At 43.9% G+C, this 72,089-nt stretch overlaps 1 protein-coding gene across 1 annotated transcript; it reads left to right on the forward strand.

Moving 5' to 3' along the window:
• The first annotated feature begins 6,303 nt into the window (after positions 1-6,303).
• Positions 6,304-36,998, forward strand: MTMR9 (myotubularin related protein 9). Its single transcript, XM_048845789.2, has 10 exons — positions 6,304-7,117; positions 10,023-10,131; positions 14,366-14,491; positions 19,457-19,630; positions 21,625-21,842; positions 23,605-23,766; positions 27,926-28,067; positions 28,722-28,942; positions 30,990-31,141; positions 31,866-36,998. The coding sequence occupies exons 1-10, from the start codon at positions 6,933-6,935 to the stop codon at positions 32,027-32,029; spliced, it is 1,653 nt and encodes a 550-aa protein (XP_048701746.1). The 5' UTR covers positions 6,304-6,932; the 3' UTR covers positions 32,030-36,998.
• The last annotated feature ends 35,091 nt before the right edge of the window (positions 36,999-72,089 follow it).

Consider the following 72,089-nt stretch of genomic DNA (forward strand, 5'->3'; position numbering starts at 1 on the left):
CAACTACTGCAAGGGAACAGTGTGCTTCACTAATCGATTAGGATCCTTTACAAACATCTATAAAATAGTGAACAAAAAAGAATGGGATATCTGAGTTTATTTAGACAAACTAAGTACTCTTAGAGTGAGAAGAAATGCCTCAGTAACTGGCTAAGAGACAGGAAACAAAGAACATAGGAATAAATGGTCCACTTTCAATAAAGAAAAAGGCTAACAGTGCAGGGCCCAGAGGTTCTGTTAGAGGACTGCTGTTTTAATGGTCCATGAATAAATGTAGAAGGTTAGACCCATCAGAGTCTTGCTCTTTCACTTGAAACCTTCAGTAAAGTTTTGACATTCCAGCTAGCTACTATTCACCCCTTGGATAGTCAGTGGGAGGGATCTGGGTGGATGGAGCCTGCCAAGACCTCCTGGGATAGATCCTCATCTGCTGTAAATTGTCACAGCTCCATCTACCTTAATGGAGCTATGATAACTTATACCAGCTGAGGATCTGCTTATGTAACCCTTGAAAGCCATAAAAGACCTCCCCCTTGTAGAGATACCAGCCTTCGCAAAGGAAAGCAGGTCAGTGTCATAGTGGGCAGGTTCTTTGTCAGGCAGGCAAGTGCCTTTTTTGTCCCCTATTGAGATGTTATTCATATTTGGGTTGGAAAATGAGCTGTCTTCAGTGTCCTTATTTTCTAGTGATACTTACGGCAGTTGAAAGCAAATCTGGGCCTATAGTAGATGTCCGAGGGCAAATTTGCGCCCAGCTTTAACCAAGCCTCTGTTTGTGCACGTGTAGTTTTGTTGCTGCTCTTGGACAGCTAGGCCAGTGCACCTGCAAATCTGGTATTCAGATGTCCAAATGACCTCCCCTGCCAGTAGTGACAATTTTGAGCATGCAGCTACACCCACAGTAACTTGCCCTTATGATAAGCACATAACCAGAGACCAATGTTTGAAAACCTCGTTCCCTGCGTACCCACAATGAATGAGCAACTTCTCTTGTGTGCATGTTTCTTGGTTGATCTGTTACAAAAATTCCTGTTTTCCTGTGGTTTTGTGCCTACACCAATAACCTCAAACTGTTTCTCTTGCACAGAAGATGAGCACCCTTGAATACACACGTCACTGCAGCCATCCTGGTGGTAACTATAAGTGGGCCCATACTCGGAGTGAATTCATTGTTGAAACTTCTGAGAGGAAGAGATGCTGTTTGGATATGCTGTCTGGCCCTAATCAGAGCTGAAGAAAGGCAAAGAAGATGGCCGTGATCAACAAAATAGCCGTTTCTCTCTTTTATCAATCTAGTGGTCAGTCCTCTTTTAAAAGACCCTCTTTGGTCTCTACATGTCCTCGGTGTTTTGTTCTTTTCCAAAGAAAAGCATAAGATTTGGAGTAAGGATTTCTCAGTTTCTAATAGGTTAATAAGAACTGCTATTCTGGATCAGACCACTGCTCCATCTACTCAGTATCCTGATACTGACAGCGGCTTCAGATGTGTGAGCTGCATCCTAGTGGATGCCAGTGGTATAACTCGCCTTAAGGGGAAGGTTCCTCTTTACCTCTGTCAGTTCGAAGTTTGCTTCTGTGCTGGAGCATGAGGGTTTATATCCCTTTTAATTTTTAAAACAATCTTACCTAATGTAAATGCTGGAAATTTGCATTATCCATATCAATATGAAGATCCACCGAGGATATAAATTGTTACAGTCCCCAGCCACAGAGTGTTAGCAGCTTATGGTTTTTGCTCTGGAGCTCCTTGTTCAGTCCCCAGTGTGTTGATCAACATCGTGGATGTCACGTAAATGGGGACTTGTCTGGGATTCGAATCACTGTGGGCCTCAGACACTCAGGACGAGCTTCCTTTGAGCAGAGGAAGGATGTAACCCACTGGAAAGTGTGTGTTACAGGTCATTTACCTTGCATTGTAGGCATTAAACTTCATCTGCTCTTGCGTTGCCCGTTCATCTAGCTTTGTTAGTCCCTCTGAAGTTCTTCACTGCCTCTCTGGTCTGGACTAACCTAAATCTGTAATTTCAAAATGTTGCCACCAAGCCCCCACCTACGTATCAGTAATAAACATGTTAAACACCTTCCCTGGTATGGAACCTTGAAGCACCCTGCTGTTAATCTTTTGCCAAGATGAAAATTCGTTCTACTCTTTCATTTATGTGTATTAACCAATTTCTGAGCCATGACAATGCTTTGCTTCTTGGACCCTTACTCCTTAGTTCCCTTAGTAGCTTCTTGTGAAGGACTTTGTCAAAGGCCTTTTGAAAGTCTAAAATAGCCAGCTCGTTCACCTTTATACCCTATTTTATTAAAACTGTTCAAAGAATTCTAAAATTACTGAGCATGATTTTCCTTTGCAGAAGCAGTGCTGGTTAGACCCTTGCATATCACGGTCTTCTAGACCAGCAGTTCTCAAACTGTGGGTCAGGACCCCAAAGTGAGTCACAACCCCATTTTAATGGGGTCACCAGGGCTGGCGTTACATTTGCTGGGGCTCGGGACTGAAGCCCGAGCTCCGCTGCCTGGGGCTGAAGCCCCAGGGCTTTGGCCCCCCTGTCCCGGGCAGAGGGACTCAGGCTTCAACCTCCTCCTTTCTGGGGTCATGTAGTAATTTTTGTTGTCAGAAGGGCGTCACAGCGCAATGAAGTTTGAGAACCCCTGAACTAGGTGTTTCATAATCCTACTTTTAATGATCATTGCAAGCAATTTAGCAGGTACAGAAGTAAAGCTTACTGGTCTCCAATTTCCTTACAACATACCCTCTAGTTCTCCAGAATGGTAGGTAAATCGAATGAGATTGCACATTTGTGGTGGCAGCTCTGCCACTTCATTCTTAACCTCCTTCAGGAATCTTGGACATATCCACCTGGGCCTGCAGACCTGTTGCTGCTTATCGGATTTGTTTCAGAACCTCCCTTTTAGCCAGCTCAACAACTGACAGTATCTTATTATGAGAAAAGAGTAGGGTTAGAGTAGTTACCTCCCCAACATCTTCTGTGGTGAACAAAACTGATCCAAGGTAATAATGTAGTGTCACGTTAAGGTCTTGTCCTTTTCCACTCCGGCAGCCCTGTGGTGCTACCAATTCTCTTGCAGGCATCAGCTTCTGCTGTGCATATTTGGCTATTTGCTCTTCAGATTTCCTCCTAGTGCTTTGAATTTCCATCTTCCTTTTTACTGGTTAAAGTTCATGTTCCTGTCTATATGGCTTCACCTGGACTGGGTTTCCATTGTTCTAAAGGACACCCTTTGGCTCCAACAGCCTTTGGGACCACACTATTCAACCCCCTTGCCTCCCTACTTGCCTCTCTTGTGCATGCCTTCTGTGACGCCATTTAGGTATGTATGGTTGCTCCATGAAGAGTCTAAAAATGTTCATTCCCTTCTGTGTGACTTCAGAGATTGTGTTGTACAAATAGAACTATTGCTACTCTGTAGAATTTATGACAGATTCCAGGGGAGGGATGGAGGTTAAGAAAATGTTGCCAAGTAATTTTGTGTATTTTACCTGTTGGGAAAGAGAAATAGAGATGTATACTGGTGTAATTAAGCAGAATTTTGCCCACTGTGGACAGGGCTGGATTTAGGGGCAGGCGTCCGCTTGGGGTGCCAGGCTAGGTGGGCGTGGAGGGGGGGGTTGCGTCAGGCTCAGGTTGCTGTTTTTGTTGTTAGCAACAAAAGGGAAAATAGAATGTTTGAAGTAAAATGTTTTAGGTATTCCATATGTGGATTCATTTTTCACTAACCTCCTAGAATGTTCTGGACCTTTGTAGAATCTCATGGAACCTTCCAGACTTTCTGAGAATTACATTTTCCTTGAACCTCCTAGAATCGTGTCAGCCATGCCCTCACAGGTATATCTGCAGACACCTATTGTAACACTGTTTAATACTGGTGGTGCACAGTTCAATTTCTTCATGTTAGTACATTTCAGTTATTCTTAAAACTTTATAAATTATATCAATTTAATCTATATAAATTATAAATCTATAATGATCTAAAAAGTTTCTATATGCTAAGAGGAAACACATTTTTTCCTTTGCTTATATATGGCATGAATAAATATAGATTTACAGAGCCTAGTGTAACCCACACACCTTCTGAGTGTGGTGTTATGTCCCATCTAGTGGCACCGAGACCACTTAGAGAGAGAGATAAATTGAGCCTGTTGGCTTTTAGCTCATGCGGTAGCGGCTCATGCACTAAGCTCCAGAGGTCCCTGGTTACACTAGCATTCAAATGTATCATCTTATACAATAGGGATAAATCATGCATGAAAATTGTGCATCAAAGTAATGAAATGGGCTACAAATGCAATAAAAATAAGGTATTCAAACATTTAACAAATGGAGGAGGGGCACACCGAAGATGCTCCTTGATTAGGGCCCCATTTGATCTAGGGCCAGCCCTGACGGTAGATGAGCTGATGGAAGATCAATATCAGGTGTATGCCTCTGTGACTATAATCAACATTTCTATCTTCCTTCATTCTGCTCACAAATAAACACCACAAATGAACACCACAAACAAACATCCTGGGAACTCTCAGGATGCGATGACAGTGCTGAAAGGAAAGTTGGCTCTTGCAGGAATAGGCTGTTGAGATGCTGCCAGCCTCTCTCACCAAAATGAGGGTGGAAGGAACCATAGGAGAAGGTTGAGGATCAACATGCTGTTGTGTTTGTTTGTTTAATGGGAAGTTCTGCTTCTGTTCTCCATAAGACCTGAGACCTTTATCCAGTCTGTTTCTTCCAGTCTTCTTTAGGAGACTGGTGTCCTATAGCAGAGATTTAAGTCTGCGTCAAGACAGCTTTTAACCCTCTACAGAGGTAATAATAACCCCTATTTCCCATTTTACCACTGGGGAAACTGGGGCACAAGGAAGCGAAGGGCCTTGCCCCACCTCAAACCAAGTTAGTGCCAGACCCACCCCCGAACTCCTCCTCTTCAGCCCTTCCCTACTCCTGAGCCTCATCCTTCAGCCCCTCCCCCTTCCCTTCCGCCAACCCCACCCCTGAGCTCCACCCCTTCAGCTCCGCCCCCTGAATGCCTCATCCTTCAGCCCCTCCCCCTTCCCTTCAGCCAACCCCACCCCTGAGCTCCACCCCTTCAGCCCCACCCCCTGCACACCTCATCCTTCAGCCCCTCCCCCTTCCCTTCAGCCAACCCCACCCCTGAGCTCCACCCCTTCAGCTCCGCCCCCTGAATGCCTCATCCTTCAGCCCCTCCCCCTTCCCTTCAGCCAATCCCACCCCTGAGCTCCACCCCTTCAGCCCCGCCCCCTGAACGCCTCATCCTTCAGCCCCTCCCCCTTCCCTTCAGCCAATCCTACCCCTGAGCTCCTCCCCTTCAGCCCCGCCCCCTGCACACCTCATCCTTCAGCCCCTCCCCCTCCCCTTCAGCCAACCCCACCCCTGAGCTCCACTCCTTCAGCCCCGCCCCCTGCACGCCTCATCCTTCAGCCCCTCCCCTTCCCTTCAGCCAATCCTACCCCTGAGCTCCTCCCCTTCAGCCCCGCCCCCTGCACACCTCATCCTTCAGCCCCTCCCCCTTCCCTTCCCCCAACCCCACCCCTGAGCTCCTCCCCTTCAGCCCCGCCCCCTTCACGCCTCATCCTTCAGCCCCTCCCCCTTCCCTTCAGCCAACCCCACCCCTGAGCTCCTCCCCTTCAGCCCCGCCCCCTGCACGCCTCATCCTTCAGCCCCTCCCCCTTCCCTTCAGCCAACCCCACCCCTGAGCTCCACCCCTTCAGCTCCGCCCCCTGAATGCCTCATCCTTCAGCCCCTCCCCCTTCCCTTCAGACAACCCCACCCCTGAGCTCCTCCCCTTCAGCCCCGCCCCCTGCACACCTCATCCTTCAGCCCCTCCCCCTTCCCTTCAGCCAACCCCACCCCTGAGCTCCTCCCCTTCAGTCCCTCCCCCCGAGCACCTCATCCCTCTCCCTTTCCTTCAGCTCCCCCCCCCTTTGGCTCCTGCACCCCGCACGGACCCTCGGTCCCGCCGCTCTCTTTACTCTCCCCAGCCCCGCCCTCCTCCCGTGGGGTTACAGCAGCCCCCGCTCCCCGTGGCGCTGAAGTTAGGGTTACGGCAGGCCGTACGTAGTGTACGGCAGGCCGCTTTGGATGCGGAACCGATGTGCTGGGGTGCGTGGGGGCGCGCCGCGTCGTTTCTGTAGGGAACTACTTCCGGTAGGGGCAGGCGCTCGGCCGGCCCGGGTGTCTGTCTCTCTTCCGCCCTCACCAGCGGGAGGTGGCCGGGGATTGGTCCTGTGAGAGCACGTGGGGTCCAGCTCCCCGCCCCCCTTTCTGTGTCCCACCATCCGGGGTATGGGCCATGAAGACGGGGCTTCCTTCCTGCTGTTGTTACTGCCGCGGAGCCGGCCGGTCGGGGCGGGGCTGCAGCCGGGCCAGGCTCCCCGTTCCCAGGGCGGGGCTGCCGCGTCCCGCAGGGGGCCTCGCCTACTGGGAGCTGTGAGTCCCCTCCCCCCAGGGTGTTAGGGACCCCCCCCCCCCAGCAGGGGTCGTGCCTGCCCTCCCCGGAGCTGCCCTGGGAGCTGGGACCCATTGTGACACCCTCCCCCCGCCCCCTCCCCCCGGGATCCTGTTCCTCCTCCCTCCACAGAGAGGTGGGATTGTGACACCCCCTCCCCCCCACCTCCTCCCTGGAGACCCCCCCCTCAGGAGTGAGGCACGTGACTCCCTCCTAAGGTGGGAGCTGGGACTCGCCCCTTCAGTTATGACCCTCCCCAACCCTTTGGCTCCCTGGTAGCGGCTGGCACCAGCAATTGTGGAAGATCCCTGGGACTGCGTGGATCCCCGTTTTGGCCCCAAACAGGAGGTACTGGTGCTGCTGAGAGTTGGGCTTTCTCCCCCCACCCCCCAGCTAGTAAGCTGCCAGGGTCATTCCCTGGCCTGTACCAACCCCAGAGAAACATGGAGTTTGCAGAGCTAATCAAGACACCGCGAGCAGATAATGTGGTCCTGCACCGTCCCTTCTACCCAGCAGTGGAAGGGACACTATGCTTGACTGGCCATCACCTCATCCTCTCATCTCGGCGCCAGGACAATGCTGAGGAGCTGTGGCTGCTGCACTCAAACATTGACTCTATTGAAAAAAGGTATTTTCCCCCTTCTTTGTCCCCATCTAATTCCTCCTCTTTGTAAGGGATGGGAAGAAGCCCTGTGAAGAATTGGGTGGCAGGAATCCAAGGGTTTAGCTCTAGCTCTGGAGGAGAGTGCAGCCCAATGATTAAAATAGAGGACTGAGCACCAAGATAGCTGCATTCTAGTCCTGTTTGGGACATTGGTTGAGTTACTTCACTTCTGTCTTCATTTTCCTCTTCTGGAAAATGAGGGTGATAATTGCCTACCTTCCAGGGATGACTGACGTTTGCAAAGTGCATGAATGAAAGGGGCTACAGTTCAGTAATATTTAGCTTTTGTACAATGCTTTCCATCTGTGGATCTCAAAGCACTTTAGAAAGGCTGTAAGCATCAAGCAAAACGATTTGACAAAGATGCACAGCAAGGCCAAAGGCAGAGCCAGGAATAGAACCCATATCTTTGGAGACCCTGTCCAGTACTGTCTGCATGAGGCCACACTGCCATACATGGACCAGTGCAACGGTACTATGCCTACATCTCTCTCATCGTGTGGCTTGATAAAGTTGAGGAATGTTGGCTACTGTACTTCAGTATAGACTCCATCACTGAGCCATTCCATCCCATTCCACCTGATCCATTTAGCGATTACCTCTTAAATATCCTTGTTCCCTGCTGGAGAGGGAGGAAAAACAGGGATTACAACGTATGCCGTTCTGTAGGGTTTGGTAAATAGTCCCAGCCATGCATTCCTTTAGTTCACATATAGTGATCACCCTAAGACAAACCAATGTGCCAGTAGAGCAGGCTTATAAAATTCCGTCCTCCCGCCTTGCTGATGACCAAGTAAAATCCAGTATTTTGTATTGTGATAAGGATGGGTGAGAGATGTTTGTACTTGGGCTGGTAGTTTTTCATAATCTTTTTGTGGCATGAGCACCAAAGCTGCTGCTTTTTTTTTTTTGTGTTGGCTTTTTGCGTTTCATGAGCGACTCTCTTGAAGTGTATGGCCTATTGGTCTCATTGTGGAGAAGAGCCGTCTTTAATGACACTGGTGATGTCAGTATGCTTCAGGAAATGCAGAGAGAGGAAAAACAGCCCCACTAGTATATTAACTGTTACTACAGGAAGTTATGAAATAGCAGTGCAGGAGGGCATACAGATACATGTATTGGATCATCACTGAAATTGGACAGCTGTTCCATCCATTTATCCCAGTGCTAGCAATTCTTCAGTGCTGGAGAAACAGTCATGACTACTGAGTGAAGAAAATATTTTTTTTTAGCTGAAATAATGGCTTAGAAGAAATAATTCTGACACCAAATCACTGAATTTTGTCTGGTTTGGTTACAATTCAGCATTTATATAGTGAGGGGGTGTTGGCCAAAAACCTATTACTCATCCCACACAGACGGCTGTACTGTATCCAGGCAACTACAGCTCTACTACCTGTGCTGCTTACTATGGCCTGCGTTTCCTCAAGGACCACTTTGAGCTGTCAACAAATGGCACCCGCCGTGAACTGTGAGGATGAAACGGAAAGGCATGTCAAAACAAAACTGGCCCGGTTTGACTATCAGGCTGACTGTATTATAGTTGATATTTCAGTACCACCTTTCTTCTAAAAATCTATCGTCTTTGTAAACATTGCTTACGGACTCCTTCCCAAGCGATCTCTGAGGAAGATACCCACTATATGCTCATTTTACAGATGGGGAAACCGAGGAATAGAAGTGAAGTCAGGTGATCAAAGCCACACCCAGCTGGGTAGAACTCGTCGTAGAACCCCAGAGTCATGATTCCCAGGCTCTCACTAACCCAAGCTACCAAATCTACCCAGACCACTTACGTTGAGTCCCACGTATATAACTCTCTCTACTCTCAAAAAGAAAAGGAGGACTTGTGGCACCTTAGAGACTAACCAATTTATTTGAGCATGAGCTTTCGTGAGCTACAGCACAACTGAGCTCCTTGTCTGTCTTGCTAAACCCTGTCAACTTCTGCTAACACCCTCATGCTCTGTGAGATATTTGAATATTTATCTCCCTGCTCTTATTTTCCTACTCACTTCCATCTTTTGTATTTTTAACAGCAATAGGGTTTTTTTGCTAGTTAACATGAAGGAAACAAACCCTTTATTTATTCAAAATGTACGCTTCTTTCTGCTGCATAAGGAACACCTGAGGCATTTTTAATAGGTATCTTTTTCTGCATGTTTTTACATTAAATATTAAGGGCTTGTATACATCTTATTCCTGGAAGACTCTGAGGACTGGAGAACCTAGTACAGTTATGACTTTGTAGATGTCAAGCAAGTGAAACCTGTTTAATTGAGCGGGAAAGTAGTTTTTAGTCAGAGTGAAACATTTTTGTCTTTGTAGTTAACCTTTATTAACTCAAAAAAAAATCTGTTAGATTCAACACTTCTGTGCATTCAGTTAGTGGATCAGAGAGCTCCCAGTCTGTATCTTCTAGGAACATCAGGAAATCTCATACTTGAAATACCTGAGATGTGGGGGTTGTTTGTTTTCTAAACGTTAGAAATCAGGAAGAAAGCCTTTAACCCTCTGTCCCCCTCAACACATACATATCCACGTACCACCATCAGAAGCAAAAAAAGGGCACACCCATTTTTTTTCCAGGCAACCAATACTTACTTTCTCTTTTATAGAGGCACATGGGGAAGAGATTCGTACCTTAAAGCATTAGCAAGTAACTTAGTTACGTAAGAACATATCTTGCTGAAAGATTTGAATATCACATCTTTTCTAAAAGAATGTAGAGCAGATAAAGCCCCAATAAGTAGTCGTTTATTTTGCATGTATGCGCTGCTGGAAGACCTGTGTATATTTATCTAGGAATTTGGACATCCATAGAGGCTATTTCTCTTCATAGTTCAACATACTGTATCTTTCACTGCAGGTTTGTTGGCTCATTAGGCACCATCATTATAAAATGCAAAGATCTGAGGATTATTCAACTGGATATACCCGGAATGGAGGAGTGTTTGAACATTGCTAGCTCTATTGAGGTAAGAGCTTTTAATATTTACTCATAGTAATAAATGACACTTCCATAACACTTTTATATTTTCAAAGCATTGTTCAGACCTTAACTACAAACAGCTATTCAAAGAAATTGAAGAAGGGGCTGGCAGAATGTGGGTTTCTAGTAGGGTAAAAACTAAGCTTTAATTTTAAGTTACTGAGAAAGATCTTGATAGTCATGTTTATCAGATGATAGAAGCAGCCCAGGTGAGGGAGTTCTTATTAGGGAACCTGTATGGCCCCCAAATCAATCACATAACTGAACCCAGTGGACATTATAGTAATACAGTAAATCCTTATTGCCACGTAGAGTGCTTCAGACTGTTTTAGGAGGTGAACAGAGAGTATAAAATCACTCATTTGGGTTGGAAGAGTAATTGTATGAAGTATGTTTGGTTTTTTTCACACTACTAGCAAAAATATAGTTCCCCTTTTTAATTAAACCTCTGACCAGAGTGTTTGGTTTTTCCCAAACATGACAGAACTGTGCTCGTACATGAAAATAAGAAAGTGAAGCTGGCTATTCTAGTTTTATTTGTCTAAGCTAAGTAACAGGCAAAGAATAAGTAGCATAACTAAATGCTTTTACTAAGACGGGTGAATGTTATTTAAAACGAGTTCCCTTGACTGTGTTCCTGTTTAATGAGTCTCTTGTTTCCATACTTCTGTTGTACCGTTTTGCAAATGTAACCCTTAGGAGTAACATTGCATGGGAAATACCCACAGAAAGCAAGTAAGCATCACAAGTGTTCTAGATACATCTGTCTTGGAGTGCTTTTGTGTGTCCTACTAACTTTGTGTTAGGTAAATTATACTGCAATTAAATTACACTGTGCCTTAAATTATAGCAATTAACTTGACTTACGGTGTATTTTCAGGCTAATTATATAAATTTAGTTTATATTCTCAAGCTGTGCCTTGTCTTCTAGTTCCAATAACTGGCTCTGCAGAACAGTATCAAATGAACCATAGAATCCTAGAAATGTAGGACCAGAAGGGACACTTGTAGGTCATCTAGTCCAGTCCCCTGCATTGAGGCAAGACTAAGTATTATCTAGACAAAGAGTCCCCAACCTTCGGCACGCGGTCTATCGGGGTAATTTGCTGGTGGGACGCGAGACATTTTGTTTACTTTGGCCGTCTGCAGGCACGGCCCCCCAGTGGCCGCAGTTCAGTTCCTGGCAAATGGGAGCTGTGGGATGCGGCGGCTAGGATGTCCCTCTAACCTGTTTTTTAAAACATCCAGTGACGGAGATTCCACAATCTCCCTTGGTAATTTGTTTCAGTGCTTAATTACCCTTACAGTTAGACATTCGGAAAAACTTCCTAGTCTAAATCTCTCTTGCTGCAATTTAAGCCCATTACTTCTTATCCTGTCCTCAGTGGTTAAAGAGACCAGTTATCACCCTGTTCTTTATAACATCCTTTTACTTATCTGAAGACTATGATGTCTTTCCCCTCAATCTTCTCTTCTCCATACTAAACAAACCCAGTTCATTCAATTTTTCCTCATAGATCATGTTTTCTAGACCTTTAATCATTTTTGTTGCTCTTCTCTGGACTTTCTCCAGTTTGTCCACATCTTTCCCAGAGTGTGGTGCCCAGAACTGGACACAATACTCCAGTTAAGGAGTTATCAATGCTGAGTAGAGCAGAAGAATTACTACTTGTGTCTTGCTTATAACACTTGTGCTAATACATCCCAGAATGATGATTGCTTTTTTTGCAACAGTATTACATTTTTGACTCATACTAGTTTGTGATCCACTATAACCCCCAGATCCTTTTCTGACATACTCCTTCCTACGCAGTCATTATCCATTTTGTATTTGTGCAACTGATTATTCCTTCGTAAGTGTACTACTTGGCTTTTGTCCTTATTGAATTTCATCCTGTTTATTTCAGACCGTTTCTCCAGTTTGTCAATATCATTCTGAATTCTAATCCTGTCCCTCAAAGCACTTGCAACCCCTCCAGCTTGGTATTGTCAGCAGACTATAAGTGTACTCTCTGAGCCATTATCCAAATAATTTATGAAGACAGTGATTAGAACCGGAACCAGGACAGATCACTCCCTCTCCCCTCCATTCCCCCCCCCGTGGGACCCCAGTTGATATGCCCTTCCAGCTTAATTGTGAACCATTAATAACTACTCGCTGAATATACTTTTCCAACCTCTTGTGCACTCAATCTAAAATAGATTTGTCTAGGTTATATTTGTTTAGTTTGTTAGAGAGGGTCTTATGAGACAGTATCAGAAGCCTTATTGAAGACGAGATATATCACATGTACTGCTTCCTATCCACAAAGCTTATTACCCTGTCAGAGAAGGGTATGAGGTTGCTTTGACATGATTTGTTCTTGATAACTCTGTGTTGACTCTTACTTATCACCTTATTTTCTTCTTGGTCCTTACAAATTGTTTGTTTTTTCCATTATCTTTCCGAGTACTGAAGTTAAGCTAAACGTTGTCTTTATTCCCCTCTTTATAGATAGGTACAGTATTTGCCCTTTTCCAGTCACCTGGCAACTCTGCTATCTGCAGTCACTGGATCTCAAAGATAAACACTTAATAGCTCAGAGATCTCTTTGTCAGGCCCTGCCAACTTCAAGACATCTAATTTGTATAAGTAATTCTTAATTTGTTTGTTCCCTATTTTAGCCTCTGATCCTACCCCATTTACACAGATGTTCACTACGTTAAGTTGTCCAATCACCGCTAATGTTTTTTTGGTGAGAACTGAAACAAAAAAGGCATTTAACACTTCAGCCATTGCTGTGTTTTCTACTGTTGTCTTTCCCTCTTCATTGAGTAATGAGCCTTCCCTGACTTAAGTCTTCATCTTGCTTCTCATGTAATTGTAAAATGTTTTTTTGTTACTCTTCATGTCCATAGCTAGTTTAATCTTATTTTTTGTTTTGGCCTTTCTTATTTTGTCCCTACATTCTTGTGATGGGGGTTTTTGGGGTGTTTTTTGTTTTTTTTTTTAATTCATCCATTGTAATTTGATCTAGTTTCCACTTTTATATGACCCTTTTTTGAGGTTCAGGTCATTGAAGATCTGGTTAAGCCAGGGTGGTCTCTTATACTTCCTCTCATTCCTATGCACCGGGATAGATTGCTCTTGCACCCTTAATAATGTCCCTTTAAAAAACTGCCAGTTCTCCAGAACTCTTTTTTTCCTCTTAGACTTGCTGCTACCAGTTCTGAGTTTGCTAAAGTCTGCCTTCTTGAAGTCCATTGTCTTTAGTGTGCTCTTTTCCTTCCTACCATTCCTTATAATCATGAACTCATTATTTCATCATCACTTTCACCCAAACTGCCATCTATCTTCAAATTCTCAACCCAGCTCCTCACTTTTAGTCAGAATCAAATCTAGAACAGCCTCTCCCCTAATTGCTTTCTCTACCTTCTGTAATAAAAAGCTGTTTCCAGAGCATGCCAAGAACTTGTTGGATAATCTTTGCCCTGCTGTATTATATTCCCAACAGATGTCCATGTAGTTGGCCACCAAGTCCTGTGCTTTGGGTGATTTTGTTAGTTGTTTTAAATTCTCATCAAAAGTTTTTGCCCTTTTTGCGTTAAAAGCATAAACGGCCTCAGCAAACCCTACTTTATTTTACACGGCAGTGCAATAAAATGAGCAAAAATAAAGATGGGAACCATGGCAGTTTAGTAGGTGGTTCCAAATTGGTAATAGGATATGGGCACTAGTTAGTCCGGCCTGGTATTGGACAATTATTGTTACCATCTGGCTGTTCAGTGCCCCGTGAAATCAGCTGATGATCTCAGGCCACTCTGGACAGAGGTCTATATCCATCCCACAATTTATTTCTTGTCTGTTCAATCCTTTGCCTCCATGATAAGATAACTGTCTTCTTAGTCTCAGAGATGAGGTACATTGGTGGTGGCCCATGTTAGAGAAGCTTGCGCTGCTATGCCTGTTCTGCAGAAACGCTTACCAAATAAATATGACAGGAATAGCTCAGAATGCTGCAGGATCACGACTGGAGGTTACAGAATTTTGGACCAGCTACTGCAAAATACCATGACCCTTGTGTAAGATTAAATAAAAGATGAGTCTCAATACAGATGTTCTACACAAGCTTTGAATCCAAATTGTATTGCCAAAACTAAAAGACGGGAACATTGTACAGACATTTTTGGCATGAAAGGTCACCTAAGCGAACAAACTGACGCTTCATTTTTTTCCACAGGCATTGTCCACCCTGGATTCTGTCACACTAATGTATCCCTTCTTTTACCGGCCCATGTTTGAAGTTGTCGAAGATGGCTGGCACTCCTTCCTGCCTGAGCGAGAGTTCGAACTTCTCAGTTCGGTAGTAAGTTGGATATCAGGAATTTTTGTAGCGATACAAAGAGAACCACACAATCGCCTGGGGCTTTATCCTGCCAAATGTATATGTGCATATTGTCTGAGCTGTTCCATGCAGCACTGTGTAGGACGGAGCCCTTAGTGAAACCAGCTGTACCCTGTGTGGGTGGAAAATGAAAACTCTTCATGGGTCAAAAATAACCTGTGTGCTCTTGGGGCTGGCTGTTCGGCACCTATTCTTTACTATGTGCAAGTGGGTTTTTAAGTATCTGCTTAAAGGTGACCTGCAAAGTTACGTGGGGACTGGGAGGAGGCGTTTCCCTTTTTCCTTACATATAAAGGAAGCCAGGATATCTTTTAAAAAAAATTGCTGGTTTGTCCTTGGGAATAAATTTGAATCAAGTTCTCCTGGGTTTGGAGAGCTGAAATGTAGGTGGTTTTTCAGCCCTTAATTGAAGGGACTGGAATGTTAGTCTCTAAAGAGACTAACATTTGGGGGGAGGGATAGCTCAGTGGTTTGAGCATTGGCCTGCTAAACCCAGGGTTGTGGGTTCAATCCTTGAGGGGGCCATTTGGGTCAAAAATTGGGGATTGGTCCTGCTTTGAGCAGGGGGTTGGACTAGATGACCTCCTGAGGTCCCTTCCAATCCTGATATTCTATGATTCTATGATTCTAAAGATCTTTCTGCTAGCCGCAGTTCAGGAATTTGTGTTTTATTTCCACCCATTTCACTCAAAGTTCTAAACCAGGGGTGGCTAAACTTACTGATCCTTTGAGCTACGTACCACAATCTTCAGAAGTTCAAGAGCTGGGGCGTGCCTGCCGGGGCTTGGGGCATCAGCCCTGCAGGAGGCGCCTGCCGGGGCTTGGGGCTTCAGCCATGCTCCTGCTGAAGCCCTGACAAGCATGGCCCGTGGGGCTGAAGCCCCAAGATCCCCCCCCTGCCCCGCTGGACAGAAGCCCCTAGCCTAGCACCCCGCTGCAAGGCAGAGGTTCCAAGCTCCCTCCCCCAAGTCTGGCGGGGGAGGGGTGGGCTCTCCGAGCCTCACTTTAACTGTAAAAGAGCCACATGTGGCTTGCGAACCACAGTTTGACCACCCCTGTTCTAAACTTTCTCAAGCCTTATTTGCAATGGGGAAATCTACCAAAAAAAAATCCCACCAGTACTACCGCCAGTTTATCCGAGCCACTGCTAACCATAACGGACCTGTAGTGTAGACAAGGCTCCTGTGGATGGATCCATTTTTTCCATGTCAGTTAACTTGCTTTTAGCTTCTGGAGAGCCCCAGGAGTGTGTAGCCCATGTGTAATTGTATTCATGTAAAACTGATTGACCGTCATCCTGCCTTTGTAATAAAATGTCACAGTACACTTCAAGGACAGCACTCCAGAAATTTAGCGGAAGTGTTGCTTAGTCATGCTACATTGCAACATATTCTTGTTTTGAGTCCTCTTGGATGCTGTGGCAAGAACATGTAATGCAAACTTGCTTCAAAGAAGATGGAGCAATTTACAAGTTGCAATCTGCTGTCATTTATTGATAGCATAGACTGTATGTGTACTAATGATCCTGTCTCGGGAGGGTGATGTACAGGGCAGCAGCATCCTTGTCAAGTTTCTGCCATGCAGGACTGTTCCAATGAATCCATCACAACAGCAAGTTCTACAGCTAAATGATGGAACTAAGGGTATGTCTATGCTACTGTGGCATAGCTACAGTGCTGCTGAGCACCGCAGTGTAGACGCTTCCTGCATCGGCATGAGGGGTTTTTCCATCAGTGTCGTTTATCCACCTGTTTGAGAGGTGGGAGCTAGGTCAATGGAAGAATTTTGTCCACAGCGGGGTTGGAGGGGGGGGTTAGGGCAACCTAACTACAGTGCGCAGGGAATGATGTAGCTAGGTCGTTCTAATTTTTAGGTGTAGACGAGGTTTAAGTCAATGAAATATATAGCTGATGTCTTTGTGTGAACATTATGGGAAACAAACAACACTTTCCGCTGGCTAAAGACCCGAATATTTTGTGTTGAAAGAGAAAACTTGAAACATGCAGAGACAAACATGTTTACAGAGAGAGGTACATGCAAACAAGTAACCTCATTACAATAAATTAAGTAACCTCATGTCTATTTGGCAGCCGGTATCAAGCGGAGTGCCCCAGGGGTCGATCCTGGTGCTGGTTTTGTTCAACATCTTCATTAATGATCTGGATGATGGGATGGATTGCACCCTCAGCAAGTTTACAGATGACACTAAGCTGGGGGGAGAGGTAGATACGCTGGAAGATAGGGATAGGGTTCAGAGTGACCTAGAGAAAGTGGAGGATTGGGCCCAAAGAAATCTGATGAGGTTCAACAAGGACAAGTGCAGAGTCCTGCACTTAGGAAGGAAGAATCCCATGCACTGCTACAGACTAGGGACCGAATGGCTAGGCAGCAGTTATGCAGAAAAGAACCTGGGGATTACAGTGGATGAGAAGCTGGATATGAGTCAGTAGTGTGCCCTTGTTGCTAGGAAGGCTAACGGCATATTCGGCTGCATTAGTAGGAGCATTGCCAGCAGATTGAGGGAAGTGATTATTCCCCTCTATTCGGCACTGGTGAGGCCACATCTGGAGTATTGCGTCCAGTTTTGGGCCCCCCGCTACAGAAGGGATATGGACAAATTGGAGAGAGTCCAGCAGAGGGCAATGAAAATGATATGGGGAGTGGGGCACATGACTTATGAGGAGAGGCTGAGAGAACTGGGCTTGTTTAGTCTGCAGAAGAGAAGAATGAGAGGGGATTTGATAGCAGCTTCTTGAAGGGGGGTTCCAAAGAGGATGGAGCTCGGCTGTTCTCAGTGGTGGCAAATGACAGAACAAGAAGCAATGGTTTCAAGTTGCAGTGGGGGAGGTCTAGGTTGGATATTAGGAAACACTATTTCACTAGGAGGGTGGTGAAACACTGGAATGCGTTACCTAGGGAGGTGGTGGAATCTCCTTCCTTAGAGGTTTTTAAGGCCCGGCTTGACAAAGCCCTGGCTGGGATGTTGTAGTTGGGGTTGGTCCTGCATTGAGCAGGGGGTTGGACTAGATGACCTCCTGAGGTCTCTTCCCACCCTAATCTTCCATGATTCTCTGAATAGGGCTTTTTCCTAACTTGACTACAGATTGGAACCATATTTGTTTGTGAAACATAGTTAAGGTCCATTCTGACCATCAGGCAGAGGTACTACACATAACACAGCAGGTCACAATAGCAAAGGAGACCTAGACAACAGCAGTGCCATTCCTCTTCAGCAGACACCTCTTTTTTTGTCAGGATCCTTCCACAGGCGTATCTGGCTGCCAGTCTGCTACTTTTGAAAATAAACTTGACGTTCGTTGTAGTCAAAGCAAATTCCAGGCCAATTTATATGAACGTCCGCGTGGTGGACTCCAGTGATCCTCAAGGGCTTGTGTCAATATGCAGTAGTTGCCTTTTTGATTGAGATACTCTGCTGGATTGGGTGGACACAATACATGCCATCTATTTTGCCACCACAGAAAAAAACAAACAAACAAAAAAACCTCTTATTGCTTTTCGGGCATCTTGCACCTCCCCAGCCAATCTTTTCATAGTGCAAGACATTCACAGCAGCCCCCAGTATGGGTTTCCCAACCCCATCGGAGCATTTATCGCTTGGGGTTACCAGCTTCAGTAGTGCATCCTCCACCCTCTTTCCCATAGATTAACTCTGGTCGGGGTGGCCTGGCATTCCACTGTCGGGGCAGGCTCCCTGAGAGAGAGGTCTTGCTCATCTGAAAGTTCTGCAGCCATTGGTTCTTATCCCAGGCCTCCAGCATGACCTGATCCACCAAGTATTATTCTTGGTCCAAACATGGCATTCAAAGTGATAAAGGTCCATAGCCAACAGGCACCTGAGCTGGGCTTGTATGAAGCTGCAATGTGAGCCCTCCTATCTCCTGAGCAGTTAGTGGTTCTAGCATAGACTTCAGTAAAAGGGGCCTTTATTCTCTGCCTACTGTATTCTCAGTTGCTGTGTCTGACCCCTGATATTCAGCAGTTTCTGCATTGCCAGTTCTGTCAAAAATACGGCTTGCTGAGCAGAGAGACGCCTCGCTCCAGCGTGAATTCGGTATCTTCTCAGTACTTAGCAGTTCTGTCACAAATCTCAGTTTCAGGGAGCTGTGCAAAAATGAGAGATAGGTACACTGGGAGACCCACAGTGCCCAAGTACAGCAATTGTTGCAGGGAGTGCTGTATGTGGAGTCAGCATACTGGTTTACATGAGCTTGGGGACATAGCAAACCTTTGAAGGAGAAAACAGTGCTACAAATGTTAAACTACTGCATTTAACCTCAGAAACAGTTCAATCTTCAAGCATAGATGGACCTTCAGTCCCTTTGGCTTGGTCTGCATTGGGAAACTTGCTAAAACTTCCCACAGTTGCTATTGCTCGTGGTAGCGGTGGGGGCACCAGTTGATGCTGTTTGTGTTTCAGTATTATCTAGAGGCCTAGATCAAGGCCCCTTTGCAGACCTGTATTATATCCTTGTCCCAGAGAGTTCACATGATTGATAAATGCTGGAATCCCCTTTATATGGGATTAAAGATGACTGCATCTGTAGGTAATTCTACTGTCGTGCTCATTACAGAGAGGCTAATGACACTGATTTAAAAAAAAAAATAGCAAACATCAATTTTTGGCAGCACTGGCTTGCCTTGTAAAAGTGTGCTCATTAGTGCAGTTGCATAATTGTTTTTTGGGGGGAGAGGATGGTGCGGGGAGGAATTGTCTCCTGGTTCTGGGTGAGGCACAAGTGACAAACCAAAAATCTAAGTGACCTTGTCTGTAGACTTTCAGATGGTATTTTATAACTTCTTTTTTTGTAGTTTTAACTTAGAATTTCTTGGCTTTCTAACATTTCCTTCTAAAACTACAGCATTCATTTTCTACTACAACAAAACATTCTCTTGTATCTTTTCCAGACGACTGAATGGCGGCTGAGCTATGTCAATAAGGAGTTTTCTGTCTGCCCCTCCTACCCACCAGCTGTCACTGTCCCAAAATCAATTGATGATGAGGCCCTTCGGAGAGTTGCAACCTTTCGCCATGGTGGCCGCTTCCCCGTTCTAAGCTATTATCATAAGAAGAATGGGATGGTAAGTCTTGTTTGAGTGCTTTGGGCACTTAAGAGGAGTTGGTTTTCTTGGGCTGGTCAAAAAATATAAAGGTCTCTTCAGAAATCTTTTGCCCTATTTGTTGAAAAATAACATATTCTGAGGGCTTTCAATGCAACTTATAGGATGTTAACTCCCTATCACCACCCAGCTTATTCTGAGACCGTCTTTTCATAGCCGTTTATATGTAAACAAGAGAGCCTGGGCAACTCTAGGTGTTGGAATATAGGACTGCCAATCTAGACTGGTAGTGACTGAAACGTTGTCTAACATTTATTCAGTAGTGGATGGAAAATGAGTCATCTCTCAGCAGAGAGATGTCCACCTCCTGCTCACACACCTCCACAATTGGCACTTGTTGGGCTAGCTGTGCCGACTGGCTATGGACTGAACGGCCCACAGAGACTGCATGATCCTTTTCACCCTGAGATGTGGTCCATCTGGGTCATGATAGAGGCACAGTGTGCGTGAAGTTAGCACTGCGTCTGCTTACACTGCACCTGTTTTGTGAGTGAGCAGAGGACTCTGTTCTCCAGGCCTGTCAATGTGGCACCTTTAACGAGCAGCAAATTCTGTCGCTGTCTCACGGACCCCCTCCACTTTAAGTTGTCAGAATCTGAGGCTCTGACGCCTCTCTGACTCAGCCACTAACTGCTTGTGATTAGAAAGAAATGTACCCAGTAGGTGGGTTATTATGTGATTCCTTGTATCTAGTACTGCGTGCTGTTGGAGGCAAGGTGTTGGATTAGATGAACACTGGTCTGATCCAACATAAGTACTTCCTGTGATTCTTCTTTTGCCCAGGCTTAGAGTTAAATCATCAACTAGTTACATGTTGACAAATCAGTCCCAGTGAAGGAGTTAGGTAGCTCATGCTGTTCCTTGTCACTGTGGAGCTTCCGTTCTCTTCTTTGCTGGGGTGGGTGGGGGGAAATATTTCCGAGATTTTTTGCTCTTAATACATGTATGTTTGAAGCGTTCAAGTTGCAATGCTTGAACTTCTGATGGTAATGCCTTCTGTCATGCACTGCTACACCCTGCTCTAGTCTGTGGGCGTCAGTAGATATGTTTATTGACTCATCACCCTCACGCTTTCAGCTGTCTCTTGTATTAGTGTTATGGCATAGACTTTACAGATGATAAAGCTTTCTTCCATGAAGCCTTATCTTAAACAAGTGTGGCGCTCTGGTTTATTGGTCTTTCCAGAACCACTGAATAAACTACTACTACTAGGGAACATGTTTGTATTACATAGCTGACTAAAATGTTTTAAATCAGTATTGGTTATAGGTTAAAAATAAAACCCTCCTTCAAATGTTTGTCCATTAAGAAGTTTCAGCAGGAATCTGGGGTCAGAGGTTATGAAAGTGATGGGCCGGGAATCATGAACTGAAAGCTGAGGAGGCTGTGTGAGGATCTTTCTACTGCAAAGTGGCCTGCAGAATAATAACTTTTTAAGAAGCTAGAAATCATAAGGGCAATGAAAAAGATGAGAAGAAACTGAAGGGTGCAGTTGCATGCAAGGGGAAATCAAGGGTTTGCAGCTGAAATGGGAAGAAAGGTAGAGTGATATGGGCAGGCTTTTTCAAATAGCAGACTCTACCAAAGACAGCTCTGTGGCCACTTCAACAGCCGAACTATCCAGGTAAATGCTAAGAGGATAAGAGAGTGGGAAGGACAGTGAGGAGAGAAGTCTGGTGCAAGTCCCTGGAGGAACTAAAGGGGCAATTTTGACTTGGATCCTGAAGTTGCTGGAAGAGGTGTTTGAAGGCTGAAATAAGCAGTTAACAGTTCCATCCCTGCAGTGATGTTAATGAACAGGGCTTCCGCTTTCCTTTAACAATGTTTAGAATTAAACTGGCCGAAGCACTAGAAGATGGATTGCTCCCTACAATACGCCACTGGCAGGGGCCCAGACTAGACAATCTAATGGATCTCCCCGTCTCTAACAGCTGATGCTTTGTTTTTTCTCCTAGGTAATGATGCGGAGCAGCCAGCCTCTCACAGGTACTAATGGGAGACGGTGTAAGGAAGATGCAGCGCTTATTAATGCCACCTTGAGGGCAGGAAAGCGTGGCTACATCATTGATACCCGTTCCCTGAATGTTGCTCAGCAGGCCAGAGCCAAAGGAGGCGGCTTTGAGCAGGAAGTGCAGTATCCTCAGTGGAGGCGAATTCACAAATCTGTTGAGAGGTAAGTGAAATAAGAGGGCCTTCAGGGAACCCCATAGCCCCTTTCAGGCTGCCTCGAGGAACTGGGTTTTCTTGAACCAGTGTAGCTGCCTCACTGCTAACCCCCAGTGTAGATGTGCTCTGCTGGTATTAAAAGTGTCAGCTTCCCCTGATTGGAAACACCAGGGGCCAGATTCTCACCTGTGCCTGGGCTCTGCTTCGTGCAGCAGACTGGGGGTAGGCGGGCAGTCATCAGAGAGCTGATTATGGTTCCCTGATTCTCTGGGTCAGTGAGACTTGAGACCTCTCAGCTGCTTTGAGTCACACCACTGGTACAGGGTTCCTAATGTATCCTACACCAGTGGAGGATAGGCATAACAGAGCTACACTCCCTCCCCCAACTTATGTCGGGGGTATAGAGCTATTAACTGGTGCAGGAACTGGCTGCAGTAGCTTTACACTAGCAGGGAGTTGCCCTATGGCAGGGAAATTCCTTGCTGGCCACTTGTGGCCACAGTCCACCTGCACAGTGCAAAAGGCTGATCTCTTAAGAATCTTGGCTTAGGACCCTGCATCAGTACATCTCCATTATCGTAGCTACACTAGAGCAAAAAACCAAAACCCCAGGGTAGGCATGACCTTAGAGAACTAAGGAAGTGACTAGAACCTTTATGAATTGCTGCCATGTTTTTACAACTCTTGTGAGCAGTTGAACTTGATGGTTTTACAGACAGGCTTGAGTGTTGGTGCATTTTACTTTATATGCCCCTTTCTAAACAAAAATTTTAAAGGTTCAAGTTCATTTTGCTATCTCTGGTTATTAATTTCTTGGAACCAAATCTTTTATATCAAATCGTAATATGCTCTCTTCTTCCCCACACCCCTCCATCCTCTTACTTCCCCACCACCACATTCATTCTCTCTCTCTCACAATAGGTATTAGGCCATGTGACATTTAAATGTCTGATGGTCAGTAGATCTGTAACTTTTAAATGTGCCTTAAGATATCATAGCAGGAAGAGGATCAAAGAGAAACATTTAGTTCAACCTAAAGCATGCAGCTTGCTAAGTCTTGCAAATGGAAGTCATAAGATCCTGTAAATGTTTTTTCAGTTTATCTTTGTGTGTACATAGTCAGTCTGTCTGTCTGTCTTAGTGCGGTTGTAGTCTGAAAGTGACTCTGTAAAAATGGCACTGTGGGCTTCTGTATTTTTCTCAGTGACCTCCAGATCACATCTTCTTAATTTACAAGACTTGTTTTCTTGCTACTCTTTGTCTTCTGCAGCACCCATAATAAAGATTTTGCAATTGGAACTTGATTAGTAAGTGTGTTGCAGTATGTGCCGGACTGGAATCCAGCTTTTTCATACCAGTATTGATTCAGCCATGTTTATCTGGAATAAAAAGTAGTAAAAACTTATTTAGTCAGCAAAGTCCGTGGATATAACAGAAAACACACAGGGTGCAGGTAAATTAAGGAAGACAGTGCTGTTTTTTTCATTGGGACATTTCAGAGCAGAACATGCCTTTTAAGGAGTGGAATTGCTCCAGTTTAAGCACTGATATTTTTCCATGATGCTAAAATGTGACTCATTCACAATAAGAACAGATTTGTTGAACAAGAGAATATCGCTTTATTAAAGTCATGCTTCTTACCATAACCTCTCTTGAAGCATTAGTGTTTAAATCTGTATTTTGACTGGTGATCTTATGGATGAGTGAGCAAGGTCTAATAGCTTCAGTAATATTGCTTGTGGGCTAAATAATCTTTGCTTTCCCCAAAGGTATAACATTCTGCAGGAAAGCCTCATCAAACTTGTGGAAGCTTGCAATGATCAATCGCACAACATGGACCGTTGGCTTAGTAAGCTGGAAGCCTCCAACTGGCTGACTCACATTAAAGAGATACTAACTGCGGCTTGTCTGGCTGCTCAGTGCATTGACAGGTAAATCCTAACTGTGGTGCTGCTTGTTAAATATTCCTTTCGGAGTCAGCTACAGTATTTTACTACTGTAAATACTTTCTTGCTTATTTCCACGCAAGACACCATTTCATCACCACCATTAAGGAGCAGCTCTCTAATAGGCCAGGTCTAGGTTTTATTAGTACAAGCATGAATGAGGAATCATAACAATTAGGGATGGACAATCGGTCATGTAGTCAAGATTGCTTTCTGTGTCATCTAATGTTTTGCCCAGTCTAACCTATATCGCCAATAAGTTAAACTAGAGTTTACACACGAGAACTACTGTTGTGACAACATATTACAGGACAGTTAAACTTGATCCTGTTTCGATCATGAATGTGTACACATTCTTTACTCTATGAACATCCTTTCCATTGAGCTAGTCCAGTACTCAGTCTAATTTTAAATGACTAAAGCGATGGGGCTTCCATCATTTCCTTTGGAGTCTTTCCCACAGTTGAATATATCTCCATTTTTTTGATATTCAAGCCAAATTTACTTTCTATCAACCTAAGCAATTTTTCTCCCTTCTTTTAAAGGATCATAACAACTCTAACTTGTCACTTAACCAAGCTTTCTCTCTCTCTCTCTCTCTCTATATATATATATATATATTTGTTGAGTCGTTCCTCATAAAAAATTTTCACTCTCTTCATCAAGTTTTTTCCTTTTATAAAAATTTCCTCTGGTGTATTTGTTATCTAGGTGAGCAGAAATAAATGTAGCAGTGGCCTGTTCACAGCTGTTTGGGAAGGGGCCTATTTTCTCCCATCGCAGAGGATCTACGTCTCCTCTTTGCAAACAGGAAAAACATGCTCTGTGCAAATCTGTGGTCTGAAATGTAATTCAATTTGGTTAAGAAAATGGCAGGAAACCACTGAGATGTGGCATTTAATAAACCTAGCAGCATTATGTCTCAATGTACCGGCAAGGAATTCAAACTGGAACAGGTGCAGAGAAGGGCTATTGGAATGATCAGAGTAATGGAGAGCCTGCCTTACAAGAAGAAAAGGAGTACTTGTGGCACTTTAGAGACGAACAAATTTATTTGAGCATAAGCTTTCATGAGCTACAGCTCACTTCATCGGATGTGTGAGCTGTAGCTCATGAAAGCTTATGCTAAAATAAATTTGTTCGTCTCTAAGGTGCCACAAGTACTCCTTTTCCTTTTGCGAATACAGACTAACACGGCTGCTACTCTGAAACCTGCCTTACAAGAGGAGACTTAAGGAGCTTGGCTTGTTTAGCCTATCAAAACAAAGACTGAGGGGGAGACATGATTGCTCTCTATCAATATATCAGAGGGATAAACACCAGGGAGGGGGAGGAGTTTTTAAGGTACGGGCCAATGTTGGTACAAGAATAAATGGATATAAACTGGCCATCAACAAGTTTAGGCTTTAAATTAGATGAAGGCTTCTAATAATCAGAAGAGTGAAGCTCTGGGAACAGCCTTCCCAGGGGATTAGTGGGGGCAAAAAACCTAACTTGTTTCAAGACTGAGCTGGATAAGTTTTTATGGAGGGGTGATATGATTGCCTATAATGGCATATTGCCCATCCACGATTGCTATTAGCAAATATCTCCAGTGGTCGGAGAAGGGGCACTAGATGGGGAGGGCTCTGAATTACTACAGAGAATTCTTTCCCAGGTGTCAGGCTGTTGCATCTTGCCCACATGGTCTAACTGATCACCAAATTTGGGGTTGGAAAGGAATTTTTCCCCAGGTCAGATTGGCAGAGACCCTTGTGGGTTTTCATCACTTTCTGCAGCATGGGTCACAGGTCACTTGCTGGTTTGAACTAGAGTAAATGGGGGATTCTTGTACCTTGAAGTCTTTAAATCAAGATCTGAGAACTTCAGTAACTTGGCCAGAGGTTAGGGGTCTATTACAGGAGTGGGTGGGTAAGGTTCTGTGGCCTGTGATATGCAGGAGGTCAGACTCGATGGTCATGATGGTCTCTTCTGGCCTTAAAGTCTGAGTCTATGAGTCTTGGACAATGAGATAAAAGGACTGCACTAAAAACCTCAAACCATGGCAATTACTTGCTTCTGATTTTATTATGGGGAAGGCCAATAACTCTCCTTTACATTGAGTGCAATGGAGCATTTATAACTCCTAGCAGTCAAAAGAAGCAGACTGAGTTTATAGGGAGTTGGCATGGGACAACCCAGGATTTCGGTGCGGACAACCTTATTCCGAAGCTAGTTACTACTTTTGAGTGGACGCTGCACTGAAGTGTATAATCCCCTTAGAAGGAATGGTGGGAGATAGATCTACATACATCCTCTTGCATCCTTGTGACAAGAAAGTTGCAAGATCAGAACCATATTGTCCTAGTTTGTCATTCTACAGGAAGCACATGGACATGTTAGTTCGCTTTTGCGTTTACTGGGAGAGGGGGGAAGAGAATGGTAGTGAAGTTGCTCTCAGCCTGGAACTACTGGAAAGCAAACTGAAAAAAATATACATAAGGATTAATTTATTCATAGCTGTATTGCCCAAGTTCCTTTTGGATACACTATGCTAATTCTAGATGAAAGCATTGCCATGTACATGGGCTACATCTTTATGCCTCTGCTTTCTACTTCAAAACAAGTCGTAATAGCAGCAGAGCAATTAATTGGTGTCAGCACTGGTGCTTGCTTGATGGATTGCTCTTATTTACAAACAGTTTATAGCTCAATTTGGGCCTCTGTACATGAACAAATAAACCTACAATTAGCTTTTAAAAAAAAAAAGCTAAAAGGGTATTTGCACAAGTGAGCCAACTTGGTCACGTTTCAGGAGTGGGAGATGCGATGAGACCATTGTAAATAACGCCACAGGACATTTGAAGGAGGAGCTTGGTGTGATTTTCAGGGGCCCTTGGGTGGGTGTGGCATCGGAACATAAAAAGAACGGAGTGCAGGGGGATTAGCTGTTCTGCAAAGTCAGTGGGAGCTGGGGGGGAAGAGCATATGGAATCTTAGCTGTATGTAAAGCAGTGGTTCCCAAACTTTTCCTGTCATCGCCCCTCCGTCCCCTTACCAATAATGGAGTCTGTCTGCGTCCCCTCTCCATTACTGTACGGTTGGCTCAGTAGAAGAGCTTGGGCGGAACTGGGGATGCAGGAGGAGCTGGGGCTAGAGACGGAGCTGGCCAGTGGACAGAGGGAAGAACTGGGCTGGAAGCAGAGCAGGGGGCAAGAGTGGAGCTGGGGTTTGAGCCGGAACTGGGTTGGGGCTGGAGCTGGCCTGGAGGCGAGGTGGAGCTGTGGCTGGGGGCAGTGTGGGGCTGGGTGATGCTCCCTCCCGGCCCCCTGGGGGGGTCTAGTCTGGGCCCTGCTGTGCACCCCCCGCTAGGGGGCCATGCCCCACAGTTTGGGGACCACTGATGTAAAGTATTAGTCCACTTTTACGATAATTTCCTTAGATTTTTCACTTGCTTTATGGTCTTCTGATTCATCTATACAGAGAGGTGTGTGGTAGTCCTTACATTTGGCTCTGAGGCAGAGCTAAGCAATCGACCAGAATATTTCTTGTGCCTTTGTAGGGCAAACCCTCTCTTACATATTACCCCTGTCCATTTGTAGTTCTACTTTGTATTGCTGTAGCTTCTAAATATCCTAATAAGGAGCATCAGGAGTGTTAGATGCTCGGCAAACACCCAAGAAGACAGGGGGCCTTTGTTAAGATTCTGAAGAGGTTTCCAAGTAGCCTGTTCTTTCCAGCAGAGTCCTAGAGGCCTAACTGAGCTTCTTAGCCTCCTGATCCCTTTTCTAATGGAGTTGGGATCAGTCTTTGGATACTGTCTATTTAATAGGGTGGATCCTAAGTTGATGGATCCAGGGAGAACTCTTCTGTGTGTGACACAAATGTTCTGGATTCCCAAAGCACGTAGCCAGAAATGCTACTGAATCCTTAAATGACGTGAAGCATAAATGACGCTGTGATCTGGGGCTGGAAAGAGTATCAATATTTTTTTTTCCTCCCCCTGATAGGGGTGAGTTTGAGTGGGAAAGAAGGTTGATGGTTGGTAAGCCACCTAATGTTGTCTAAGCCCATTGCAGTTATGCTGATGCGTACTGAGAGCCTGGGTTTACCTGCATCTTGCATATTTGTGTTCCTAATCTTGCTCTCTTGAATTTTCTCTCAGGGAAGGAGCATCAGTGTTAGTTCACGGGACTGAAGGAACTGATTCTACACTCCAGATAACTTCTTTGGCTCAGATCATCTTGGATCCAAAGTGCAGGACTATACGTGGCTTTGAGGCTCTTGTTGAGAGAGAGTGGCTGCAGGTGAGAGATACTGTTTAGTTCGCGCTAAGAAAAACGTACGTGTGGCTGTCGCTAGATTGAGGCACTCACAAGTTGTTGTTCAATATGTGTATTGTAATAGACCCTCAGGCCTCAAACATGTTGGACCCCATTGGGCTGGACACTGTATCGGAGTGACACTGTTACTGGATGTCTTGATACCTGTCTTCCATTGGCTTTCTGTCAATGGAGTATTATGCACTAGCCATCCTTCCCCATTGGCTCTGAGAGGGATCTCTCAATAATGTGAGGATTTCTGAGCCCCTCTCCCATGTCAAGGATACTGCTGCGGTTGTAAATTTAACAAATAATTCTGCTCTTTGTAGTTCATTGCAACTGGTGTTCTCAGCCAGGCGGTTTTTCTTGCATGATCAGTCATTTCATAATCTGCTAAATTCTCTTCAGTGCATATTATTGTAGTCTGACGAAACGTGACATTACTTGCATACCTCTAGTATCACTGAAAAGTGCAGTTACGTAACAGTGACTTGCCAGTGCCGAGATATTAACACAATGCAGTAGGACACAGTATCACAGATAGAAATAGTTTTGCAGTAATCTTGTGCTTCTCCTCCTATAACATACCCCTCATATTGCTTTGTATATGACCCCTTGTTCTTTGTTTCTTGCTTATAGGCTGGTCACCCATTTCAGCAGCGCTGTGCTCAGTCCGCCTACTCCAACAGCAGGCAGAAATGGGAGTCCCCCGTGTTTTTCCTTTTCTTGGACTGTGTGTGGCAGATCCTCCGTCAGTTCCCTTGCTCTTTTGAATTCAATGAACACTTCCTCATCATGCTCTTCGAACATGCCTACGCCTCACAGTTTGGCACGTTTCTGGGCAACAACGAAAGTGAAAGGTTGGTGAAGAGAAGCGTTCCGTGCTCCTGGAAATCAGGCCATGCCCCGTTACAGATATTCTCTTGGTTTGAAAGAGAGAGTGGCCGATGGCTGTCTCCTAGTTTTGAAAGACCCAGCTGTGTTTTAAAAAAATCCAGGATCTTTCAATCATCTTCCCTTAAAATGAATGGAAGTTCTGTCTGTGATACTTATCTGGTCCCTATTAGTATTGTATGTGAGCACCATGCAGTCTTTAATAGATTTCCCTCACAACACCCCTGTGAGGTAGGCCAGGGCTGTTATCCCCATTTCCAGATAGAGAGGCTGAGGCCTGCATGCACAAAAGGAATTGGGCACCTATGTCTGTTTTAGACTCCGCCGCAAAGCACAAAACTCCCCCTGAACTTGTTAGGCCCCTAAACTTACTCAGCACCTAAGATTTTGCCCTAAAAGTTCCCTTTGTATCTGCCTCTGGGCATGTGCATGACTGCCTTGCTCTAGAAGTCCAAATGCCTGTCTCCTGCCTAAGCCCCAGAGCAATTCCCAAACCAGGGGCAGACAAGCATTCAGCCTAAGGCACATGCGGGGCCTCATCCAGTCAGTGTGCTCAGAGGGTGCCTACTGGATTGGCCCCCTCAAGTGTGGGGGTGGAGGGAACAGGACCTCCCTCATAACTTTTAGCCCAGTGGTTTGGGTACTCACCTGGGCAGTGGCAGGAAACACCTGGTTCAAGTCCTCCCTCTGTTTGGTGGGGAGAAGGGATTTGGATAAGGATGTGCTACCTCCCAGGTAAGTGCTCTAAGCATTGGGCTATAGGTAATTCTGATGTGGGACCCACTCAAGTCTCTCTTTTTGAAGCTGTTGCACTGTGGATAAATAGTCATTGGAGCAGGGGGACTGGATCCTGGGTCTCCCACAGGAGTGCTCCAAGCCCCAGGGTGTAGAGTCATTCTCATGCTTGTGCGTGCTGTCTTATCCCTCTCCCCTTCTCCTCCCACTCCCCCCCGCCCCCCATGACTCTTTGTGAGAGTAGAACAAGCATGAGAACAACTCTGTAGCCTGGTGGTTTAAGCACTCCTCCAGGATCCAGTGAAAAACCACCCAGAGTGCTGGCTTTTGTGAATTGCAGTCTAAAGTGCCTGTCTAGCCCCACTCAGTGTATAGAAGCCGGGCACCTAACTCGGGCTTTGTGAATTGCAGTGATTTTACAGGCGCCTGAAAGGTAGGCCCTGTGACACTGAGCTCTCAGCGCCTGACAACTCTTGTGCATCCAGACCTAAGTGACTTGACAGGCAGCCCGTAATAGAGCAGACAGCTGAACCCAGCCCTCCCAAGTCCTGGGCTAGTGCCTGAACCACTGGACCATCTCTTCAGCCTGCGAAGTGGAGGATGTAGTCAGTTGCTTTAATTTATATAGCCTCTGGCATGCAAACTGTCCCAAGCCCCTTTACTAAACTAAGTCCTGGCAGAGAGGCACATATGATCACCCAGGATAGGGTCACGCTCTGTGTAAACTGTGAAAGCTTTCACTTGTTGAACGACCTCTGTCAGATAGCTTGTGCTTTGGTATGTCCTGCCACAAGAGGGACCCTATACACAGTTCTAGTAGTAACCTTACTTTCACTTACACTGAGAATTGCACTGTGATGCAGAATCTGCAGACCCACCCGCCCACCCTCCCTCCGCTCCATTGTGGTAGCAAACAGCAAAGAGAGCAAATATGATTGTCAAACTATTTCATGGAATCAGGTTGTTCATAAGTGAAGATGGCTGATTTCTACACCCACTCATAAATGAGCTCTCTTCTCTCCCCTCTTGTTTTGAATTACATGAAATTGTCCCTCCAGAATGAAATAACTTGGCGTACAAGTATGACTCTTCAGTATCATTTCACTGTCTTGGACCTCTCTTCATTAACAATCTGAGTTATCACAGTCCCTCAGCACTCACAGCATGTGGAAGACTTGCAGATATTTTAGTTCCCAGGGATTTACCTGATTAACGCAAATGAGAATGCGCAGTTTTGAAGACAAAAGACAATTCAGTAATAATATTGGTCTGTCCCAGGTGTAAACTGAAGCTGCCACAGAAGACTATGTCTTTGTGGTCTTGGGTGAATCGGCCTCAAGAACTGAGCAAATTCAAGAATCCTCTGTTTGAGGCCAACTGTCTCGTCATCTGGCCTTCTGTCGCACCACAGAGCCTGCAGCTTTGGGAAGGTAAATCAGGCTTCTTTTGTATTGTGTATTTTTGTGCTAACAGACATTCTCCTAATTGTCCACTCATCCTACAACTTGACATCTAAGGGCATGATCCAACTCCCATTGAAATCAATTATTACGAATGACTTACAATACCCACCACCCCAGGAGACATGGTGCCACCTCCTACCACTTCTTAGGCACTTCAGGAGCTCTGAAAGTTCTTACCCAAGGGCATCAGACTGAGCCTTTTTGGACAGTTAGTGCAACCTAAGTTACTTACATATTTCTAAGGTGAATGCTCCCTCTCCTTTCCTCTTATCCTTCCCACCCACCCAAGCATTCCCAAGGCTACAGAGTCATGATTCAGTCCTCTAGATGTATAAACTCCTGAATGTGAATCTATGATCCCATCCAAGATTTACGTTAGCACTAAACTGAAGTGAGAGGGGTGGAATCAGTCCAAGGTGGAGACTGAATATTGACCTGTCAGACTAGGCTACGTGGAAAGCCAAAGTCTATATCTCTCTAACCACTCTTTTTTAAAAAAAAAAGAGAAATAGTGAACACGTTGTGGTTATTGTCTATATTTCAAAGCATTGTTTAGGTAAGTCCTTAAGAATTCTGATGTCGGTCATAGCACTCTGCATTTGTAAAGCACTGTATGAATCTTCACTAACTAGCAGTTTCCTCCTGGTGACGCTAGTCCATTCTGACTTTCCCCCTCTCTTTGGGGCTTTAGGTGTCTTTCTCCGTTGGAATAGGTCCTCCAAGTTTCTGGACGAAGCCTATGAAGAAATGAACAACATCATAGAGTACAACAAGGAACTTCAGGCAAAAGTCAATGCACTGAGGAGGCAGTTAGCAGAACTGGAAACAGATGACGGGATGCAGGAAAGCTCCTGAGATCTTGCAAGGCTTTGGACACCAGGTCTTTCCTTTCAACTCACCTTTACACTAAAGACTAAACAGAGAATGTGCATGTGTTGCAGAACCCTCTGGTGCAATTGCTCCTCAACCCTTCACTGCTGAAACCCTCACTTTACACTATCTACATCTCTTACGTTTGGGATGGGTCTCTTGTGTTTTCTGTTTACAGGGGAAGTGCACTGTTCAGCATGGTGTTCTCTCTTGACCGTTGCTGTCTTTAATAAATTGTGTACAGTTTCAGCATAAGCTTTGTCTCTTACCTCTGTCAAAGTTTGTACAGACCAGGATAGGAGATGGATGCGTTATGTTTAAGTTGAGGACCTTTTTTGACCTCTAAACACTCATTTGTAAGAGTATTAAATATTTTTCCAAGTGGTCGGTGAAGGCATTTTTGTCTAAGGTGCCTTTTTTGAGATTAGTTAAGGCAGTGTTGTGTTCAGTGATGCTTATTTTTGGGTTGGGTTCTGATGTTGCGTTTCATACATTCTGTGTTCCTTTTATCCAGAAAGGCAGTGTGAGGACGCAAAAGTGGTATAAACTGCCTCCAGTTTCTGGCAGTTTGATAAAACCTCCTGTACACTTGACAGATAAGCATGTAGTGTTTGAATTAAGGAACCGGAATTGGCTTGGTGGGACTACTTGAAACAGAAACGGGGTGAGAATTTTGTATGCAGTATAGAAGTCGTAAGGATTGTTCTGCCAGGCTCTCTGCATTGTCTCTGTGTGTCATGGGCAAGTATCTCCAAAGGGATAACAACTATTCATATCCCACCTGGAAAACAAACAGGGCAAATAGCTAGCAGAGGCATTCATTTGTTCGTGATTAAACTAGTAACTATAGCACATGGCCCTCTTTGGAAGTTCTGATTGCACTGGCCTTTTTTAAAGGTTTGAACTGATTCATTGTGATGCTAAGGTGCAAAAATCCCCAGGCATCCTTTTAAAAACACCCACTTTGCTCCAGATGTATTTTTGTCTTGCATACTTCTGCTAGGCCTTTGGCAAAAATTGGAGTTGAATGTGGTCCAGCAACGTCTTAGAAATGTGTTATCGATTACAATTTATAGCTGCTAAAAAACTGCTTGCAGTGTCCGATTCTCCATGTTAAAAATGTTTGATTACTGTGGCTACTTTCTGCATTTCTGTGGTTAGTCTGTGCTTTCATCAACATTTTTCACTTTTTCCACCTTTTTAAAGGGACAGTCAAGGCTAGGCCTTAAGTATTATTTAACTTACCTAGACAGTTCCACTTGATTCCACACAGCTTGGTGTTTGTCAGTAGAACAATTATTTTCCCCTAAGGGAAGTGGAGGGCAGTCTCTCCGACCCACAGGGATCCTTTCCTCCTCCTCCTCTCCCTGGCTGAGCACCTCTAGAAGAGAGTGATAAGTCAGGGAGGAGCCTAGTAACCTGGTATGTGGGCCCGGCTGACTGAAAACATTGTTGTTGGGATGTAGGAGACCAGCTGAGGATGCTCCTAGAATTCCCTCAAGTCATTCCCAAGAGGCATTGTCGTATATGGCGATCAGATGGGATGGATCTCAGGTCCAGCCCCTGGCAAAGGAGCAGCTGCAGGCTGCTTTATGCGCCATGTCATAGCCTTTACTACAGGAAGTAATATGTATTGCTCGCTGCAGGGCCCAGGAGCATCTGAGCATCAGCCGCAAGGAAGGCTGTTTTCTGTCCAATTGGTCCATGGGGACGGCAGTGGCAAGCGTTCGCCAGTTTGCTTATAGCACAACTTGACATAAATCTGGCTTTAAGGTGGCTTCCTTAACTGAGAGCTGTAGCAAGCATAGTTTAATTATTCCCTGCTTTTTTGCTGCACTCATCCCCAAAGCTCCCTGCCTGGACTGTTTAAAGCAAGTGCTGTCAAATGGGGCAACTAGACAAGTCCCTTAACAATGAAGGCTTAAGAACGTTTTGAGTGGACAGCGACCAGTCACATTAGTCTTAGCTGGAAAACAAGCCCCGAACGTGAACGTATAACTTCCGATTTTGTTTGGTTTTGTGACTTTAAGCCACAATTACCCCATCACTACTGTTGAGATGTACAGATGGAAAAATGTTCCTAGTAAGGTATAATGTGTTCCCTTTGGAGCTGGTACTGGAGGCTGTTTGGAATGGAGGCTTAAAATGATTGTGTGTTTTTTGTTTTTTTTTAAAAAGCTTATAAACTTCAAAACTGCCAAGTCCATAATTGATCATTACAAGAAATAAACCAAACACAACTACTGGCCAAGGCAAAAGAGTAGGAGATTTGAATTTAATCGGACAATGAGGCTGGGTGTTTGTTTTTGTTTTTAAAGTGTTCCACATTTGCCTAATTTTCTTCCCAGTGAAGACAACAGGCGTAGAATTAGACCAATGTGGCACGTTCCAGGGTGCGCGCTTTGTGTTTAACTCAATATTTTACAGTATTTTTATTCTTAAAGTGAATTGACTGGTGTTTTTAAAAAAAAAAACAAAAAAAAACCCCAATCACTTGCATAATAGACGTATGTGAATGGTGAAGGCTTAAACTACTTTAAGAATGTAATCTGCAGAAAATCCTAGTTTCTAAATATGTTCTTCATCAAGGATTTAAAATATTTTCTATATTACTTGACAGTGAGTGACCTTTAAATACCACTGTGCTGCCTTTTATTATAAAAATCCTTTTTCTAAAACATTCTGCTGTGGGCTGATCTAAATTTAGTCCCAAAATGATCTCATTTTATTGCAAACACTAGCATGGCTGCTTTTTATCTAACAGGGTAATGAAAGATAAAAATACATACTATTTGTTTTAAAGGTGCTTTTTTAAGTAAAATGGCTTTCCAGGTGGGGACGTATGTTCGGATTCTCACGTTAAACATTTTTGAAATGTTTTTGAGGGAGTGGGAGGGCACCTTGGATCCTAAAACTTAAGACATGCAGGGCCCTGGTTTTTCCTATAATGACTAGTGACCTCAAGTGCCTGTTGGTGACATGTAGAAGGGTTTTCAGAAGTTCTGAGACAGCCCTCAAAAGTCCAGACCCTTTCACATGTATCAAATATGGACCCCCCAAAATCACTAGCTGCTCTTTAAAGCCTTGGCTCAGTTCACTGTACCTGCCCAGATACATTATTTTTAACAAATACTTTCAAAATTTTGTTACTATGGTTATCATGAGTCCGAAATATGTAATTACCAGCCATATTGGAATGGCTCAGAAGAGATTATTCAGCTCCATAATAGACTATCCATAAAACACATTTTTTAAAGGTTTTGTAACTTCCAAATGTAGCAATGATATATAAGACAGCAGGAAAGAGACTTTCTGGCCTCAGTGCATGGTGGTTCCAGTTTCTCGTGCAAACTGCATGCATCTTTTGGGTAGCCAGCTGTGACCGCTAACAAAAGGCAGAGAGAGCTCACGTGAGGCTGGCGTTTCCTCCTGACCTTGTGCTACTGAACTGCGTTCACCCCAGATGACATGAGTGTTTCCCTCTATTTAGTATTAGTTTGGATCACAACCACAATACTGTTGATAGCACTGATTGCTTTTATTATTCCCATTGTTTCAGCTGTTATATTTCCATTTTTGTTCACAGCAGGAAAAAAAAAAATCAAGGGAGGTGGATAATTATTTTTCTTCCAAATGGACACCTTCCCCATTCCCTTTAAATTGAGGAATTGGGTGGGATCATTCTCTGCACCTTGCAGGATTGCTGGATCAGGGCCCAGAGTTCTCCATACCTTGCAAGATCAAACCCCAACAGCATGTGTGTTCTTAGTGGTCTAATATCCCCTATATCAAATTCCCCTCTAGTAGTCGTCTTCACCTCTCTATCACCTTCCAGGTGTTGGGTGGGGTGACCACAGATAATCCAGGCTGGGGTCCTCAGCTTCTTCTCCCACTTGTATCTTTATTCTGGGGCCACGAGGATTACTCCCATATTAAATGTTTACAATCAGCAACGTAGCACCCTTCCTTTGGGAGGGTGGCACAAGTTATGCCCGGTTACGTACACCTGTGTTGCCCCATGAGAGACCTGAAGTGCTGCTTGGTGCAGATAGTCACTTGCCTTCAGGTTGGACCTGAGCTGTAAGCATTGTGTGGTAATAACCAAGCTTGGTTCTTCAGCCTGGCAGGGCCTTGTGCTGTTTGTTGCCAAGACACCTGCTTCAATTTTCTTTTGTACATACATATATGTGTATATAGAGAGAGTTATAAATGCAATTAACAAGCTGGACCTAGTGCTCCTAAACCTCAAGGAAGTATAGAAACTTAATGGGGACACATCTTGCCGTTTACCAAAAACAGAATGAACTTGCACAGCATAGTGACCACAAAGGGAATATGTACTTTCAATAGACAGATATTTTGATTGTATTATTGATCTAACGTTTGAATGTGGCAATCTGTTAAAGTGCACTATTGTCCATGTTGCATACAATATAATTTGCACTGCATAGGATATCAACATCTGTAATGTATGCTTTTGTTAAAGCCCTGGAAAGTGCTATCATGTACAGGTTCCTGTACAGTGGAAAATGTCTATATATTAGAAATTCTACCTTTTTTGTAATTCTGTGATATTGAATAGCACTGTTTTGTTACATACTATACGTGATGTATCCGTTAACTAGTATGAGCTAAGTAGTAAGTGCGTTCTGTCCGAAAACCTGGAATCTCTAATCCGAGTTGGCTGCTGCATCAAACTTAATTTAAAATGAACTGTGTAACAGGAATTGTGTGTTATTATGTTAGATGTCTGCTGTTTGTGAACAGAATCCCAGCCGCCACTATGTAGAATATATCACAAAAGGCTAATGAATCTGAAGAAAATATATTGGCTGAAATTCTGTTCAGCTGTTTGAAAAACTAAGATACAAAATGGCTGTAAATTTTTGCTTTAGACTTGTTGAGAACATAGTGTAAACTGTCTGAATTAAAACCTTCCAGACTTGAAAAGAAATCCTCGCATTACAAAGCTTGGGTCTTTTCTTGTCAGCATTGTCGTCATAAATCATGTGTGTGTGTGTGTATGTGGAGGGAGACACCCCCCGCCCCCTATAACATGGTCTCTAACATTCCAGTCTGAGCGAATGTTGCTAAACTTTGTAGTGCAGTGTGGGGTTGGGGTTCAGATAAGGTAGTTCCATATTACAGGGCTACACAAAAAATAGAGTTAAATTATTTGAGGCATATAACAGGTTGCTGGCCTTTGGGCATATGCACGCATTTCAGTGCCCTATTTCAAGGTTTGACCTTCTAGTAAAGGATGCTGGGAGTTGTATTCTCCACGGATTGATAAAGGGTCAGCTGATTATCATGTCTGCTAGCTGGAGACTACATAAAGGAGAGCTCCTAGCTCAGTCAGGGAAAGGTGAGGGTTGAGGTAAGAGACCTTGAGGGAAATTCCTCCCAGAGATGTGGCAGGAGTCCCACGGGATAACCAGGTAAGGTGTCCGTCTCCCTTCCTACCTGGCGGAAAGTGGGAGGAAAAGCCTTTGTTACCCTGTATTTTGGGGTGGGGTTGGGGTTGTGTGTCTTAACAATAAAAACCAGCCCTCAAGAAAAGGGACATGAACTGGATGGGGGTTGGGAGATTTATTCTACCTCCCCTGGCTGATGAGTTTGCCTGCTGGCTTATTGGGCAATTAGTGTGTCTCTCTCCATGTGGCAACGCTGATTAACCTGTTGGTATTTTGGGGGTGGACAGGGAATTAAATGTGGTGTTGCAAAGACAGTAAAATGTATCCTGCTGGGTATCCAAAAATATATACTGATGGGGACGTTAGTTTTGATTCTCTGTGTCTTTCACCTCTGCTGTCATTTATACTAGAAAAACGTGGGTGTAGAATGCTGCTATTCAGATGTGGTAGCATTTTGTACCCACTTTTCACTGGTGTAAATGACTGCCCAAGGTCTAGGTCAATGGACAATCAGGTCTGTTGTCTAATTAACATAGTCATACAAATCCCCCTGAATGGCCTGATTGGTTCATGCTTGTTCTTCTGAGCAAATCTGCAAAATGCAATGAATTCGCTTTTCTAATCAAATGATCCAAGTGTGATACTTCAATTAACATTCCTAGAAGAAAATTAGGACTAATTTAACTTTTAAAATCATTGAGCGAGGGGTGGGAGGAGATCATGTTTCTCGGTTTGCCTAGCAATGTACCGTTTAAAAGCAAAGTCTGTTTAGATACTTCTGGCTTCTCCAGTGGACATAAAGCTGGTTTTCATTACCTGTTGTGAGGTTGCACCCAAAAGTCATAGTCAGGATTGGGATTCCATTCAGCTTTGTACAAACACATATGAAAACACAATCCTTGCTCAAAGAGCATGCCATCTTAATGTTCAGATGCCAGTTCACTTGTTGAAGCCACAAATAGAAGGAGGAAAGATGAGTACCCACAGTAAAAGCACATGGTAACTTAGGTTAGCTGCATGCACACCTTGATGGTTCTCAACCATTTTCGTGTTTTTGCTTTCTAAATATCAGCTATCCCTCAACCCAAAAATCATTAGTTGGCTCCCTTTTTAAAGTATCACAGCACAAGTGGGTTTTGAGGGAAACTGATGCAGAGAGGGTAATGGCTACCTTATGCATTGTTCAGTTAAAATGTACATAGTCCAATTTTTAGTGCCATTGTAGAGCTCTCTGCCTTGTCTTGTCAAGTTCCCCACAGTCTTGTCAGTTTCCCAAAGGAATGAAGCAAAACAGTGAGAACACAAAATGCTGAACATCACCAGGAAAGAGTCCGACTGAATAATAAGTCATAACAAAGGGCTGCATTCGGTTGCCATAAGTTCCCCACTGCTACCTAAATGTCAAGGCAGATTGGAGGTATTTGTTTTCAGAGCCGAAGATGTTGATCCTTTGTTCATGTTAAAAGGATGTTGTACGTTGCTTATAACCGTATCTGATGATGATGGCTGCATGAAACAGTAGCCTTAGTAATGAACAGCACCTAAAGAGTCTAGATGGTGTTTGGTTACTTCTGAGGAAGTCATCACAGCCATGCTTCATGTTTTTTCAAAATTCGAACGAGTTCTGGGGTTGTCAGTAAATACCGGGAAAGAGCATTTGGATGCTGTGTTATGCCCACCAACTCCCCCGTCCCGGCATTGCCCTGTTTTCATGTTCTAGGGCTTCATCTGAACCAAGTGCACAGAAAGGAACTGGGGTGACCTTTTAACAAATTTTCCGTTTCAAAATTCCTCCCATATATCCGGGTCAGACTTTTCTACACCTCTTATTTCAGCGAGGTACCAGGAAATCATCACAGTTTAGTTGTTTAAACCAAAAAATATTTCATGAAGTTTAGTGCTGCGAGGTGCAAATTCCAATTAGCCATCCTGACCGAATAAAGTGCAGCAAAGACTCAACCATCTTCATGTATCGCCGCACCATCCCAGACGTTGGCTTTGTCGTCAATTCAACCTCATCGATTTGCTTGCTCCGTTCTGTGATATTCCCTCTCTCCATCATGCGCAATAGGTCGTTGAGAGCAGAATGTACACTAGATGTGTGGAACTGGCCTTGCAAGTCCTGTACTTTTTGAGAAATGACTTCAAATATCAGTCACAAGGTCTGCAGGAGTAAAAGCAGTATTTGCTTCTGTTGCTTTCACCTTTTGGTGCAACACATTATGTGCATTCTTGGTGTAGCATGCGATGTTACAAGCCATGTCGTGTGTGCATGTCCTCTGGATCAATGCACTCACTTAGCAAAAACACTGCATGGAAAGTAAAGTGAAGAGTGACTGCTTCATACAGTTTCTCGCCTGTCTCATGTGTTGAAACTGCTTTTTGAATGGCTTCTGGCTTCCTGCAGAAGAAACAAGTGTTCTTGAACCATATGCCATGGGACCGTGTATAAGGCAATTCTCACTCACAGTTGGCACTTGTCCTGACATCTTCAACTTTTTCCTGATGCTTGATGTACTTCCTTGCATACCTTGCCAAATTCATTTTATGGATGCACTTAGAGCATGTAAGGTGCCTCTGAGCGTTGTGTTTAACTAGGTCCTATGTGGTGGCATTCTCCAGAGATTCAGTAACTAGTTGGCACTCTGTCTCCCCATTGATGCCTAAAAATGATCAGGCCTGAAGTAAAAACAAGGATTTTGCAATGAATTACTTTGGGATTGTAATTAAAGATGTTATATAATGTATGTTCTGCAACTGTGTGCATACTGTTTGCAGATGGATTCCAGTCGTTTCTGGCTACATGCTGACCTATTAATCCGGGCCTCATTATTACTCTTTTGGCATAATAAAGCTGATAATCAGTACCACTGAACCACTTTTATTTTTATTGGGGTTGGGGGGGGACGTGGTGGCTGTTGATAGCAAATCAGTTTGAAGACTCCTTCCATTTATAGGAACCTGTAGCATTAAAAAGAATGAATCCGGTATCACATTCTGAGCACTAACTGATAACACAGTCCTGTCAGTTGAGAACCACAACTGAACTTTGTGAGAGCTGCAGGTTTGACACGCTTGTGGTAACGTATAATTTCTAGGCTTCTTGTGTTTGGTACATTTGCGTTTGTGGGAGAAAGGGCTTTTGAATGATCCATTTCCAATGATGTATTATCCAATTTCCACCAATCGGAGGAGCTGGAATGAAGAGCCGAAGGGGCAGCGTGTGTCCCATGCCCGCACCACAGAGCATGACACCATTGAAATTCTGAGACTGTAGATTTTTACTAATCAAATGACACCTCCCTTCCCTTTTTAACATTAACTTTCCCACAGAATTACACATGCTCCCAGACTAATAAAGAAGTAGTACATGTTACAATAAACCATTCAAAAGGAAGTGGGCAAGTAACACCTCTAGTTATGGGACAAAGGAGGGTTGATGGGTTACAGATTGTTGTGCATTTAAGCTCCCAGGCCTTTTAATCCTATAGCAGAGTATTGGTGCCAGCTATACGATTACCTTTCCGAACTCTTGTATTTTCTCATCTCGCTTTGCATCTCTTGCCAAACATCTGCCATTTTTTTCTCCCTTATCCTACTGAGGTTGGAATAATTCATTTTATTTACTAGGCGTTGATTCTCTGCTCAAACCAATGTAAATCCGAAGTAATTCCATTACAATCAGTAGAGTTACATCAGTGTAAAACTAATCTAAGTTAAGAGGGGAGACACTCGTGATGCCTAGTTTCATGGCTCCCTAGCAGACACTATTTTGCCCCAAACAGTTATAGACACAGGAGCCCTTGCCCAAACAACATGCTTTATTAAATTAGTGTTTCTCAAAGCTGAGACGTGATCCCTGCTTCAGAAAGCTGGTGTCGAAAGTCAGGCAAATGATCCTGGGACAGATCCTCACATACACACGGTCAAGAAATCAAAAGCTTCTCCAAAGTAATAGTCTCGAAGGAGGGTTTTTAAAGACAGGGATGGTGTGTTTTCATCACTTACTGTTTGTATTATAGAATTGGGGCCCCTTATGCTGGGCACTCTACATACACATAGTAAGACACTCCCTTGAAAGGGATGGCTCTAAGATGGAAGCGTGTAACTGCTAATCCCTTTATAGGGGGAAATATTCTGCTGTAATATTTATTTACAAGTGGTTAATTCAGCTGTGCAGTAACTACTGAGTGCGTATGATGTGTTGGAACAAGAACTCCTCTTGGGGACAGAAAAATAATCTCTGAGCTGGTGGGGCGGGACACTTCACACTCCTCCAGGCATATTTTCTAACTTGAAGCCGTTTTCCCTGGCTGGTAATTTCTTCGGAGTGTGAAAATAAAATTTTCTTTCCAAGAAAGTTTCCTTTATGGCATGAATGGGGAGATGATTCAGAAGGGCACGGCTGAAATGAAACCGATTAATGGAGAAAGTCGACAGTAAAACAAACCTCTCCCCATTTGTGGATAATTCTGTTTTGCAGCTTCCACTTTTAGTGGTGTGTTTGACATATAAAGGATTGATTTTTTTTTTTTTTTTGGACTGCTCGGTATGCACACTTGTGCACCAAACCTAATGTGACTGCTTGATGTCAAAACAGTTTAAAATAACACATGCAGTTTACAAATATCCTTCAATAGGTGATTTCCCCCTCCCCACCTCTCCTCCTTTTCAAGATTAAATGAAAAGTTCCTCCTTGGCTTGGGAATTTTTCTTTCCTTTGCAATAGATGCTGCGGCTGCAATCCTAAACAGACAGGAATCTGCGTTCTCTGTACTATATTAGCAGCTTTTTAACAGTCAGTGCAGGAGGAAAATAGCAGCTTAGATGTACTTCTTGGTAATTAAAGGATTTTTGCTTGTTCAGTCCTGTAGGTTTGCCCTTGTATTTAAAAAATAAAGCATGGTCCTTGCCTTAAAGAGCTTAAGCTCTAAGGGTCTGATTCTACAATCCCTTATTCATCCGGGTGGTCCCACTGAATTTAACAAAGCTCCCTGCATGAGTAAAGACTTGCTTGAGTGAGTCGGTGTTTGCAGGATTGGACCCCAAGCTGGGAATGAGGTCACTTTCAACAATTGCATTTTTAAGGGGTGTTTGTAAGTCTAAACTCATATATATTTGAGAATGATCTGTGATCGGGGGCCCTGAATTTGCAGTGGGCTCTCAGATGGGAAGGTTGGCCTTGTCATTAAGGTATTGGGCTAGGACCAAGAGATCTGAATTCAATAGCTGGTTCTGCCACCAACTTCCTGGGTGACCCTGAGCAAATTGCTTAACCTCCATGTGTCTCGATTCCCCATCATTAGATTGGGGATGATACATCCATTCTTCATTAAGCTGTGGGCCACAGATCAGTTACAGTTGGTACTTCAGCCTGATGGCAACTTGAGGGCAGAACCAAACCTGGCAGGCTGTCTCCAGAGTGGACAGATCTGTGGACTGCAATACTCTAAGAAAAGAAATTCTCGGGTAAGCACAGATACTTTCCTATTCTTCCACCCTTTGTGTGTCTCGTGCCTAGTTAGAATGTGAACTCTTTGAGGCAGGGACACTCTTGCACATTTTGTTTGTACAGTGCCTGGCGCAATGGGACTCTCCATACGGGTGCCACCTCTAAGCACTCATGTAATACAAATAATAGTAGAGCTGTCTGCTTACTTGGAGCTGCCTAATCGATAAAGCATGCTAAACAAATGGGTCCCTACCCTGAAGATCTTGCAGTCTAAAGGCACAAGTGGGTACAATGTGGTACAAAGAAAGGTCTGGGGTTTATTACAGCTGGAGTTGTTCCTAGCACACAGGTGTGTCCCAAGGAGGCCTTTTGAGAGACAAGGAAGATCCTGTGGTATTCAGCAATCTACAGGTACAATGGGTAGCATGAAAGAAGGCACAAACTAGGGAGCAGGCAGAGACCTAGAGAGAGATCATGAGAGAAGCGTGGGTGAAAAGCAGGGAGTGGAAAGGGAGGCAGAAGGAGACTGAGCCAGAGGCAGAAGGAGGGGCTGAGTTAAGCAAAGCTTTGAAGAGGAAGGGAAGCTTGACTTGTTAGAGGGAAGAGGAGGGGAAGCGGCAACCATGTTGAAATGCAACAGCAAGGTGCTACTTCAGGTTCTAACCACACTTCAAGTCAGGTGTTCTGCCAGAGAGCCCTGAAACCATCTTGAACCAATATCGAATGCTCCTTGCCTCTCCCTTGTACAGGCAGAAACCGTACTTCCACGTGAACTTCCACACGCACAAACAAGTGACTTGAAGTCAACGGAACCTGTACGTCACTGATTGTTCGCATGGTGATACACACACCCTAAAACAGGCCTTGACGGGGTCTATAAGGCTATGATTTAGGCATGGGTATTTTTAGTAAAAGTCATGGCTGGTCATGGGCAATAAAAAAAAATTCACGGCCCACAACCTGGCCATGACTTATACTAAAAATACTTGTGATTAAATCGTGGGGGGGGGTTGAACACTGCTGTGGGGCGCCCAGGGCCAGTGGCACCGGCTGCCGGAGGATGCAGACCGCTGCTGGCACCAGTGGATCCCAGCTGGCTGGCTGGGGACTGCTGCCTGTGGCCAGTGGACCGCAGATGCTCCAGTCAGCCACCCAGGAACTGCTGCCGGAGCAGTGGCTGGTGTGGCTGTCCTGAGGGCCACCTAAGCAGCTGGCCCCAGAGCCAGATGCTTGGGTGGCCCTGGGATCAGCCACACTGGCCCCTGAAGAAGTCACGGAGGTCACAGAAAGTCACAGAATCTGTGATTTCGTGACCTCCATGACAGACACCGAGCCCTAGTTATACACCACCCTGGAAAGCTTGGGTCCACCCCTCCCTTCATAGATACACAGACTCCAACGCCAGAAGAGACATGAGAACATAAAAACGGCCATACTGGGCCAGACCAATGGTGCCTCGAGCCCAGTATCCTGTCTTCCATCAGTGGCCAATGCCAGGTGCTGCAGAGGGAATGAACAGAACAGGGTAATTATCGAGGGATCCATCCCCTGTTGTCCTGTCCCAGTTTCTGGCAGTCAGAGGCTTAAGCCATGTCTACACTCCCGGCTATATTGGCGCCGCTGTGATTGATGCAGCGGTGTCGATTTAGCGGGTCTGGTGAAGACACACTAAGTCGAAGGAAGAGTGCTCTCCCGTCGACGTCTGTATCCACCTTCCCAAGAGGTGGAAGGTCCGTTGGCGGGAGAGAGTCTCCCACCGACACATTGCGGTGTAGGCACCGCTGTAAGTCGACTTCAGTTATGTCACTTGCATAACTGAACTAGCATAACTTAGATCAACGTACAGAGCTAGTGTAGACCAGCCCTTAGAGACGCCCAGTGCATGGGACGGCATCCCTGACCACCTTGGCTAATAATTAGGGCTAGTGTTTTCCAGAAATGAAAACAGAGTAATTTTGGATTTTCAAAGCTGTGTACAATATTTTGGAAATTTTGGATATGCATGATATTGATACAAAAATCTTGCATTATTATAATATTGAGGACTAGAGCCAGCTGTGTGCAGGGGAAGTGAGGGGGGCAGAGGTGCTGTGGACGCTGCTGAGAGCAGGCGTGAGTGCTGTCCTCTCCGCAGCCTGGCAAGGGAGCCTGGTGCCCCACTGCCAAGTGCCCTGTCCAGCCTGGGGAAGCTCTGTGGTGGCTTTGCTGAGCCCATGCATGTAGGAGGAGGGGAGAAGTTGGCAGCAAGTCTCCACAGGAGCCAGCTCCCAGCCTCTGCCCTGGGGATGAGTCATGTATCTCCGGGAAGAAATCTAGGTGGCATGACCTAGCATGCCCTGCCCGCTCTCTGAGCAAGGATTCCGAAAACAGAGTCATTTTGGAAAAAAAACATGGCAAAAGCAGCAATTTCCAGAAAACGCGGGTCCTTCTAATAGCCATTGATGGGCCTCTCCTCCATGAACTTACCTAATTCCTTTTTTGAACCCAGTTGTACTTTTGGCCTTCACAGCATCCCCTAGCAACGAGTTGCACAGGTTGACTGTATGTTGTGTGAAGAAGTACTTCCTTCTGGTTTGGTTTTAAACCTGCTACCTATTAATTTCATTAGGTGGTCCCTAATTCTGTGTTTTGTGAAGGAGAAATAACACTTTCCTATTCATTTTCTCCACACCATAATTTGTAGAGACTTCTACCATATCCCCTCCCCCACCCCTTGCCATTTTGTTGTCTCTTTTCTAAACTGAACAGTCCCAGGCTTTTCAGTTCCCCTCAGACGGAAGCTGTTCCTTACTCCTATTCATTTTTATTACCCTTCTCTGTACTTTTTCCAATTCTGAAAGTCCATGTGCATTATATCAACTGGATCATCCTTGTCCACATGTTTATTGACCCCCCTCAAAGAAATCTAATTGATTGGTGAGGCATGATTTCCCTTTACTTAAGCCCCTTTGACTCTTCCGCAATAGATCATGTTTATCTATATGTCTGATATCTCTATTCTTTATTGCAGTTTTGAGCAATTTGCCTGATACTTAATTTATGCTTACCAGCCTGTAATTGCCAGGGCCATTGTGGCAATCTAGTCTGACCTCCATCATAACACAGGCCAGAGAACTTTCCCCAAATAACGCCTAAAGCCGAGCTTTTGGAAAAACAGCCAATCTTGGTTTAAAAAATGTTAGTGATGGAGAATCCAGCATGACCGTTGGTAAATTGTTCCAGTGGTTAATTACTCTTACCGTTAAAAATGTTACACCTTATTTCCTGTCTGAATTTGTCTAGCCTCCAATTCCAACCATTGGATCATGTTATACTTTTCTCTGCTAGACTGAAGAACGTATTATTAAATATTTTTCCCCATGTAGGTGTAAGCAGAGTCAGGATGAGCTCCACCCTGACATCTGGTGGTGAGGTGTGGCAAGTTGTGGAAAAGAACTTCAGGGGCTGATCTCATTTGCATAGGCACACCCACCCCGCCTAGAATGAGGCCATAGCTGCCCAAATGATCACTTTGGCTGCTGTGAGATCCCCAGTGTCTCTGTTATTGGGGCAGGAAGAATAAATTGTTATTACCCTGATTATGGGAATCAAGGACAGTGGAACTGCACTTGGCCTTTTGTTATGATGGAGGGACTCGCCATCAATTAAGTAGCACTCGCTAGGCAAGGGACATGGGTTCCAAAACTCTGTGAATTGAGAGAGGCTGGGAACAGGTATTAATACTTGGTGGCATGGGTCCCCTGGTGAGGGCCTTACAGACTAATTGCACTTCCTCCTCTCTCCATTGTAGAATATCAGAGCTAATTTTGATTCTATTAGGAGTCTAGTGCAGGCTGCTGAGCTGAATTCACTTTGGGCTAATGGTGCACCAGCACTGAGGCTCCCCTACTACAAGCTGAATTCACAAAAGAGCTAAACTTACTAAGAGCTGAAATCACTGCGTGTTGTGTTAAGTATTGGGGGAGCCTGAAGATATATGGCGGAGCAGTTTGCGGGACGGCGAGCAGAGCGGCTGGTGGAGCAGAGCAGTTTGCGGGATGGGGAGCGGAGTGGAGTCGTTCGTGAGAGAGTGGAGCGGAGCTGTTTGTGAGATGGCGAGCGGAGCCATTCGTGACACAGCGGAGCGGAGGCATTCATGAGATTGCGAGCGGAGCGGAGCCCTGTGGAGCTGTGGGGTAGTCAGCTTCAGGTCACATAAGGTGCCCCTTACCTCTCCCCCCCGGTCCCCCAGGCACATTTTTACCCAGACTGGGGAGTAAAACTCTGCAGATAAACTTTTGGACTCTGGGGCTGCCCTGACCAGGGACAGAGACTTTTGGGACTTTGGGTGATTTTGGGTTGCTGGACTCAAGAACCAAAAGGAAAGGACATGCCCCAATTTGCTTGGGGTGGGTTTTTTGCTCACGGGTTGTGTTATGAATCCTGTTTGTGGTGTTTCCCCAACATAATGCCACATTGTTTCTCTCTATTATTAAAAGGCTTTTTGTTACACTCAGACTATGTGCTTGTGAGAGGGGAAGTATTGCCTCTTGGAGGCGCCCAGCGGGGGTGGTATATATTTGTCCCAGGTCACTGGGTGGGGGCTCGAGCCGGTTTTGCATTGTGTTATTGGAATGGATCCCCTAGATACTGAACCCGGCCCTTGTTGCTGCCAACTCTGACAGGCAGAAGGGTTACATAGGTACCTATGGACTGTAATTAAATCAGTCCTTTATCTTCTCTTTGTTAGACTCAAAAACTCCATCTGTTTAGCTTATCACTAGAAGGTAGGTTTTCTAATCCTTTCAACATTTTTGTGGCTTTTCTCTCAACCCTTTCCGGTTTCTCAACATCCTTCTTGAATGGCGGGCCCGAGAACTGGACGCAGTATTCCAGCCGCAGTCAGACCAATTGCAGCAGCGGTCGCATAAAAGTGTCTGTCTGGAGCAGCAATAAAAAGGTGGCAATCCATGCTGAGGATTCTAGACCCGGCCTCCTTTCTCTAGCTTTCCTTAATTTTCTTTCAGCTGTCTGCAGAATCTCACACCTCATCCTTCGTGGGGGGAAGACTTATTTTCTCCCTCTCAAAAAGAGTGAAGAAGAAACTGCACTGTGTGTGGCAACTCCAAGACTGAGGTAACATTGCTGTTGGAGCCCTAGCTTTTCATTTCCTGACTCTTTGTAAGTCAACCGCTCCAGCCTCGCTGTTACGTCTGCAGAGTTCATTCATTGCATTTATTTCCCTAGGATAGGTTTGGGGTTTTTTTTATGAAAATCCAGAGCAGATTTTGCCCGCAGAGCTTATACATTCTTTGAATAAATTATACACTTGGGGCCAGATTTCTAAAACTGTAACTCCCACTGTGACACGTAAGGCCAGATTTTCTGAAAGATCAGCACCTAGTGTGCTGAGGTCTTGAAAGTCTGGCCACTTATTTCGGTGTCTAAATAGGAGCCGAATTTTCTTTTGAAAATACTGGCCTTAAAATCCAAGAGTTCTGCATCTGCTCCCATTAACTGAAGGCATTTTGCTCAAATTTCCTGGGAATCAGAATCTTTAGGACTAGTCAGCCAGTGAAGCCAAAAGGCGTTCTCTGGAGCTTACTGTCTATGTAGGGTCCCCAGAACTGTGTGTGTCTCTGGTCCCAGCTCTGGCAGCTTTCTGGGATTACAATATTTATTGGTTTTGCAGACTTGGATAGAGCCATCAGGCAGGGGAATATTCATAACCAGAGAGTCTGGAACTTACCAGTACTCAAATTTCATATAAAATGTTGAAAGGGACCTTAATGCGTTTATAATCTGAGAATTTATTTTCTAAAGCCTATTTGATAAATGTGTTCAATATGTGCAACAGAAAATATTATAACACTACACTGGTATCATCTCCCTTATGTGCTTTGTACAGTATCTACAGCAGACTGTGTGACTATGCAAGCCCTAAATGAACAGGGACTATCCTACCTGAGAGACTTTTACACCAAACTTGCGTTAAAATCAAACAATGAGTGACACATCTTAATACATGAATTTGCATCTGGTATTTCAAGGCTGGTATTTGGTATTGGACTGTCAGGGTTCCCTCCCCACTCTGAACTCTGGGGTACAGATGTGGGGACCTGCATGAAAAACCCCCTTAGCTTATATTCTACCAGAATAGGTTAAAAACTTTCCCAAAGCACAAATTCCTTGTCCTTGGACGGTATTGCTGGCACCACCAAGTGATTTACACAAAAATTCAGGAAAGGGTCACTTGGAGTCCCTATTCCCCCAAAATATCCCCCCGAACACCTTCACCCCCTTTCCTGGGGCGGCTTGAGAATAATATACCAACCAATTGGTTAACAATGTGAGCACAGACCAAATCCTTTGGTTTTTAGGATGCTGGAAATCCATCAGGTTCTTAAAAGAAGAATTTTATAATAAAGAAAAAAGTAAAAGAATCACACCTGCAAAATCAGGATGGAAGGTAACTTTACATTTAAATTTAATAAAAAGATTTAAAATACAGAGGACTCCCCTCTGGACTCAGCTTCACAGTTATAAAAAAACAGGAATAAAAGTACCTCTTAGCACAGGGAAAATTCACAAACTAAAACAAAAGATAATCTAACGCATTTCCTTGCCTTACTTACTATTTTTGTAATCTTAGATGGATTATTTCAGGTATGTTTTCAGGAGATGTTGGATCTACCTGGTCTCTCTCTCCATCTGAAGAGGGAACAAACAAAGAGAGCACAAATAAAACCTTCCCCCCACCCCCAATTTGAAAGTATCTTCTTTCCTTATTGGTCCTTTTGGTCAGGTGCCAACTAGGTTATTTGAGCTTCTTAACCCCCTACAGATTTAGCGATTTAGTACAGCTTCCCAGGGGGGATTTTATGTTACTCTTATCTCTATGTTTATGACATGGACAGATGCAAATTTGTTGATCTCTAGGCTAGATTTTCCATTCCATGCATCTGATGAAGTGGGTTTTAGCCCACGAAAGCTTATGCCCAAATAAATTTGTTAGTCTCTAAAGTGCCACACGTGCTTCTCATTGTTTTTGCTGATACAGACTAACATGGCTACCACTCTGAAACATGTGTATTGTGTGTTGTAATTGAAATCAATATATTGAAAAAGTAGAAAACCATCCAAAATTATTTATAATACATTTAAATTGGTATTCTGCTGTTGTTTAACAGCGCAATTAAAACTGCGATTAATCACAACTATTTTTTTAATCTCGCAATTGTGATTTTTATTTAATTGTTTGACAGCCCTAATAATTTGTTTGATTATCAGAGTTCCACCGGGTGCGACTGTACCAAGTTGTACTGCCAGAACTGCGTTTCAGATTAAATCAAGCTTTTAACACTTTGCCATCCTCATGAACACTTCTGCTTCCACTTTAACACTTCCACAACCCCCAACTGTTTAGTTCCCTCTGAGTGCTTCAGTGTTAATTTGTGGCACCTTAGAGACTAACAAATGGTGCCACAAGTACTCCTTTTCTTTTTGCAAATACAGACTAACATGGCTGCTACTCTGAAACCTGTCAGTGTTAATTTGTTTGAGAGCTCTTTTATCTGCACATACCTTCTCCTTAAATCACTTATCTCCCAAGGTGATGTGTTTCTCAGCCAATTTTTCTTGGCAGCTCTGATCCTATCTTTTTGGTTTTTTTCAGCACTTGTTTTTTAGCTGCGATTACTGTTCTCTCCAAGGTTGTCCCTGGGTCTTGTTCTTTAAAGCTCCTGTGGCATTCAACAACCCTTTGCTGTGCTCTGCCAGTAATTCTTTGACACAGGTATCCAAAGTACCTCCCTCTGTTTCTCTTATGCTACTGAATTTTTCTTTTAGGAGAGAACAATAAGTTTTTTCTGTTTTTTTTTTTATATATAATTTTGTTTCCCCCCTCCCCTTTTCTTTTATTTTAAATCTAATACCACTTACTGGAGTTCTTTTCCACCTGGTCCCAGTCTCCCCCTACCACTTTTCTGGGGTGTCCATAGGGTCTGCCCTTGGATTTAACCCAACTCTCCAGCATGGTACCGGCTTCCTCATACTTAAACCCTTTCAGTGCCATTTCCCTTACTGCTCGGTAGTGACCCTCATGCTAATGGGTGTGTTACCTGCTCCAGAGGAGAGGATCCCAGGTTTACTCTGGGCTTGTCACTGAGATTACTTTGTCAATACTGGTTCCAGACAAGTGGATCCCCAAGTTTTGGTACCAAAATGTTAGGATTCCCTCCAAGACCTTTTCCACTCGGCTTATCCAGGACACTTCATCCAGTTCTCTGGGTTCCAAAAACTCAGTTCGAATCTGGACTTATCACTCAGGTTTCTTTATTGGCATTTCATAAAGCTTCAGTTTAGGCTCAGGGGTGTGTGTGTGGGGAGGGTGTCTGTGTGTGTGTGTGTGTGTGTTAAGGTGTGCCACAACTCCAAAATACATAATTATAAAACAGTTTCTACACATAGTCAAAGCCCAATTAAACACATGTACATTTCGTTCTACATTGTATCACATGCTTTATGATTGGCTTACTAATTTTGTGACCCACGAGCATCCATGCACTACAAAGTGCAAGCAAGCAAAGCTGCAGTTGCAAGCTTATGACCTATTACTCTTCTTACTATTTCTTCCTGTACCAGCTACATATTATTTGCAAGGCCATTTGTGAATTCATGCTTTGCCCATTGTTAATCTCTGTTTCCTTACTTCTGTTTTTTTTCATTGTTCATGCAGGGCCTACAGTCGGTTCTCAAAAAATTCTGAGAACCATAAAAGCACCTTCTCTCTTAACAGTAAAGAATCGGTCAGTTTTCAAGCATGGATGACTCTTGGTAGTTTGCAAAAAGAAAAGGAGTACTTGTGGCACCTTAGAGACTAACCAATTTATTTGAGCATGAGCTTTCGTGAGCTACAGCTCACTTCATCAGATGTTTACCGTGGAAACTGCAGCAGACTTTATATACACACAGAGAATATGAAACAATACCTCCTCCCACCCCACTGTCCTGCTGGTAATAGCTTATCTAAAGTCATCAACAGGTGGGCCATTTCCAGCACAAATCCAGGTTTTCTCACCCTCCACCCCCCACACAAATTCACTCTCCTGCTGGTGCTAGCCCATCCAAAGTGACAACTCTTTACATAATCAAGTAGGGCTATTTCCTGCATAGATCAAGGTCCTTGATCTATGCAGGAAATAGCCCTACTTGATTATGTAAAGAGTTGTCACTTTGGATGGGCTAGCACCAGCAGGAGAGTGAATTTGTGTGGGGGGTGGAGGGTGAGAAAACCTGGATTTGTGCTGGAAATGGCCCACCTGTTGATGACTTTAGATAAGCTATTACCAGCAGGACAGTGGGGTGGGAGGAGGTATTGTTTCATATTCTCTGTGTGTATATAAAGTCTGCTGCAGTTTCCACGGTAAACATCTGATGAAGTGAGCTGTAGCTCACGAAAGCTCATGCTCAAATAAATTGGTTAGTCTCTAAGGTGCCACAAGTACTCCTTTTCTTTTTGCGAATACAGACTAACACGGCTGTTCCTCTGAAACCTGTCATCTTGGTAGTTTGCAGCTCAGTCCAGGATGCTTAGGGCTTCCAGAGGCTTGAACTAACCAAGCACTAAATAAACAAGCCTCTCTGAGCAGCAGCTGCTTTGACTTTCTTTGCCAGGTGTATCAGGGCCAGCCTTAGAAAAAACAGTGCCTTGGGCAAACTTGTATTTTGGCACCCCTGGTCCCCACTGCCTCCCTGGACTCCCCACCCATACCTCCATCTCCACAGCCACTGCTGCCTCCCTCAGCTCCCCATCCCATTGCTCTGAGCTCCCTTCTGTGACCTTGCACCCCAGGCCCGCCTCGCTCCTTGCTTCTTGACCACAGTGCCCTGGGCTGTCACCCATATAACCCGCCCATAAGGCAGGCCCTGAAAGTGTTCCTTGGGTGCAAATTAAACCACGAGCAAACTGATGGGGTGAGGGATAGCTCAGTGGTTTGAGCATTGGACTGCTAAACCTAGGATTATAAATTCAATCCTTGAGGGGGCCATTTAGGGATCTGGGGCAAAAATTGGGGATTGGTCCTGCTTTGAGCAAGGGGTTGGACTAGATGACCTCCTGAAGTCCCTTCCAACCCTGATATTCTATTATATGATTCAAAGTCAGAGGAATGGCTAACCTGCAGGAGAACTGAACCACGCTGGAAAGGAGTTGGAGCAGGGGGAGATGGAGACAGTAAGGGATATTCAGTCCTAAATGTAAAGCCCCAGAGCCAGGCAAAGAAATAGACAGCCTAGATATGAAATAGGGGGGGTAAACCATCAGCCACAATCGTTGAATTAAAGGATGTTTATTTTTATCATCTTTCTTTAATGCTGAGCTAATTAATGTACCCAAGCAGTACAGCTGTTTCAGGGTTGGCATTGAGAAGGAAGGTGTCCACAAAAGGATCTTAGTAGTAGGAAGTGGACAGCAATATGAAGAAGTTTGAGAACCACTGTCATGATGAAGGCTTTATCCTTCAGCTGTGCTACTGTGCCATATCCAGAGTCAAATTCTCCCTTTAAATATCAGGTGACTATTTTTGACTATTTACCCCGTGTCCCCCTTCCCAGGTCTGATGCCGCAGAGCCTCGCCTGTTCCCCATTCCCTGTTCCTGTTTCTTCACTTAGCAAACATGATTCCAATTTCCCTTCCCTCCACTTCCTGTTTGACCCCAGTTTATATAGTAATAGTTTCAGCTTTACACCTTAAACAATCATTTTACTGAAATTTAACTAACCAATCCTAACATATTGTAACATAATTCTCTAACCAATTATATCCCACTACCCTAATTAACTTACACCTAGCAAAATTAATTATACATCAGACAGAAACAATTAGAGAACCAGACAGATTAACAATAGAAAAGTGAAAAGAAAAGGAGTACTTGTGGCACCTTAGAGACTAACCAATTTATTTGAGCATGAGCTTTCGTGAGCTACAGCTCACTTCATCAGATGTTTACCGTGGAAGTGAGCTGTAGCTCACGAAAGCTTATGCTCAAATAAATTGGTTAGTCTCTAAGGTGCCAAAAGTACTCCTTTTCTTTTTGCGAATACAGACTAACCCGGCTGCTACTCTGAAAATTGCCTTTTATGGGAGTTGTATGTACACATTTGGAAGGCTGAATTTGGGCCTTGATCATCATTTATTCAAAAACATGTTAAAATCCATTTTAAGGATGATCCCTAGCCTAGAGCTTACTAGAACTGCTGTTTACTTTCCAGCATTTTCTGAAGTTTGTTGCTGTAGTTAAGCTCTGTCCCCAGTGGAGATTCAAAATCAGGATCCAGCTCCAAACTTCCTTTTCTACATTCAGGGGTATTGGACTGTGGGCTTTTGGTTGGGGTCCAAGCCAAATTACAAAGGGCTTACATTTTTTTTAAAATGTAGGATGAATATCAAGGAAAACTCCCTGTTCCAGTGACCTATCTTACTGTGGAATAGTCTCTTAAAGATAGAGGATAGTGGACAGACATCAATTCTCATCCTTCTGGATCTCTATGGAGCATTTGACACAGTCAACCATGGCTGCTGTCTCACCCCAGTGAGGTATCGTGGGCCCAGGAGAATGCACTAAAATGGTTTGAATCCTTTCTAGAGGGATGCACCAAAAGATTAGTGAGGGGAAACGGCATCTCTGCCATTAGATCCCTCACTTGTGTGGATATCCTAAGGATCGATTCTCTCTCCAGTCCTTTTCAGCATTTACATGCAAGCCCTAGGTGATCTGGTGAGATGACATGGACTCAAGGGCAAGCAATTTGCAGATGAGACACAGCTCTATTTATCCTTCATCACGTATGACCACACAACTACCACCAAGATGGCCCAGTGCTTGGATGAGATCCAGTCATGAATGGAGAACAGCTGGCTGAAGCTGAACCCGAGCAAGACAGAGGTGAAGCCAGTGGGTAGAGGAAAATATTTTGAAGAGTATGCAGTCATGGTGCCGTCTCCTTTGCCTGAAGATGAACACCCAACATTGGTCAATTCAGTCCATACTCTAAGACAGTGGTTCCCAAAGTGGGGTCCCCCACCATGTGTTATACTAGGATCCATCCCTTAAGCCAGGGCCAGAATATGCCAGAATTGTATTTCAGGACTTTTGCTGCCTGAAGAATGCCATTTTGTTCTCAAAATGAGGTCCTCCACACAGAGTGATCTCGCAAGCCCTGAGCATGAGAGGTCCAGCTGGCAGGGACGTTCCCACACTGGTGGGGGTGTTCTGTAGTACTGGTGCTTGCTCATTCAGGATTACATGATCCCTGTGAGGCTTTAGAAGTACTTTTTCTGCCACAAATGTAAAGACTCAGAACACTTCTACAAGACAGGAAAGTAATACCTCTATTTAGGGGGAAAGAAATACAGGCAAAGTGAAGTGTATAGGGTTTCAGGACTCTATGGTGGAGCTGGGTATTGAGTCCAGGAAATCCTGAGATCATTAAACTGTGTGTGTGTGTGTGTGTGTGTGTGTATTTTTGGAGGCATCATCACAGCTCCATAGCTAAGATTACTCAAAATCATTTTAGTTAAAGTGAAAATAAGGGCGATGTGACAAAAATGGATCAGTGGTTAAAAAGTTAAAGCCTTAAACAGAAAAATGTATCTACTATTGAAAAAGAATGTGAAATTTGGGCTAACAAGGATCAAAGTAACAACAGAAGTGTAGTTAATGACTGGGAATCCTTGATCAATAATTGTCACTCTGGTGAAAGATAAAAATACAGAAGGTGACAAACTTAATGAAAGCACAAATAAGAAGAGGAAGTATGACGAGATTTACATTAAATTTGGCTTTACCTGTGCCATATAAGAAGATATACAGTTGCCACAGTGTGTATGTTATGTTTCTAAGGCCTGGTGAATAACATAGCTGAAGTCGACGTACTTAGATCTACTTACCGCAGTGTCTTCACTGTGGTAGGTTGACTGCTGACGCTCCCCCATTGACTCTGCCTATGCTTCTTGCTCTGGTGGAGTACCGGAGTCGACGGGAGAGCGCTCGGCTGTCGATTTATCACGTCTTCACTAGATGCGATACATCGACCCCCGCTGGATCGATCGCTCCGGAGGTAAGTGTAGACATGCCCTAAGTGATTTCTAATGAGTGTTTAAAACCAGGCAGACTCAGCCATCATTTAGTCACAAAGCAGGTTCTGTATAAAAACAAGCCTGTATAATTTTTCAAATGAAAATTAAGTGAATTGAAGGCTGGAAAACAGTGTTATTAACACAACCCATGTCAATCATAAAGCTCTCAAGGCTTCATATAAAGTTGTTATAGAATTGCTAAGGCTGGAAAACCACATGCAATTGCTGAAGAACTAATACTTATAGCAGTAAAAGACATGGTGAACATAATGCTAGGAGAAAAGCAAGGAAAGCAATTAGAAATTATTTCCCTGTCAAACAATACAGTATCTAGTAGAATAGGTGACATGAGCGATAATGTAAAAAAACAACTGGTGTCTCGCTTGCAGCTGGGTCTGTATATTGCCTTCCAAATTGACAGATGTTGCTGGTGTGGCTAATCTTTTTGCATATTGAACACTCTTTGCAGTGACATGGGAAGTGAACACTCAACATTACTTCTACACACACAAGTCCATTGGTGATTCCGGGGGAAGCTGTTTGAAAAAAAAGGCCTATTTCAAATATTATTGTTTTCCATTGAAACTATTTTCATTTGAACTGTCTTAAAGATGATATTTGGCTATCACAGATGACCTACTTGGCAGAGTGGATTTTCTTGGTTAAATTAACTAAATTTAGGTCTCCAGAGAATATCAGTATCCATGTCTGATGTGCAAGTCAAAGTAGAAGCTGTGATTTTAAAAACGCTGCAATTGTGGTGCCATCGTGTGACAAATGACCATTTCAATTATTTGCCTTTAGTAGATTAATTTTTCTGAGAAAATGATTTGACTCTCAGTGGATATAAAAGATAACATTCTTCAACATTTGGTAAACCTCAATGACAGTTTTTGAAAATACTTTCCTGTGAAGACTGATGCCAACATTTGGATTTGATATCCTTTGTCAAAAACGTGAAACCATCAAAGGATTTGAAAGGGAGTACTTGTGGCACCTTAGAGACTAACCAATTCATTTGAGCATAAGCTTTCGTGAGCTACAGCTCAGAGCTGTAGCTCACGAAAGCTTATGCTCAAATAAATTGGTTAGTCTCTAAGGTGCCACAAGTACTCCTTTTCTTTTTGCGAATACAGACTAACACGGCTGTTACTCTGAAACAAAGGATTTGAGTACTGAACAACAGGGGGAACTTACTGAACTGTTGTGTAATGGAGATTCGAAGAAGGACTTTAAAAAGCATTCATTGATCCAGTTTTGGTTGCAACAGAAGTCAGAGTATCTGAGCTGTGCCATTTTTAATCCCGTTCACCACTACCTATTTGTGTGAAAGTGGTTTCTTGGCAGTTGTCTCTCTAAAATCTAAATATAGACACAAGATGGATGTAAAGCAAGATCTTAGGCTGAAATTTTCAACTATTGCGCCGAATGTGTCAAAACTGCGTTCACAAAAGCAAGTCCACCCATCACATTGAGTAACACAGAATTTTTTTAAAGTTTGTTTTCAGTTTAAATTAGTTTTAACCATAGTATTATTTTTTCATATTTTTATACTAATACCTCTGATTTCTCAGTTGTAGTAGTGGGTTTGATTTATGACTGCATTTTCCTTAATGTTCTAATGATAATACCTACCTAGACTTTGATACACAGTTTAATGGTTGCAAAAAGTAAATAACTTCAGGTTTCAGAGGAACAGCCGTGTTAGTCTGTATTCGCAAAAAGAAAAGGAGTACTTGTGGCACCTTAGAGACTAACCAATTTATTTGAGCATGAGCTTTCGTGAGCTACAGCTCACTTCATCAGATGTTTACCGTGGAAACTGCAGCAGACTTTATATACACACAGAGAATATGAAACAATACCTCCTCCCACCCCACTGTCCTGCTGGTAACAGTGGGGTGGGAGGAGGTATTGTTTCATATTCTCTGTGTGTATATAAAGTCTGCTGCAGTTTCCACGGTAAACATCTGATGAAGTGAGCTGTAGCTCACGAAAGCTCATGCTCAAATAAATTGGTTAGTCTCTAAGGTGCCACAAGTACTCCTTTTCTTTTTAGTAAATAACTTGTAATCGTTGCAGACTTTGCTTTTGGCTCCTTTGTGAGTCTTATTTTAATTACAATTTTTTTCAAATAATATGCTAACCTAACTAATAGAATAATAATAACATGAAACTTATGTATAAAAAATGAAAGGGGTGCAGGAAATTTAGTAAGGTGCCAAAGGGGCTTTGGCAGAAAAAAGTTTGAGAACCACTGGTCTAGGAGTACTCTTGAAATCCTCACGGATTCTGAGCTCTCTGATAGCCGCATCCACAAGTAATGCTTTCTACTATTTCTGACTAAGGGCCTCCGTTCCATCCTGGAGAACAATAACCGGGCCTTAGTTATTCACACCTTTGGTCACTTCTCAGCTGCGCAACAGCAATGCAGTATACCTGGTAATGAAGACTTCGGCACGTAGGAAACTCCAACTAGTAGAGAACGGTGTAGTGCACCTCCTCAACACAGGCGCTTCAAACCTGTCCTCTGCTTCCTATGCTGGCTTCCCATAGTATTCTGAATTAAGTGACAATAGGGACCGAGACCTTGAAAAGAGCTATGTGGCTGGAACGAGGATATCTAAAAGAGCTGAAAGCTCTGGGATGAAGACCGTGGTCAATATCTCTGCTTCTCCGGCACAGTGGAACTCTCGACAATAAGGATAAAGTTCGCATGTGTGCGAGACAGAACTTTCTTGGCAGCTGGTCTGAAACTGTGGCATGAATTCCCTCAGGAACTAAGGACCATCACAAACTTTACCACCTTCCATTTCATGTGCAAGGCACATTTCTTTGACCTCCTCTTCTCTAACATAAATACAGAGCAACATATATATTTACCAAAAATACCCCCAAAACACCCTAACAAAACAAGACACTACCCAGGCACACATGATATATAGTTACACAGATGCTTAATGCACTACTGGAAGGTACTCAGATACTACAGTGATGAGCACAGTATAAGAACCTGAATATAATAGGGAAGAGATGAAAACCTCATCACTTAGGACACCTAAAACTCAGCTGTACAAAGAACTGGAGACTGCTTTGTAGGGAATAATCCTCCTATGACTCCTAGTAAATGGCACTAGATCAGTGGTTCTCAAACTTTTGTACTGGTGCCCGCATTCACACAGCAAGCCTCTGAGTGCAACCCCACCCCCCTTATAAATTAAAAACACTTTAAAAAATATTTACCTCTATTATAAATGCTGGAGGCAAAGCGGGGTTTGGGGTGGAGACTGACAGCTCGTGATCCCCCATGTAATAACCTTGTGACCCCCTGAGAGGTCACAACCCCCAGTTTGAGAACCCCTGGACTAGATAATTTAACAAGTATTTTCCAGCTCTAATTTCTGAGAGTCAAGTTATTTTGAGGTGCCTTGACAAAGAGGGCTTTTTTAACGGTTGGATTTCCCTTTATTAAAAAAACAACCAAAAACCTTAATGTCCAGATCCTCAGCTGGTGTAAATCAGTGTAGCTCCAACTGAACTCAATGGAGTTATCCCAGACTGCACCAGCTGAAGCTCTGGTCCAACGTGTTTTATACTGTAAGTAAATAAGGTATCACAGCCTGGATACACATACCATTGTAATTAGAAGATGTCAGCTGTTATGTGCCACCTCAGCCCCACATCCACCATATCTCCACCTACAAACCATCCTGGATGATAGTATATAACCTAGTCATGTACCTACCTACACCGTACTCATTCAGAGCCATTCTCACATGTTCTAGCTTTTGGGTTGTCTTTCTGACCTCGTGTTGATAAAACAAGGCTCCTTCTGCATGAACAGTCTGTAAAAGAAAATTATTTCCTCTGTCTGATTCAGCTCTCTCTCTCTGCTCTTCCAGCATTCCTTCTGTCTGCTTGGATCACGTAGTTCTGTGGAAGTGTTTAACTTTTTAGGCGCTGCACCACGGCAATGTGTAAATCGTGGTTCTAGTCCAAAAAGGGACAATGTAAACATGACACCTCCTTACTCATCCCTCCTACGTCCCATTATATACAGAGCCATATCTGCTGACTTCCCTGATTAAAACATTAGACCTGAAATATGATCCATGTGGATGAATCCACGTGCCTGTTTTGAGTCCGATTTCAGTGGGGCTCTATACAGGCATAAAGTTCTTTCTGCATGGACCAGATTATACAAATGGGGCCCACTGAATACTTTCTATTCCTGTTAGCCATGCAAAAGCACGACAACTCTGAGTGTCGGAGCGTGAACCGGCTTCTCTTCTGGGTAACCTACTGTCAACAGAATTGTTACTTAAGTTCAAGATGTAGAACTTTTATTGCCTGGTGATGAGTATGCCTGAAAGTATCCAGCTTGACTTTGATTCCAGAGTGAATCTGTAGGGCTGGCAGTACAGAAAAAAAATCTTTTACCTGTAAACTGAGCAAATCTGATAAAGACATCAATGAGCAGTGATGGATTGGCCTGCTAAACCCAGGGTTGTGAGTTCAATCCTTGAGGGGGCCATTTAGGGATTGGGGCAAAATTGGGGATTGGTCCTGCTTCAAGCAGGGGGTTGGACTAGATGACCTCCTGAGGTCCCTTCCAACCCTAACCTTCTATGATTCTATGATATGAGGGAGAGCCACTTTTACAGAGTCAACTTTGAGAATGGAAATCTTTTTTTAGGTTGTTTTTAAATATGGATGGTAAATTGTTACAAAAAACAAGAGTTTAAGACAAAGAACACTCAATAGATTAACTAATCTATAATGTTTGAAATTAAGGCTCTGACCCATAGAGATGGGCCATGTATGCTTTCCTTGAGCTGTGTAACTTGTTGAAGAGAACAGGGCCCAGGCATTTTCTCTGCAGAAATGCTCTGAGATGAACGGAGTTGGACAGGATTCCTGAAGGTTCACAAGTGCCGAGTGTTTGGAAATCAGAGACTTGCCTTGTGCATACAAATCCCTACTTTCCCATTTCTTTCTCCCCAAGCCTCTAAGTGGAATGGATGCCACTACACATATCTGCAGATCTCAAAGCTCTTTGGTAAACAGAGTTCATTTCGGGTGGCTGCTACCGACCCAGCTGGTGTCTGTCAACGGCACAGGGAAACCCCTCAGTCCCTTGCTGTGAATGTCTCTTGGAATTTCACTTGGCCTCTTTCACTATTTGCCTTCTTGCAGAGGTAGCTGGCTCGTAAGCCAGGAGCATTATCACTGCGCCTGATTCTGGGATGCTCTTCTAAGTCAGTCCCATAAGGCTGGCTATATGACTATATGATGGAAGGTGATAGGTCTGTATTTCAATCATATTACATATTGTTAGGATATAGATATTCAGGCCTGTCTGTAAAGGCCTATAACTCTAAGAATTTAGGTGTATTCTTATCACTTAGCTAGTTATAGAGGTATAAAAGAGAGAACCAAAATCACTGACTGTATAAGGCCTTTTCTCACTGTGACAGTCTGAGGCCCTTAGCCAGAGGCCTTAGCCTAAGAACAGCAGCAGAGGCAGTCATAAGCTGGGAAGCGACCAGTCACATCTTTACATTCCAAACTAGTCACATTGAAATAAGGTGCTATTGGGCTGTTAGAAATACAATCCTGTCCTGATAGTGCCTATCACCTCCAGAGAAAGGGAAGTGCCTAGAAGATGTAAAAGGAAACTTAGTTTTACAGCATCCTGTCTGGCAAGAACTCATTTATCAATAGCTGGGATGTGAAATCCTCATTTCTGTGTTGTTCTATCATTGTAGTCCTCATTTCCCTATTGCTTGTCTGTATAATCTCTGTCTGGTTCTGTGATTGTTTCTGTCTGCTGTATAATTAATTTTGCTGGGTGCAAACTAATTAAGGTGGTGGGATATAATTGGTTAAATAATCAGGTTACAATATGTTAGGGTTGGTTAGTTAAATTTCAGTAAAATGATTGGTTAAGGTATGGCTAAGCAGAACTCAAGTTTTACTATATAGTCTGCAGTCAATCAGGAAGTGTGTGTGGGGGGGGGGGGGGAGTGGGAACAGGGATGGGGGTGGGGAAATTGGAATCATGTTTTGCTAAAGGGGGAAATGGGAACAGGGACACAAGTAAGGCTCTGTGGTGTCAGAGCTGGGAAGGGGGACACTAAGGAAGGAAACTGGAATCATGCTTGCTGGAAGTTCACCCCAATAAACATTGAATTGTTTGCACCTTTGGACTTTGGGTATTGTTGCTCTCTGTTCATGCGAGAAGGACCAGGAAAGTAAGCGGGTGAAGGAATAAGCCCCCTAACACATATGTTACAGCAAAATGCTGTTTTCCTTTTCAGATCTGGCTCACCCCTATTAGTGCAAGATAGCAATGCTATTACTTAGCATTTTCCAAGGATGAAGCTCGTGGATGCTGGTGGTAGATCTTTTTCAGTAGTGACCATGAATTTCTAAAATGCACAGGGTGCAGAAACACAAGTATGAACCAGGCTCCTATGTCAAATTGCTGCCAGACGCACCTGTTTGTCCAGGCGCCTATCTGATTGTGTCCTGTGTTTAGCTCACAGTCTCAGGGGCCCAGAATTGGGACTGGGAAGGAATTTTCCCCCGGCAAGACTGGCAGGGACCTGGGATTTTTTTTGCCTTCTGCTGCAATGACGAGGTATACAAACCCAGCACTGGGCAAAGGGTTAAGGAGCTGCTCTGGGCTCAGCTGGCCCTGCTCCACCACACCTGCAAGAGACGCACAGGCTGGAGGGGGAAGTAAAAGAGAGAAGAACAGGTCACCTGGGGGTAGGCCAGGGAAGAGAAAGGACCTTCACCTTGCAGCTCCTCAGAAAACGCCTGAGGGAAGGCAGGATCTCTCCCATCCACAACTGCCTGAAGGTCCCTCTCTGAGGGAAGGGAGAACCTGCTTTTGAAAGATCCTGAGAGGGAGGCATTTCCCCCCTCACATACTTACCAGGTTTATTTGTGTTTGGTTTATGGCCTAACCCAGAAGGGGAGAGATTCAGAACTGACCCGGCTGGAGGGCCACAACACAAGAGGAAGCAGCCGCCGCGTGAACTGGGGACAACAGAAGCACAGGTGCCAACTTTATTATTTTCCAGGGGGTGCTTGAACCCCTGCTCCGCCCCCACTCCACCCCTTCATGCAAGGCCCCACAAGTTTAGGATTTCCACTAGCAGCAGGGCGAATAGCTTTCACAATGGCAAATACTTTCTCCCTTTACTTATGCTGAGTGACAGCACTAGGGATCAGCATTAATTTTTTCTACCCTAAACCATTTCACATTCCAGAGACATAAGTAGCATTGCCTAGGGAGGTAATGTTGAAGAACAAAGGCTTGAGACATGCTCACACCTGGTACAGATACATTCAAGTGGATTCCTCCTCCCTGTGAATTTCACAGACGTCTCCAGCCTGCTGAGAATATAGAAATTTAGCCACAGATATTCAGAGCACACAAATCACATTTAGAGCTGGTGTACTGTCACTCCGTTGCAACACAATGTGATAAATAATACCTGTCTTTCTATAGCACAAGCTGACGGAGCAACTTGCAGTTTTTTACAATGAAGAACACCTAGCCATGCTATTGTGGTAGGTAAACCTTGTTAGCCCAGTTTCAGAAATGGGGAGCTGAGGTACAGAGGTTAAGTGATTTACAGTCACACATAAGGTCAGTGGCAGAGCTAGGAATAGGACCCAGGAGTCCTGATGTCCATTCCCGTGCGGTAACTACCTGACCTTGACTTTGTTCCCTCCCCAGAGTTGGGAATAGAACCTAGGAGTCCTCCAGTTCCTGTCATCCAATCCCTTGCTCTAATCACTAGGACCACTCCTTTCCCAAATCTTGGAACAGAGCCCAGGAGTCGAGGAAAGAGAGATGACTAGTAGCCTCATGACAGATGAGAACATTATTGTGCCTCTTTTTGGATTATCTATTAAACTACTGTCAGAACAGTTCCTTCTCCGGTAGCCTGTTCAGCTTCTGAGGTGAAGCCACTACCCAGAGCTTCTTTCCTTGTAGTTTTTCATTATCAGTGTCCATATGGACATGAGTTACATCTGACCACACACAGCACGGTAATATTCTAGCTGTCCTCAAGAAACAGAGCCAGTGTCCCCCTTGGCTTTGAATAAATGTCTTCTATTCTTCCCATTGAGACTGACCCCTGGGATGGTTATGACCTGACATCTTTGTGGATGGCATAGCTGTTACTCAAGCAGTTAGACTGAAATTAGCATTGTCTCCCACTTGCAGTGGGAGAGGAACTGTTACGCAGTCCTGTTGTAGTATTTCATCTGCCCCAGCTTCCTGGACTGTATCATAGAATCATAGAAATGTAGGGCTGGAAGGGACCTCAAGAGGTCATTAAATACAGCCCCCTTCGCAGAGGCAGGACCAAGTAAACTTAGATCATTCCTGACAGGTGTTTGTCCTACCAGTTCTTAAAAACCTCTAATGATGGGGATTCCACAACCTCCCTTGGAAGCTTATTCCAGAGCTTAACCAGCCTTATAGTTAGATAGTTTTTCCTCATATCTAACCTAAATATCCCATGCTTGCAGATCAAGCCCATTACTTCTTGTCCTACCTTCAGTGGATATGGAGATCAATTGATCACAGTCCTCTTTATAGCAGCCCTTAACATATTTGAAGACTATTCTAAGGTTCCCCACTCAGTTTTCTTTTCTCAAGACTAAACATGACCAGTTTTTTTTAACCTTTCCTCATAGGTCAGGTTTTCTACACCTTTTCTCATTTTGGTTGATCTCCTCTGGACTCTCTCCAATTTGTCCACATCCTTGCTGAAGTGCGGCGCCTAGAATTGGACACAGTACTTTGGCTGATGCGTCACCCATGCTGAGTGGAGTGGGACAATTACGTCCTAGTCTTACTTATAACTCTCCTGTTAATACACTCCAGAATATTTTTGCAACTGCATCATACTGTTGACTCATATTCAATTTGTGATCCACTATAACCTCCAGATCCTTTTCAACAGTACTACTACATCGAGAGTTATTCCCCATTTTGTAGTTGTGCATTTGATCTTTTCCTTCCTACATGCAGTACTTTTCTCTTGTCTTTATTGAATTACATTTTGTTGATTTCAGATCAATTGTCCAATTAGTCAAGGTAGTTTTGAGTTCTATATCTGTATTTCTTCTGTAACTACTTCAGGTTTAATTGCATTGGGCTCAATAAGTCTACTAGAAGAGGGCACTAAAGATTTTGTTCCTCAGTCCATAAGTTTTCTAAGCAGTGATCCTAATAAAGAAATTGTGAGGTGTGTTGCAATACTTTAAAAAATGCTACATGTGTGCTTGAATGTGCTGGTGCTTTTAAAAATCAAGTTCTTGCAATTTTTACTGATTTTTCAGCTACACAAGTTGGCTATATAATAAAGATGAAGAGAAACTGAACTGATGTTTCAGAGAATTGCCAAAATAAAACACTTGTGAATTATGGGCCATTAGCTGGTGTTAATTCATCTGGACTCCTATGAACAGCAAACTACTATTTCCAAGTTATCACACTGTTACTTGATGTGTTGTGCAATAGCTCAATTTCCAGAAGAAGCGAGTAGTCCACTAATGAGAATCTTTTCTGTTCAGTTCATACAGAGAATTGATAATCTTGGATCAAGGAAAACCAGGAAACCCATGTGGTTTCAGTGATTCTGTATCCTGTACAGATTACAGATTTCACAGTTTGAAACTTATTTTTTATGGAAGCATTCATGGCCAGCCAGAATAGGACATGTTGGCCTCTCTTCTTACACTTCTCAATAATATACTCAGTGACACTGTAGATAAGGAAGAGCATTTCCAACCACAATTAGTCCCTCAGACTTCTTTAAGATGAATCATTTTGTGCACACTGTGAAATTTTGTTTTGGAAAGGGGTGGTACTTGAGTCATACTTGCTTCAGCTTCTTTCTGCAGCTGCTTGCTTTCACTACAACAGCTTGAAGGCATGTCCACTGTAAAAAGCTCCCTGTTGGGCCTCTATTTCACATTTAATGAATATTTTTACCATTTCATTGTCATTTTTTATAATCTAGATCATGCTTTGCACAATGGCTTCTGTAACATTCTTTCCAACAGGTCATGGCCTCTTTCTACCTCAACTAATTTCTGCCCATAAACATTCATTAAACTGCTCACAGCCAGGAAAAAAACTGCCAGCATTTCTTTTTCAATCTGTGCTGGCATAGGTCTTGTGACCTGAGGTGCTAGGGTAACCCACACTGAAAATGCTAAGGTCAGGGCAGGCTGCAAAAAGGAGAGCAGATTCTCCCCAAACTGGTGGTTTACACTGTAGTTAGATTCACCAACCAGTCGCAAATTGTGCTCTTGACCCCCCGCACTGGCTATCAAGAAGCTAAAAAAGAAGAAATCACATAGCCCCTTTTATTGCATTCCAGTTCTCTGGCTTCCAATCAGTACATACGTCCAGTAAGGTGAAGTATTATTTAAAACTCTGCTCATTATACAAAGTGTTCTTCTGATCCCCAAAGGGCCAGCCACATTACCAGGTCAACACTAGTTTGGATCTCACCCAAAATACCACGTTGCCAGTCAGTCATTTCATATCTAAAATTATAGGTTTTATAATAAAAGAACAAGAAGAGAGTCATTAAATGGTCAAAGCAATCAGATACCTACATAAGACTTCAGAGCACATATAGCAGGTTCTTAGCAGCACTGGTGAATTTGCTGGCTTGTAAAGTCCCTCAGGAACACTTAGATGAGTCTGTCAGTCCTTTGAACAAAGTTTCAGTTTGTACAAAAGTTACTCCACAAATAAGAAGCAGAATTAAAAACAAAATGGAGAAGATGCAGCAGCCTTTTTATATTCTTTGGCATGTGGCTTGTACATCCTCTGTCCCAAACACAAGCTCACAGCACAATGAGCACGAGCCTATGGGCATGGAAAAGCTCTTGGAGCCCCCTGTTCACAGGCATGTCACTTCATGTCCTGCTGCTTCATAGGTGTAGCCCTTGGCTTCTCTCAGTGAGTTCATTCTACAGCTGATTGCCCTTGATAGGCCATTAAGCAGCCTGGATAGTGCTGAGGCCACTCTGCCTGGGAGTGCCACACAGAAATACCGCACAACTTTGATATACAAATATATCACACCAACTTATAACTCACAATACAAAGATGATATATATAAACACGACTATCATATTTAGCGAACTATAACTTTTCCACTGATACCTTATATGGCATCTCTTGTAAGATTCATTGTAATACTGGTCTCAATAATATTATAAATGGTCACCCATAAGCCATACAGCATCGCAGTTCTATTGTCTTAGTCACTGCTTTTGGATGCCTATACCACTGAATGATCATAGAATCATAGAATATCAGGGTTGGAAGGGACCTCAGGAGGTCATCTAGTCCAACCCCCTGCTCAAAGCAGGACCAATCTCCAATTAAATCATCCCAGCCAGGGCTTTGTCAAGCCTGACCTTAAAAACGTCTAAGGAAGGAGATTCTACCACCTCCCTAGGTAACGCATTCCAGTGTTTCACCACCCTCCTAGTGAAAAAGTTTTTCCTAGAATCCAACCTAAACCTCCCCCACTGCAACTTGAGACCATTACTCCTTGTCCTGTCATCTTCTACCACTGAGAATAGTCTAGAACCATCCTCTTTGGAACCACCTCTCAGGTAGTTGAAAGCAGCTATCAAATCCCCCCTCATTCTTCTCTTCTGCAGACTAAACAATCCCAGTTCCCTCAGCCTCTCCTAATAAGTCATGTGTTCCAGACCCCTAATCATTTTTGTTGCCCTTTGCTGGACTCTCTCCAATTTTTCCACATCCTTCTTGTAGTGTGGGGCCCAAAACTGGACACAGTACTCCAGGTGAGGCCTCACCAATGTCGAATAGAGGGGGACGATCATGTCCCTCGATCTGCTCGCTATGCCCCTACTTATACATCCCAAAATGCCATTGGCCTTCTTGGCAACAAGGGCACACTGTTGACTCATATCCAGCTTCTCGTCCACTGTCATCCCTAGGTCCTTTTCCACAGAACTGCTGCCTAGCCATTCGGTCCCTAGTCTGTAGCAGTGCATTGGATTCTTCCGTCCTAAGTGCAGGACCCTGCACTTATCCTTGTTGAACCTCATCAGATTTCTTTTGGCCCAATCCTCCAATTTTTCTAGGTCCCTCTGTATCCTATCCCTACCTGCCACCGTATCTACCACTCCTCCTAGTTTAGTATCATCCACAAATTTGCTGAGAGTGCAATCCACACCATCCTCCAGATCATTTATGAAGATATTGAACAAAACCGGCCCCAGGACCGACCCTTGGGGCACTCCACTTGATACCGGCTGCCATCTAGACATGGAGCCATTGATCACTACCCGTTGAGCCCGACAATCTAGCCAACTTTCTACCCACCTTATAGTGCATTCATCCAGCCCATACTTCTTTAACTTGCTGACAAGAATACTGTGGGAGACCATGTCAAAAGTCAAGAAACAATACATCCACTGCTTTCCCTTCATCCACAGAACCAGTAATCTCATCATAGAAGGCGATTAGATGAGTCAGGCATGACCTTCCCTTGGTGAATCCATGCTGAGTCAGTCAAGTCAGTTGGTGTCTGATTTTGCTCAAAAACATCTAATCTTATGATCCACTGAAATTCAGCATTTACATTCTCTCATTGCTAACAGGACTTTATGTAGTGTGTTTTTGTATTTTGGCAGCACACTGGAATTTATGTGAGTGGCATGTTATGCAATAATAAATCCCAGCCATTAAAAACCTCAAATTCTTAAAGAATATCAGTTGCATACTGTTTAGCACGGCAGTTATACACCCATTTCTGACACCCTGTGCCCCATGTTCACCACTTGTATATAGTTATATATTTTGTACAAAGTATGCCTTGTTAGGCAACATCTGAAAACTCATAATCTGCTGAACATCACTGTCTGTTAAGATGTGTATAACAGTGTGTGTAAAACTGAGATTTTACTGTATGACTGTTACTCAGAATTACAACATATTTCAGTAACACCCACAAACCAATGTCTCAGAGACAAAGACACCCTAATATGCCAGCAAGGTGCTAAGGCGCCATTACCTGTTTAATTGGATCTCACCCAAAATACCATCATCAGCCATGGGGTAATTTCCATTTCATCCCAGAAATGCTTCAAACCTCACATACATGAGAGACTGTTTGTCTGCCCCCCAATGGGGGGTAATTCTCAGGGAAAGGAGGAGGGTATAAAAATGAGACCGTGACCTCCACATGACCTCTCGCCCTTCATCACTATTCATGGCAGTGAGATTGCTTAAATGACAAAAGATGCATAATTGAACTGGGGGAGTGGTCTTGGCCTGGACGTTTTACAGCCAGTACTGACTGCTGTAGGCTTTTGGAGAGAGAAACTCCTTTTTTGCTTTTAAACCTATGAGCCTTGGTAACGTTGAAGAATTAGCTACACATTTATCCTTTTATTTCTTTTGTAACCAATTCTGACTTATAGGCATCTATACTTGTAATCACTTAAAATCTATCTTTGTCTATTTAGTAAACTTGTTTTATTGTTTTATCTAAACCAGTGCGTTTTGGTTGAAGTGTTTGAGAATCTCTACTTAGGTCATCAAGCCTGGTGCATAATTATTACCCGGTGTTGGAATGACAAACTATCTATCTAGTGGGCTACTGAGCAGTACAAGATGAACGTTTCTGGTGAGCAAGGCTGGGGCTGAGGTATATAGAGGTGTCACCCAATCTAATTCATGGATGGCTGGGCATAGCATTTATGTATCTAGCTAGGAGTAATTTTACATGCTGGTGGCTCTGTGTGTGTACACAGAGCCTGGAGAGGTTGCTGTTCACCAGCAAAGCAGTGTAAAAAGCATCACAGGCTGGAGAGCGAAGGGGACACAGCAGTCCAGCCCTTCAGGTCACGTCCTGGGGAATATCATAGTCCCATTGCTACTGGGACTTTATGTAGTGCATGTATTTTGGCAGCAAACTGGATTTTATGTGAATGGGATATACTGTATTATGCCATAATAAATCCAAGCCATTAAAAACCTCATCAGATTCTTAAAGAATATCCATTGCATCCAGTTCAGCAGGCCAGTTATACACCCGTTTCATCACAGGCAAGGCTGCAGGCTGTTCTTGAACATGTGTACATGGATATCCCTCTTTGAAACTCTGAATGGTACCTCTTCCTTTATACAGACATTCCAGTGTGACTTTGCTACCTGAAAGCACTCTGTGCCTGCAGCATGGCTTAGTTTTCATTTTTAGGAGTGGGTGGGCACTAATGCTTTTGTAAACACTTGACCCTTATTTCTTGGCCCCAATCATATAGAATTTAAAGCCAGAAGGGACCACAAGATGAAAGAGTCTGTCCCTCTGTATATCACAGGCCACCAACAGCACCCAGCACTCCCCCACTAACCCCAACAACCAAAACGAGACCAAAGTATTACAGCCCACAGGAGACTAGACTATTATATGCCATAGGCAGAGAATAGGAGAGACCAAGGTGCACCAGTGCCTCAGGCCCCCACCATTGCAGGAATTAAATGAGATGATTAAGTGAGATGTACCCAAATAATCCTGGCAAGTTGACCTGGCTGCACATGCTGCAGAGGAAGGTGAAAAAACCAAGTCACTGCCTGACCTGGTGGAAAATTCCTTCCTAACCTCACATATGGCAATTGGTTAGACCCCGAGGATGTGAGCAAGAATCAGCCAGCCAAGCACCTGAGAGAGAAAGAGAGAAGTGTTTGCTGCCACCTCAGAGCCCTTGATGATCCTGCCAATGTCGCATCTCCAGGCATGGCCATCCCTGATGTTTCGGAGGAAAGAGATAAAAATAAATACATTGAGGGTTAAGGGAAAATCCCTGCCTGACTCCTGAAGGTGGCTGGCTGAAACCCCTGAAGCATAAGCTTTTAGGAACATGAGACATGAACCAGAAGTGAGACGCAGAGCTGCTGAGCCCTGCCTCCTACCAGCACAAGCAACTCTGTCATACAATCACACTCCTAAATTTGTCCAACTCTCTTCAAACTAATTAAGTTGTTTGTCCCCGCAACTCCTATTGGGAGGCTGTTCCAGAACTTCACCCCTCTAATGACTGGAAACCTTCTTTTAATTTCCAGCCTGCATTTGTTCATGGTCAGTTCTTTTGCCAACATTGTCCTTTAGCTTAAATAGCTCTTCCATGCTCCCTGGTATATACTGCTGATGTATTCAGAGAGAGCAATTATATCCCCTCTGAGCCTTCTTTTTGCTAGACTAAAGAGTCCAAACTCTTTCCATCTCATCTCGTCAGATGAGCCCTCCATTCTCTGATTATCCTAGTAGCTCTTCTCTGCACCTATTCCAGTGTAAATTCATCTTGCTTGAATATGGGCGACGAGGTGTGTACACAGTACTCCAAAGGAGGTCTTATCAGTGTCGTCTACAATGGCATTAATACTTCTCTCTCTCCCCACTGGAAACGCCTTGCTTAATGCATACGCGGATCATGTTTGGCTTTTTCACAGCCCCGTCGAATTGGTGGGTCGCAGTCATCCTGTGATTAATCTACACACAATGGTCTCTCTCTTCCTCTGTCACTTCCAGCTGATGAGCCCCCAGCTTATAGAATAAATTCTTGTTGTTAGATCCTAAGTGCATGACCTTACATGTTAGACCTATTGAATTTCATCCCATTTCTGTCAATCGAAACTTCAAATCATCCAGATATTCCTGTATAATATGCCAATTCTCCTCGGTGTTGACAATGCCTCTCATCTTTGTATCACCAGCAAATGTTATTAGCACACTCCTACTTGTTGTGCCAAGTTCCTTAACAAAAATATTGAATAATTGGCCCCGAGACCTATCCTTGAGTAATCTTCCTTCAGTCTGATCATTCATCTGTCAGAACAACCTGTTGCCTTCTCCCCTTTAGCTAGTTCGTTATCCATCTTATTCTTACTGATCCCCATTTTCCTTAATAATTTCCTACGCGCTACTGTGTCAATTTCTTTACTGAAGTCAAGTGTATTAAATCTGCTTTAT

Source organism: Caretta caretta, chromosome 3 (assembly GCF_965140235.1).
Source record: "Caretta caretta isolate rCarCar2 chromosome 3, rCarCar1.hap1, whole genome shotgun sequence".
In the NCBI taxonomy this organism is placed as follows: Eukaryota; Metazoa; Chordata; order Testudines; family Cheloniidae; genus Caretta; species Caretta caretta.

Excerpts from the sequence above, each read along its gene's own strand:
- MTMR9 (XM_048845789.2), top strand. The coding sequence starts at position 6,933 with ATGGAGTTTGCAGAGCTAATCAAGACACCGCGAGCAGATAATGTGGTC. Across the intron at positions 7,118-10,022 it reads ATTGACTCTATTGAAAAAAG|GTTTGTTGGCTCATTAGGCA; the intron begins GTATTTTCCCCC and ends CTTTCACTGCAG. Across the intron at positions 10,132-14,365 it reads ACATTGCTAGCTCTATTGAG|GCATTGTCCACCCTGGATTC; the intron begins GTAAGAGCTTTT and ends TTTTTTCCACAG.